General features: G+C 43.4%; 4 protein-coding genes across 5 annotated transcripts in view; 3 read left to right on the forward strand and 1 right to left on the reverse strand.

Moving 5' to 3' along the window:
- Positions 1-7,098: 7,098 nt before the first annotated feature.
- si:dkey-251i10.3 (uncharacterized protein LOC553498 homolog) lies at positions 7,099-10,042 on the reverse strand. Its single transcript, XM_034134257.1, has one exon. The coding sequence runs from the start codon at positions 9,977-9,979 to the stop codon at positions 7,427-7,429; it is 2,553 nt and encodes an 850-aa protein (XP_033990148.1). The 5' UTR covers positions 9,980-10,042; the 3' UTR covers positions 7,099-7,426.
- A 1,916-nt stretch (positions 10,043-11,958) lies between these two features.
- Positions 11,959-42,012, forward strand: ccdc93 (coiled-coil domain containing 93). 2 transcript variants are annotated; one of them, XM_034134295.1, is made up of 24 exons: positions 11,959-12,233; positions 12,620-12,733; positions 13,093-13,187; positions 13,934-14,045; positions 14,404-14,502; positions 14,831-14,887; positions 15,103-15,203; positions 28,507-28,543; positions 31,426-31,524; positions 33,046-33,096; positions 34,542-34,628; positions 35,759-35,875; positions 36,126-36,188; positions 36,573-36,646; positions 37,587-37,668; positions 37,769-37,843; positions 37,919-38,026; positions 39,143-39,251; positions 39,336-39,418; positions 39,528-39,565; positions 39,669-39,753; positions 39,993-40,106; positions 40,672-40,777; positions 41,441-42,012. In XM_034134295.1, the coding sequence occupies exons 1-23, from the start codon at positions 12,147-12,149 to the stop codon at positions 40,726-40,728; spliced, it is 1,944 nt and encodes a 647-aa protein (XP_033990186.1). In that variant the 5' UTR covers positions 11,959-12,146; the 3' UTR covers positions 40,729-40,777; positions 41,441-42,012. The 2 variants fall into 2 exon arrangements, with proteins under 2 accessions (XP_033990186.1, XP_033990187.1); XM_034134296.1 differs by having other exon boundaries at positions 37,955-38,026.
- A 4,482-nt stretch (positions 42,013-46,494) lies between these two features.
- Positions 46,495-49,379, forward strand: fgf9 (fibroblast growth factor 9). Its single transcript, XM_034134544.1, has 4 exons — positions 46,495-46,783; positions 47,875-48,003; positions 48,154-48,257; positions 48,416-49,379. Exons 1-4 carry the CDS (start codon positions 46,609-46,611, stop codon positions 48,596-48,598), a joined length of 591 nt encoding a protein of 196 aa, XP_033990435.1. The 5' UTR covers positions 46,495-46,608; the 3' UTR covers positions 48,599-49,379.
- Positions 49,380-52,530: 3,151 nt separating this feature from the next.
- tmprss3a (transmembrane serine protease 3a) overlaps positions 52,531-71,069 on the forward strand; it is a 19,661-nt gene continuing 1,122 nt past the window's right edge. Inside the window, exons 1-15 of the mRNA XM_034134549.1 lie at positions 52,531-52,597; positions 52,741-52,784; positions 53,011-53,075; positions 53,400-53,694; positions 53,869-54,139; positions 54,798-54,911; positions 59,549-59,665; positions 61,113-61,236; positions 61,779-61,898; positions 63,182-63,228; positions 64,551-64,716; positions 67,849-68,018; positions 69,026-69,121; positions 69,261-69,403; positions 69,661-69,810. Of these exons, the coding sequence (XP_033990440.1) occupies positions 52,531-52,597; positions 52,741-52,784; positions 53,011-53,075; positions 53,400-53,694; positions 53,869-54,139; positions 54,798-54,911; positions 59,549-59,665; positions 61,113-61,236; positions 61,779-61,898; positions 63,182-63,228; positions 64,551-64,716; positions 67,849-68,018; positions 69,026-69,121; positions 69,261-69,403; positions 69,661-69,810 (1,989 nt within the window). The remainder of the gene's footprint in view (positions 52,598-52,740; positions 52,785-53,010; positions 53,076-53,399; positions 53,695-53,868; positions 54,140-54,797; positions 54,912-59,548; positions 59,666-61,112; positions 61,237-61,778; positions 61,899-63,181; positions 63,229-64,550; positions 64,717-67,848; positions 68,019-69,025; positions 69,122-69,260; positions 69,404-69,660; positions 69,811-71,069) is intronic.

The following is a 71,069-nucleotide window of genomic DNA, read 5'->3' on the forward strand; positions in this document are numbered from 1 at the left end:
AATGAACAGCTTGCCTGCTAATATGCTAACCTAGCTTTGTTTACCTTGGTAGCTAACACGATATGAACGTTAGCTTGGAGGAAAGGCAACTATAATGCAGTGTAATAAAACTACTATGAACAAAAGCTAGTGGTTCATATTAGGCTAGCAATAACGTGTTTATAATTGCAATCGTATACGGGTATTCTGCTACCATACAATGTAACTTGCATGAATACATTGTTTTGCGCTAGCATACAGCTAGCCTCGTTAGCTACATGCAGTATATGTACGGTCACAATGTACGGTAAATCACAGTACAGTATACTGTATGAGTATTCCGTGTGTGTGAATGCAGACATTCTCCTGCTATGAGATACATGTATGCAAGGCCATCTGCTGATATTACAGTTGATATATGGAAACTCTAGCAACTTAGTTAGCACAGTTAGCACTGTGTCAATGGCTTAGCAGTCCAACACAGTTTACACATTTAAACAGTCTTGTTTGGTAAATACACAAATAACAATGCAAACTTACAGGTTGTATACCCAGATCTTCCCCTGCTCCAAACGGTCCAAACAAGCTGTGCATATCCGGCCTCAAACTGGGCAATGTTTTGGAAGCTTTCGTCTGTGAAATGCCGGTTCTTCGAACCTCTGGAGGAGGAACACGCCGCTGCTGGTGTGGCCATAGCTCTTCGGGATTGGTCCATTTCGTTCCGGGTACCGCATGACATCAGGCGGGTACCCGGAACTAAATGGAAGACTCAAATGGGCAGTGACGTATCTCCAACGAGGCGTTTTGGGGAGGTATTTTCTGTGTTAGAGTTTTACTCGCTACAGGGTGTACTTTGAGGGTTTTGACTCTGCACACCGTTTACATGCATAAAAACCTTCATAACACACAAGGGGACGGGTAATAACCGGAAAAGCATGACATGGGAGCTTTAAGACCTATAAGAAACGTATAAAGCTTATAATTAGGGCTGCCTAGAATCAGCCCCTAGTTTTGCTGCCATAGGCTTAGACTGTTGGGGGACACCTTCATTCTTCCTTCTCTCTCTCTGTACCTGTGTACTCATGTTCCAAATAACACAGCTTCCCTAAACTCTTTTCTGTCTGTCTACGCCAGGATCTTGAGTCCTGGATCTTGAGTCATGGATCTTGAGTTGTGGATCCCGAGTTGTGGATCTAGGCTCCTAGCCCTATGGGTTAAATGCAGAGGCCAAATGTCACTGTGTGTGCTGTGTGCATGTATGTGTGACCAATAAAGAGGGTTTCATCCTCCAATTCTAATGCTGTTTTCCTGAGTCCTGGATCCTGAGTCGTGGATCCTGAGTCGTGGATCCTGGATCCTGAGTCCTGGATCCTGAGTCGTGGATCCTGGATCCTGAGTCCTGGATCCTGAGTCCTGGATCCTGAGTCGTGGATCCTGGATCCTGAGTCCTGGATCCTGAGTCCTGGATCCTGAGTCCTGGATCCTGGATCCTGAGTCCTGGATCCTGAGTCCTGGATCCTGAGTCCTGGATCCTGAGTCCTGGATCCTGAGCCCTGGATCCTGAGTCCTGGATCCTGAGTCCTGGATCCTGAGTCCTGGATCCTGAGTCCTGGATCCTGGATCCTGAGCCCTGGATCCTGAGCCCTGGATCCTGAGCCCTGGATCCTGAGCCCTGGATCCTGAGTCCTGGATCCTGAGTCCTGGATCCTGAGTCCTGGATCCTGAGCCCTGGATCCTGAGCCCTGGATCCTGAGTCCTGGATCCTGGATCCTGAGCCCTGGATCCTGGATCCTGAGTCCTGGATCCTGAGTCGTGGCTGAACCTGTCACTGTGGTCCTGCCTGACTCTCATCATACTACTTCCCTGATGGCTCCCACAGGATTGTTGACATCCTCCTGGATTCATCTTCTTCTTATTGACACATGCATTTCCAAACATTTGTAAACACGCTGTAAAATGTATTATCTCTTCGATTTACACACGGAATCTATTGCACGTCTGTCCGTCCTGGGAGACGGACAGACTCTGTTGCTCTCCCTGAGGTTTCTTCCATTTCGTTTTTTGGAAGTTGTTCTTGTCCGATGTGAGGGTCCAAGGACAGAGTATTCGTATTCATATTCTGTACAAACTGAGACAAAAGTAACATTTGTGATATTGGGCTATATAAATAAGCTTTGATTGATTGAGTAGGAAGATATACCAGGCTTTGATAAACACAATATTGTTTGTGAATACAATCATTGTATGCTTTAATAAACATTTTTCACTGCCTTAACTTATGTCATTTCTTAAAAAGCCATTTTAGTTTGGAATAAAAACTGACTGCAGACCTTCAATGCCTTTTATACGATGTGAACATGACTACTACTTACTATTATCAGACTCCACAGTGAATCATTGATGCCTTTACAATGAATGAATTATCCAATGAGATGAATTGGCAGGTTCCATACACTGTACTACTCATAGTCCCATGGGAGACTCACTTAACCCCAATAATGAGAGTGATAAAGGACGTCTGGTAGGCAAGAGGAGGGTACGGGGCTTTCGATTAGTTGTCAAGGGCTACTGGAGGCCCCCTGACGCAACCAGAGATCAGCCAGGGATTCAATTCATCATCCTGCCTGTGCCGAGCGCTAAGGGCCTTTTCATTATCATGCTACGGAGTCCCACTGTCGGCTCCTTCAGTTTAAATGTGAGTGATGGTGACGGAGGGGTGGGGCCGGGCCCTCGTCATAAATGTCCTCCCCAATGGACCGTTGCAGGTCCCAGCTCCAAAAGAATAGGCCCTGTGACCTCTCTGTCGTCTATAATTAACCCCTAACCCTCCGCCTCCGCCAATCCCCAGAAAGCCATGATGTGGGAGATGCTGTTTGCCAAGCCTCTCTTACCTCGGCCCCCGAGTCCCTCACTGCGGGCAGAAGAATACACTGTAGAAAGGGTAGGGGGGCAACAAAGGAAAATGGCTGCTGCTCTTGTATTCAGTGATGTGTTACATGTTAGGGATGACCTGAGTAATCTGCATTATAAGGCTGACATGAGTGAAATATTTTTAAATTCACCTACTTATGCACATTTATCCATCAAAAGATCTGAGACAGATTAGACTCAGGGCAATAATGACATACAGACATGTGGAATCATTCGCTTGTATGACAAATGGGTGTGTGTGTGTGTGTGTGTGTGTGTGTGTGTGTGTGTGTGTGTGTGTGTGTGTGTGTGTGTGTGTGTGTGTGTGTGTGTGTGTTAGCCGGTACTGACATTTACCACAACATCCAACAAGCAAATTGTTGTTACCAAAGGTGTCGGCTAAAACCCAAATCACAATAGCAAGTCAATTGTTCCCTAAAGGCCGGAGCTGACACATGTACATGATGACATTTGAGCACGCACACGGGGACAATTTCAAAAGAAGAATCACACAAGGACGAAATGAGACGTAGAATGAGGAAGCTTTTCTCTGCCTTCTGCAGCAGTCTTGGAAGAAAAGCATCTCTCATCTACAGACAGTGGAAACAGAGAGGAGCATGATTGTCTGCAATTTCTTGGAACCATGAGGAGGAAATGCAAATGCCCTGTAGCTGGAAGAAGCATGGAAGCTTTGCCAGCATGTGTGTGGCATATTGAATGGTAATGACAAAGCAGGCTCTATCCCCTGTGAGCAAGCCTGCGGAACAATGATTACAGATTGGTTGATGTGTCCTTAGCATCACAAGGGACTCTGATTATAATGCTAATCAGAGCTGCTGCCCATTGAAATGTATCTGTACTCGCAAGGCAGGGGGAAATAAGATGGAATATCCCTGTTAGACTGTCCATTTATCATGAGGCGCTGCTTGTTTTGATATTTTAGCCCTCAGGAATTTAGAGAGGGGCTTTTGGCAGGCTTAGCCTATTGCACCACCTGCTGGCCTTAGGCTGGTACCAGTATTACCTGCATGTTTTTGTTCCAGGGCATTTATTGTGCATAAAATGTTGACGTATAGGCTGACTGTATTCTGCGTTATTTAATTTGTTATTATAGTTGGAGAGCCTGTGAAACCGCCTCACCTTGCTCCGTTAGAATGTACGAATGGAACTCAGTGGGATTCATCTCTGTTTCAGGTTTGAAGTCCCTCCGCTCAGCCTGCACCAGGCACACAGTCCCCCCCCTTCCTCACTGAATGTACTTTATTTTCATTCCGGGGAGAGAAACAAGAAGGAGAGACGAGACACAGTGATGCTCAGCTGCACACTCAATGTAGGTTAATGGAAGGGAGGAGAGTCTGAGCTCAGGCCGGCTCTGATTGGCTGGCCCGGTGGACGTGCAGCTTCTCCGCAGCACAACCTGTCACTGTTGATCAGGGGCCATCTCTTAACAGCCAGCAGGGCTATCAGAGAGGTGAGTCCATTGCTATTCAGGACGAAACAGATGATAAATCATTTGTACATAATTAGTGCTCAGCAAGGTTACAACTGACACGTGTTTTCATCTTAATTAGGAGGGGGATTTGTTCCATTCATTTAATTTGGTGTGCATGAGCGCCTCTGCACCTAACTAAGTTAATCTTACACCTGTCAGGGTACGCATGGAGTCGGGCCTTGGATTACAGGGGGATGTGGGTAATAGTCCTCTATCAGATTGTATCACAAACAGACTTGCAAGTCAAGTGGACTTTAGTGACAAATAAGACTGCCAAATCTACTGTTATGTGCATTTAACGGCACTTTATAATACTTCAATCAGTTAGGAATTACTGCATGCTTTTAAATAGTTAGGTAACCTATGCTTCTGTCTTATCTCATATAGCTTTGCAGCCAACCAATAAGGCATATACATGTTCCTTCATCCTAGAACAAATATTTAAGCAGATCTTACAAATGGGCTTCATGGGGAAAAACGTGTTCCATCATGGAGGCTGCAGGCCCACACCCCCAGCTCTCTGATTTACAACCACAGCAGCCTTCACATATTTGAGCGAGAATCACTGTCTGTTCTCGATGCAGTCCAGTGGGCAGCAGCCAGTCCAAGGACTAGGTCTCTTTTCTTTGTTGAAAGCTGTATGAAGCTGTAGTAATTGCCCCAAAGAGGAGGTTCGATAGAGAATGACTGATTTAGTAACTATAGGCTTCTAATGGAATTCTCCAATGCCTCTCGGGCACTCAAGCTGACAACCATTACCTGAACTGATGCATAGTCCATTACGGGATTCCCCTGCTTTAATAGAGTGTCTATCACATGAAATACAGAGATGTCAGGTGCCAAAGCATGCACTCTCACCCATGTGTGAAGGTTTAACCCAACTGTAAATGCTTTTCTTCTACACACTGCTGCCTTACACATGCATTGAATATCTACATATAAAGCACATTGTAAGATGTTGCTGTTCCACTCCTAACGGCTGGCCCCAGTTTACAACCTTCAGAATGGTTTCATGAAACATGTGATCCAGCATCCTGTGAAATAACCACGCCCCGACTTTAAAACTCCTCTACTTAAATTGACGGAAGGAATAAACACCATGTGAAGTTACAAGCTTAAAAGCACTAAACAGCGATGTGAATCCAACCCTTAGGGCAACACAATAGCTAATGATGCCAGGACTTTGTTTTTCATTAAACATAGATTTTGTTTTGAGTTATTAGTTAATCATTAAAAAAATAATCAATGAATTGACTTGTTTGGTGAAATGTATGTCAGAAATGAGATAATGCCGTTTACCTCCAACATGAGGTCGTTTAGTCCACTGCCAGGAACCAGGACATATGTTACTATGACAACATCAAGACAAGTCAAACCAATGTACTAACCTTGTACACAATGTCTTGAAAAAGTCAAATTGTTTGTGAAACTATTTTCTTTTGATGGACAGAAGAAGTTGACTTCAATGGAATTGATGAATTGAAAGCACACATATGAATATAGCTGGGTATTAGGTTTGTAAAGTGATTTGTGTTCGTGCCAGTTGGTACCAGGGAAGCAGATGCTTTTCTGATACCTTACTTTGGGGACATGAAACATGGCTGTCTATAAACTCTTTTGTCTCAGCAAACAGAATGAGTCAGGACTGATGCCTTTAGTGTCACCTAAAGAGGTGAGGGTCCGAAGGAAGAGAAGGGTCAAATCATTTGATCTTTGAACTGAGGCCTTATATTTATACAAAAGTTGTTATTTGGGACAAAAAAGACACAAGTAAAAATACACAGCCATATTGAAATGAGTTCACATCAGATTATAGAATGAGTCTATAACAAACCATGAACACATTCTAGTTTGTAGTTATAAACAGATCCAGTTGTAATATTGCTGCTGTTTAGGATCAGTCCTGACTCTGATGTTCTATTCCTCTTGACTGATCACAGGTCAGTGCTGCAGTCTGATCACAGGTCAGTGCTGCAGTCTGATCACAGGTCAGTGCTGCAGTCTGATCACAGGTCAGTGCTGCAGTCTGATCACAGGTCAGTGCTGCAGTCTGATCACAGGTCAGTGCTGCAGTCTGATCACAGGTCAGTGCTGCAGTCTGATCACAGGTCAGTGCTGCAGTCTGATCACAGGTCAGTGCTGCAGTCTGATCACAGGTCAGTGCTGCTGTCTGATCACAGTGACAGGTCTTACTGTATATTCCTCTTACAGGTCTTTGTCATGGTGGTATATTAGCTAAACCCAACAATACATTTGAACAGTGTCTGTCATAAATACACTACTTGATAATAAAGTATGTACTTTGAGCAGTTCATCTGCTGTATGTTTCCAACCTACTTCATCTCAGAGGAACATATTGTACTTCCTACTCCACTCTTGATCTTACAGCTGCACTTAGTTATTACAGATCCAGCTATCAGACATGTACAATAGGCTATACATCTTTTAAAACTCAATATATATTCCTACCATAAATTGAACTACAAATGGCATAAAGTAGGTGAAATGTGTTCAGTGATCAGTACACAAAGAAATATCAGTAATAATAATTAAAAAAGATCATACATAGACCTATATTAATATAGCATTTTAAAGCAGTCATTATGGATTATGGCTGTTAATACCATTATTGTATTTATACATCATCAGCTGGGAACTACCACAATTCATTCTTTTAAAAACGAGAACTTATGCTAAAAGAAAGTACAGGAAGCAGATAGAGTTTGAGTCCATTTACCACTTTCAGACAACACGATACAGTGAGATGTACGCAGCATCAGGCAGGAGGAAGGTGCTATACTAAATCATCAGCTGTTCATACTTCAGCTCACAGCTCATCTAAGCCCAACGACACAATGTGTTTTACATATTTACCCTTCTCAGTTGACTTTCAGTATTGATTTGACATATCTAAATCTCAGATGTACAACATGAAAAGCTTCAGAAGAAAGGGAATCTGAGTAGTGGAGCTGTCATGGCAACCTGCTGTGGCTACTTTGCTTTTCATTGACTTTTACCCAGTGAGCATTGTGACATTAACTGTTGCTAACGTTTTCTCTTCCATGAGTCCACATGACTTGTGCTCCCAGTAGACACCTGCTTCTTGTCCTTCATCAGCTCCTCACGGGACATGGGCTCGATGATGGCGCCCAGCTGGGTGACCACCTTGGGCTTGCTGATCTTTCTGACAGTCTGCTCTGTGTTCCAGGTGCGACCCAGCGGAGTGCGGATGGTGCTCTCAAACTGCGCGTGGTTCTGGAAGGGAAAGGGCAGCGAGTTCACCTGATGGAGGCTGATGGAGCCGTTTCTCTTCTCTGACACGATGATGCTGGGGAGACATTGGTCTCTCCTTGGAGGTGGGGGGGCCGTCTTAATCCTGAACCTCCTCCGTTTGTTGCGGGAAGGCTTTAGGTTTGTCCCTCCCCACTCGCCCCAACCAGGAAGAGTCAGGTCCACGACCTGCGGCTTCGCTGCATCCTCCTGCTTCCTCTTGTCCTTAAGGAAGTCTGAGACCACGTCATCCCCGGCAAAGGCCTCTTTAATGAGCCCCCTTTGGTCAAGCTTGTCCTCCATGTCCTCCATGTCCTCCATGTCCTCCGTGTCCTCCGTGTCCTCGATGGTTGGGGCGAGAGGAACTTTGATGACTTTTGTTTCTTTGGTGAGAACTTCTTTCAGTTCGATGCCCCGCTTTCTTTTTCTGGTTTTGTCAGCCTGTGGAGTCACAGAGGGGGGCTTGTCTGTAGCAGGGGGCTCAGCAGGGGCTTCATCAGGGGCTGGCTCCTGCTGACTGAGGAGCTCCATGTCCTCCAGAGTCCTGATCCTCAGCAGCCCCTCCTCCAGCTGAGCTGAAGGGTTCGTGTGGCAGGAGTCTGCAGCTCCCTCGGGCATCTCAGCTTCACCACTGCTGTCTGCTATTCCCCCTCCTATAGCTGACAGCTCCTCTTCCTCCTGCTCAGGTACCTGTGGCTCCTCCTCTTCCTCAGGTACCTGTGGCTCCTCCTCTTCCTCCTGCTCAGGTACCTGTGGCCCCTCCTCTTCCTCCTGCTCAGGTACCTGTGGCCCCTCCTCTTCCTCCTGCTCAGGTACCTGTGGCTCCTCCTCTTCCTCCTGCTCAGGTGCCTGTGGCCCCTCCTCTTCCTCCTGCTCAGGTACCTGTGGCCCCTCCTCTTCCTCCTGATCAGGTACCTGTGGCTCCTCCTCTTCCATCTCCTCGTGAGCCTGACGCCGTTTCCTCCTGCTGTCAAACTCCCTGAGGAGGGTTTCCTCTTCCGTTTCCACAACCTCTTCCTCATCCTCCTCTTCTTCGGCTGGATTTCCCACAGCTCCAGGCCCCTCGGTTATTAGATCCATATTTTCACTTAACTCTTTCTCAGCAGGATCCTCAGACAGCTTCCCTCTCATCCAGGGATTGGAAGAATCTAGTCTTTGCTCGGCATCATTTACAAAATCAGGCAGCACCTCTTCATCCACTGCTTCCTCCTCCTCCTCTTCCTCTTTATTCAGCGAAGTGACCAGCTTCTGGGTCAGCTCTTTGTTCACCTCCAGCTGCTGCTGCATGGCTTTGCGAGCCCCCTCATCATATTTTGCCATGATCACCTTTGACTTGGCCCACTTGCCACTGTTCTGGTGCTTCAGAGACATCCTCTCCTGCATCCTGGCCAGCTCGATCTTACTCAGCTCCTCTAAGGCGGCGGCGGGGTCCGTCTTCACCATCTCCTCAAACTTCTTCAGGAACTCTTTACGCTTTGCCTTGTTCTGCACTTTGTGGTATTTTTTGCTCTTGATTTTTCTCTCTCTCCGGGTCTTTGCCTCGTAGTAGGACTGCAGAGCCCGGGCTTTCTGCAGCTCTGCACGTCGTATCTTGGCCTCCTCCAGGCTCATCGCCCTCATTGAAGCCTCCTCTGCAGGGGTCAGGATGGGGTCATTGATGGGCTGCTTGTTTGCTGAAAGGAGGGCAAATATCTCCTGCTCGAGCGGGGTTTGTGCCTTCCACCCGGTCACCATCCTCTCCATTGGCCTAGGACCTGTGGGCTCCTTGTCCAGGGGGAAGACCAGCTGCTCGGCCCTCTGGTTCTGTTTGATGATGTCTTTCCACCGGGTCACCTCTGTGGAAGCCTTCCGGAAAGCCACATCTCTTTGAATCCTCTCACTCTCCTGCTTGCTGAGGGGGCACTCAATGGTCTTGTTAGTATGCTGCAGGTTCTTCAGCTGCTTCTTGGTCTTGGCAGGGACAGCGGAGGTTTTCTCCATTGACCCGATGAGGTCCGAGAGATCGATCTTATCGCCCTCTCCCTCGGCGTTGACGGTAAACTCCGACATGAGGACGGCTGCCTCGGATCTCTCCCCCAGCTTCTTCTGCCTCTTACCTCCCAGAGCGCTGATGGCTTCGAGCAGCTTTTGGCGTTTTCGTTCATCCTTGCCGCCGTCCTCCTCCTCCTCCTCCTCCTCACTGCTGATATTTCCGTCTTCTTTACTGAGAAACTCATCGTCGCCATCGTCGTACACCACATCTGGCTTCACCTCTGCGATCTTCTCCGTCACCGTGGAGCTCTTCCTGACGCTCTTCCTACTCACTTTCTTCTTAGAAACTTTAGCCATGTTGGAGTCACCACCGCTGGAGTGGAGTGGAGTGGAGTGGTCTGTACACACGTGTGCCGTAAACCGAGCCGTTGTCGTAATTAGTGGCCGCAATGTGAGCAGTACTGTCGCAAAATATCTGGCAGTGTTTTTTTCTCTTTTCTCTCTCTCGCTCTCTCTGTCACCTAAATGCACATTTAAAGAAACTTTATTTGCGTTGCACATCAAAGCTCATGTTTGTTAAAACACATCTGTAGAATATTATGTGGGAAGGAAGGAAAGAAACTGAACGAGATGGAAATCATCACCAATATTCATATGTAATGATAATACAAACTAATATTAATGATAATACTGCATACTAACTGCACATAACATTATTATTATTATTATTATTTTATTATTATTATTATTATGATGATTATTATTATTATTATTATTATTATTATTGTTATTATAACAGTATACTGTTTCTTTCTCCTAAAGGTCTATCAGTTTAAAGAGACAATGCACGTATGCTATTCAATTCAGATTTAAAGAAGCTTTATTTGCATTACCACATCAAAGCACAGTTTTGTTAAACCTCATTAAACATTCAAAACATTTGTACAATATTATGTGATGTAAAATCAAGGAAATAAATAAGCTGTACATGATGGAAATCATGAAAAATTAAATCATAATAAAATCAGAATGAATGTAACTGGCAACTGCACATAACATAATTATGATTAATATAATGATATGATTATTAGGATTATGATTAATGTTATTATGATTATGATTGTTATTATTATTGTATGATGATTACAATTATTATTATTATTATGATTATGAATATTATGATTATTATTATTGTTATTTATTATTATTATGATTATTTGAATATGATATAACAGTTGATGTCTCGATCTGCTGGTGTATCAGTGTAAGCAGATATCCTCTGAGTGTAAGTGGACCACGTTGGCAAGGAGCATCTGAGGGTTGGTTGTTGCAAAATTAAAGAGAGAGAGAGAGAGAGAGAGAGAGAAGAGAGAAAGAGAGAGAGAGAGAGATGAGAGAGAGAGAGAGAGACGAGAGAGAGGAGAGAGAGAGAGAGAGGAGAGAGAGAGAGGAGAGAGAGAGAGAGAGAGAGAGAGAGAGACTGAGAGAGTTACGTGGGTTGTTGTTAGCATTTGGTGCTAGCTCGGAGCTAACGGAGATTAGAAGCTGCTCTAAATTATCTCAGTGGGTCTCAAACGGTTTGGTCATCTATGTAAACAAATATCTCCATCTATTTAATATTAGTTGTATATAAAATAAGTTAAGAAATCCTTCCAATGTGTAGCCTACTATAGGTCAGTAACAAAATCAAAAACACAGTTTGAAAGGGGAGTGATTAGTCAAATATGCATAAATAAAAAGAAAGAATGCAGACTAGGTAAGATACAGATAGGAGAGAGGAGGTGATCAAATATGTGTTATTGCTTGTGAGCATATTCTAATGGTTTTTTGATGATTGAAATATATACAGTTCTGTTTCATATGAGTGTTGAGAGCTGTATCCATACATCTCTTAATGTTGCCCTCAAAGTGCATCAGATTGATGCCTTCAACTTCAATTTAAAGAAAAACAAATCTTCCCGGGGGTGCATGCCCCCGGCCCCTCAACAGGAGGTGAGGTCATCACAAATAAAACAGATTCACATGGATAGGATACTAGATAAGTGTGCACACTCATTATATACAATACACATTCTTGGATTTGTTAACACTATAGTCCCTAATATATTTGTAGAAAGGCAGGAAATGGAATTAAATTGAGAAAATGTTTCATTGCGGAGGACCCCCTGTTTTGTGTCCCCCCCCACTTCTCAAACCAAAGTTACACCCTTGTATATATATATATATATATATATATATATATATATATATATATATATGTAACTGTTTCATTGTAATCTTGGTGCTCCCTCTGCTGGCTGAAAATGCGCGTGCACGTTGTGGTGTCTGTGCCGTTCTTTTCACACATTCATGGTCTGCGCTCCTCGTGACAGTGTCGCGTGTTTGAAACACAGCCTGCCTGCGGCTTCAAATATATAACTAGTTAGTGTTCGTTGTTATTTCTTGTGTTTAGTTGCATTCAACAATCAACATTTGACTGTCACATGTTCCGGTCATGTGACCTGTGTCAACACGGCGGTTCATCATGGCGGCGGCTTCGTCGGTTTTCCACAGAGTCAGAACTGGCTCTAAAATAGGTGCCCAATATGACCAAGAAGGAAACCTGATTCAGGTGAGCAGCGTTTACATCAATCTTTAACACTGACGGTGCTTTCACTGCAACCCTTACTCCAACCTAATAGCGGGAAAACTCGGAGGCTTGTGAGCTAACTTGAGTTAGCTTTAACAGCTGGATGGAGTTTGAATGCTCGTTTATAGTTTAACGGTGTCAATAGGAAACCTTTGCTTTATTTCATAATTAAGAGAGCCAAGTAAAGGAATGGCCACTTTAAGTTGGCAGACATTTGGCTCTTTCCATGGACGTTAACGTTGACCGTTATCTGAGTGGAAGAACAGACCCTCTGCAGCTGTGTGGGATTCAGTGTTGCTCCAGAGCACTCCAGCAGCCCACATGGAGTTTGTTTCTTACAGAGGTAAATGATGTGTGTGTGGCCCCAGGTGGAAACCCGAGAGGATGAGGAGCAGAGCGTCAAGCTGGCGGAGATCCTGGAGCTCCTGCTGGCAGCTGGATACTTCCGGGCACGGATTAAAGGCTTGTCCCCTTTCGATAAGGTACCAGGACCTGCTCTCTCCCTGTCATGTGATGGCGACATTAACACTCACTTTTGCTTTTCCAGTTGATAAAAACGCCACTGGGACAAGCCGTTGTGTCCTTTGGCAAGACTACACAGTATTCACTGTCTGATATGTGTCATTTGTAATGTAAAGCGCTTTGAGTATTCGGAAAAGGGCTTTATTATTATTATTATTATTATTATTATTATTATTATTATTATTATTATTATTATTATTATAAATTGTGAACTGAAGTATCTATTAATCTTTGAGTTTACTCAGTAGACAGGACTGCCATTGATTGATTCCAACAGTAAAGCTCCCACTCACCCTGTGTCCTCCTGTCCCCTCCTCAGGTGGTAGGTGGTATGACCTGGTGCATCACCACTTGTAACTTTGACATTGATGTGGATCTTCTTTTCCAAGAAAACTCAACAATTGGCCAGAAAATGTAAGTGGGGTTTGAGCCGGTGAATTGTTCCCGGAAGCCCCTATACACTGTGTGAATAAACGGTCCTAGATGAACGTTGACTGTTTGGAGAGAAGTGGTCGGCTGTCCAACTGAAACAATGTGGCCTGGTCCAACATTTAAAGCTAAAGCCACCAAAGAAGGGCTTGTATCAAAGATTATGACAGAAATGTAGAACTCCATTCTTACAATCCGACTATGCATACAACCAACGGCCACTCGCCATTAAACCAATTTCACGCTGAATATTCTGGGCTCCTTGCAATTTAAACAACATCTTAATAAAAATAGAATAGAGTTAAATAGTTCACTTAAGAGCTGCACAGATAAATGACATACATTGATGATGTACTTCTGCTTGCATTTGTTTTCCATTTCAATGATAGTGCACATTCACCAGACATTCATCACACAAGCTGACACGATTGAAATGTGATATTGTACAGTCTAACAGAGACAGTGACCAACATATAACATGTCCCAGTGTGACATGAAGGGAGCCTGCAGAGTCACAGTGATCGCAGTGTGTACAGATCTGTTGCCAACCTGGTCATCATTATTACATGTTAGCATATAGCATATAGCATGTAGCAAGAAATAATGTCATTTGTAAGCTTTTAAAAGAATGTCCTATGATTATTAACAATGAACACACACTCAGATCAGAATCAGGCAATGCAAAGAAAAGAGCGACTGATGGAGTGATAAGTGCTTCTTCCTCTTGGCAGATCCCTGACGGAGAAAATTGTGTCGGTGCTACCAAAGATGAAGTGTCCTCATTGCCTGGAGCCACATCAAATCCAAGGACTGGATTTTATCCACATCTTTCCAGTAATACAGGTGAGAGAATCCATCCTAAACTGAGATACCAAATCTTCATATGGTAATGTTAAGCATTACATTGGCATTTGTTAAGAGCATTTAAAATCGTAACAATGATAGCATTTGTCTTCAAACTGTTTATTCCTCCATTAGACATAGGTGTCCTATCAGTCTTTCTGCCCAATTTAAACTCATTTATATCTGCTGTCAAGGTATGGCTTATGATTTGGATATCCTAACTTATTTCAGGACTTCAGTATCAGCTCAGAAATATGTTGCATTCACATGCTGTAATGTCAGAGAATCAATGGTTCAGTGTTGGTGGAGATCTGAAGTGTACAGTGTATGACCAGTTGTGTGTTGTGTCTCCTGCCAGTGGTTGGTGAAGCGAGCCATTGAGACGCGGGAAGAGATGGGCGACTCTGTGAGAGCGTACTCCATCTGTCAGTTCCAGAAGAGCCACAGCCTGCCAGAGGTAGCATCAGTCACTGAGCCAGACTTACTGTAGAGCTTGGTGGAGTGGAATCCAGATGTGGGACAGAAGAGAGAATGGAAAACATCACCACTGTGATCAGTTATCAAAATACTGGAACATTGCTAAATAATGCTAAATGTCACTGTCAGAAATCCGATTTGGCACAGAGTATTAACCCTGACTTTGAATTGAACAGAATTGTGCAGGTGTGAGTAGTAATGTCCCCCCTTGGTAGGACATGTAAACCATAATGTTGTTTTGCTGTATTACATACACTGTCCTCCTAATCATAGTTTTTAATCCTAATATGTGTAACTCTGTGTTCCAGGATGAGGAGTTCCTTCAGAGGAAAGACAAGGCTGTGAGTGCAGTTCTGAAAGTATTGGTAAGTGGCTTCACCAGCAGGCATAGCATACATTAAATTGGTTCTGTAACTACTTCAACTGCAAAGACAAAAAGCACATGTGGTTAATCAGAATAATAAAGTTATTCTGTATGCTTAAAAACAATAGGAACAGGCGTATTCTGAAACGTTTTCCTACTGATCTGTTTGGGTTATATCAAATCTAAAATGTCCTTAATAAATCCTGGTGTTTACAGGAAGTGTACAAACCTCAGAGGAAGTACAGGCGGCAGAGGGATGCAGGGGAGCTGCAGGAGGAGGAGTCCAGAGTCCACTCCACTCTGCTGGAATACGGAAGGTAAGATGTGTGTACTCTGTCAACTACTCTGTTGTTTGTTTTTGCCCCAGTGGCTTTAAGGCAGTGCGGTGACCAATTCTAATTAGGGATGCACCAATGTCACATTTCTCAGCCCATTTTGATACCGGTGTTTTTTTTGTGTTATTTTTCAACCTTTTGTGCCAGGGAAACAAATACATCTTATTTATCAAATATATGCTGCCATTCTGCCCTTCATCACACTTGAGCACAAATCCCTAAAGATAACTTTTACAAAAGCTACTCAATGAGAAGATATTCAGTAGCACCAGTCAGTGGTTGTGATCGCCATACTCCGCCCATGAAAATATCTCCTGTTGAAAATCCTTTCCTGGGCTTATTCCAAATCCTCTTCACACCATCTATCACGAGGTTGGATTTCATTTCTCCATCCTGTGTTTGGGTCTGATGTTTATGACTTTGGTGATGCTCTGATGTCTTGGAGCTGGTCTCCTCTTTGTGGTTTCTTTCCGGCTCCTCACTCTCTGTGTGCATTTCACATGGCACTGCCCATGTTTTTTCTTTAAAAACATGATGAGTTTGATGTTTGATGAACATCTTTTCTTGTTGTTCTACTGCAAGCTGAGAGGTTATTACAACAGGGCAGCCAGAGCTGAATCCATTGTCCTCTCCAGGAACACTTGTCTCCGACTGTCCAGGTGAAACATGTGCTTTATTGAAGGGTGTGTGTGTGTATTTTCAATATGAAGAGCTGACAGTTGCTTCTGTTGAAACGCACTGCATTTCAAATGACTCTTATAGTATTTGCTTATAATAATAATAATAATAATAATAATTTCAATTTTTATAGCGCCTTTCAAGAGACCCAAGGACGCTTTACAATGGGAAACAAAACAACAAAATAATAATAGTCACACATTAACACAGGTTAAAAAAAATAACAGGTTGCTGGGTACTGCATTTTAGCTGAGGCCAAAGGCCCGAGTGAACAGATGGTGTTTGAGTTGTTTTTTGAAAGTGTCCAGAGAGTCGGCATTCCTGATAGCAGAGGGGAGAGCATTCCAGAGGGTGGGGGCTGCAACACTGAAGGCTCTGTTGCCAAAGGTTTTCAGTTTGGAGCGCTGGATGGAGAGCAGCCCGTTGTCGGAGGACCGCAGCTGACGAGAGGGGGTGTAGGGCTGAAGGAGGTCAGAGATGTATGCAGGGGCTAGGGAGTGGAGAGATGTGTAGGTTAGCAGGAGGAGTTTGTACTGGATGCGTGACTTGACCGGGAGCCAGTGAAGGTGGATGAGGGTGGGGGTAATGTGTGGGTGAGGAGCCTGGCTGCAGAGTTCTGGACGTACTGGAGCCTGTCCAGGGCTTTGCTGGTGACCCCGAACAGAACTCCATTGCAGTAGTCCAGGCGAAAGGAGATGAAGGTATGAATGAATGTTTCTGCAACGGGGTCGGGGAGAGAGGGCCGGAGTCTGGAGATGTTTCGAAGGTGAAAGAAAGCAGTTTTGACAGTAGACCTGATGTGGGAGTTGAAGGTGAGGCTTGAGTCCAGAGTGACGCCCAGGCGGCTTGAGTCCAGAGTGACGCCCGGCCTGCGAACCTCAGGTTATGTGACAACAGGGCAAACAAAACAAGCTCCATCTTCCTGTATGGAATTAGTTTTCTCATGATGTATTTTCATGTTGGAGCTTGAGCATGTATCCTGTGAGTCAGGGTTTCCCAACCTGGGGGGCGCGCCCCCATTGGGGGGGCGCCAAAGATAGCAGGGGGGGTGCCAGGCCTCAGATGATTTAAGGCCAAATATCATATTTAGACTTTTTAAAAAAAAAAAAAAAAATTTAAATTTTTTTTTTTTACATATAATTGTAATGCAATACATGATTGTCACTAAAAGCCTTGTCTCTACATTACAATAAAATATAAAAAATAATTGATTAATTAATTTGAATAAAAATTCAAGTTAGTAGCTATTATAGGCATAAAAAGATAGAAATGTATAATTCTTTCTTTAATAGAAATGTTTCTTCTGCCCGTAAAGTGTCCAAACCGGGCTTTTCTGGATAAGCGCATTTTTAAAACATAGTCATTGTCCATGCCGGTTTCAAATTATTTGTCACAGTTGCTCCGATCAGATCGGTCTCTTCAAACAGCGGGAATCCAAATGAATTAATCCTGAGTCCAATAACCATCAAAGTCACTCCAATAGTGCTCCTTGATTACGCTTTCATCCTCCTTTAACAACATACTTCACATTCATCCAGTTTGTGACAGTAGTTGTAGCATTTTTGAGACTTTTAAACTTTAATTACCGCTGTTGCGCCCCCCCCCCCCCCCCCTTGTGACTTCCAACAGGAGTCATTTGGGGGGGCTCTTGGGAAAAAAGGTTGGGAACCACTGCTGTGAGTGATGGTTGTGTTGGAGAGAAAAACAGTTGTAGTTTGGGGCAGAGGGAGACTTCATCAGATTTTTCAGATTTCTGTTTGTTTCCATTTTCCACAGATCGTTTGGATCCACGCCTTGAGTGGATTTCAGTATTTCAAGTTTGGCATTGATTGCAATCAGATTTAGTTCAAAAGCCAGTTTTTCCTTTTCTTTTCTAGGCTCCTCCTCTTGGGCCTCCAATGCATGCTTCCTCTTCAATGCAGCCATGCGTTCTTTAAGGACTGCTAAATCATCTTTGGTTTAGATTTTTGCAGATGAGCTGTATGGTAATCTGTATACTTTTTGTGGTCTGGAATTATTGTCCTTTAAACATAAAATGTTTGATGCAATGTCCTTAGGATTTACATCATCAGAAGTACCACTTCTGTCCTTTGATGCGACCTCTTGCATCATCTTCTTTGTTGGCCTTATTTAAATGATCCAAATATGGTATTTTAAACCACAGGAAAAACGTTGATGCATGCGCATGCCTGCCCGTCAGAGTGCGTAATCACTGTGCGCATTAATATGCGGTGTAACAATAGCCGCTTTCACACCAAGTACTTTGCCGTACTTAGTTCCCAGCACTTAGTACCCCCCATGGAACTAAGAGCAGATCGCGTTCACACCGGAATAAGTTCCCTGAGGGAAGATTACGCAAATGAAGCCGCTGACGTCACTTCTTCTTCTTCTGCTTTGGGTTTACTAGCAGGCCGCAAACAACTTCACGGCGTATACTGCCACCCAAAGTCCCCGGCCGGAAGTCCCCGGAGTTGGGGACTGGCTTCAGTAGAAGCTGCTGGGACTCCCAGCAGCTTCTATTGAAGCCTTCAGAGTAAATTGCCAGAACGCCGACACCTCCTCATCACTCCGACACCTCCTCATCACTCCGACACCTCCTCATCACTCCACCGCTCCCAAGTTATTCTCTCTCCGCTGGTGCGCGGGGCTAATGCTAATAATGCTAATGCCAGCAAATACAATGGCGGCTTCACAAAACTTTTCAGAGTTTTACGGGGAAATTGGAACTTTTTTCTCCCCAGGAAAGTACCACCTCTCTAGCAGGCACTAAAAATGGGGGTAAAAGTTCTCATGAACTAAGTTCTCTTTTTAGTGTGAACGCAAAATCCCCGGCACTATCGGCACTATCGGCACTAAACGGGAAAAGTACTCCGGTGTGAAAGCGCCTAATGGCTCCAGAACTCCATTAGTAAGGCCGTTCTCCTTTAGAGCCACTAGAGATAATGTTCACATACTGTACCGCCGATGTTCCTCTGCCGCTATTGAAGTCCGTCCATGCCCCGTCTTTCAACGTTAAATCCGAAACTCCACTTCAAAAACGGGCGATCCAAAGATCCACAAAAAAGTCCCCTTTGACAACATAGTTTTTATTTATTTTTAAACAATAATAAAACGATAAGCCTACTGGTGCTCTGGCTCTCACCAGCACCTGTCTCCATCATATACAATCACACCAGGTGCCTAATCACCCAGTGCCCAAACATGCCTTTAAAAAAAAAAAGCATAAAAACGACTTTAACTCACTTAAATGACAACACTTAATAACAATACGTTCACTATAAACAAAAACTGTTAACCTCATTAGCCTCATCATTTAGCTGTGACGCAGCGTTTCCCACAGACGCACAGTATTGACGGCCCGGGTCGTTTACACTTCTCATCCACTCTGTTTGTGGCCTGAACACACAGATCTTTTCTTTTATCGTCCTTTTTTTCTATGTTACAGTAGAGAAAATCGTTACTTTGAATCTTTTTTGTTGTCTGACGTGCTAGAAGCTTTGGGCATGGTTATTATTTTTGCCAGGCAGTGACGTTGCACATTTTTAAAGACAAAGCCCCCAGGAAGTGCACCGGACATTGAAGCAGATTATTGTAGAAGCCAAACGGTGGTACTACTAACTTCTGTGTAAGTCAGTGAAGTCATTGGGTCAAAAATAATCTTTCCCATTGCAAAGAGACGTGTGTAAATCAACATATCAATTCTGGAAACTAAATAAACAACCCAGTACAAACACTTTTATAGCCCTTGTCATCATTAGGGCTAGACCAGAGGCCTGTACGACGAAGCCGGATTTTCGCTTAGCAGGCTAACTTCAGGGAAAACTCGGGGTTTCCGGTCCTACGACGCTGGCAGTGGCGGCCGGTCCATAGGGGCGCTAGGGGCGCCGCCCCACCTCTTCCCATATTGAAAAAAAATAAAAATAATAATAATTAAAATTAAAATAAAAAAAAAAATATATGTTTAAAAAAAAATATATGTTTTTATTTTTATTTTTAATGAACAAGGTAAATATTATATAATTGGTATCAGTAAAATGTATAATCTACAATAAAATCTCGTTTAAAATTGTGTTACGATGTCTAAAGTTACTGATAAGTCACATGTTTCCTGCCTGGCCTTGCCCATGCACCTTCTCTCGTCTGGGCGCTAAGAGAGGAGCCTTCAACCAGTGCAGCATCAGCCACTAGCAGCTGACTGTTGCTATCTGTAACGTGTAAACTATGCCGCGAAAATATAATTTCAGCCAATCAGCGTCGTCAAAGATGACGGTCACCAGGCGCCAATGTCAGCGCCCAGTGCAGTCTGTGAGTAGTTTGGACAGTGACTCGTATCCGGTTGACGCAAGTAGTTGATGAGGATGGCTTCGTGTGCAGGTGGAGTCTCCGGACCTCGGTCCCCGGCTAATTCTGTTCAAGAGCTAATCTCCAATCCTTTCGAAAGGAGAAGTTTGGCAGATAAATTGTTGCTTAAAGACCTTGCACCGGACCAACCCGATTTGAATATATCGCAGCAATCTCGTGAAAAAGACAACATTTATACACGAGGCTTCACAAGTAGCTGGTACACAAGAAAGGCTTGGCTAGCTGGATGCAAACAGGTAAATGCTGTCTTTTGTTTCCCATGCTTGGATATCACTTTATATGTAGAGAGGAGGTTTCCCATGGTTGTTAGAAGTTTATTAATAAGTGGGCATTTATCACAGAAGTGATTGTTCTGTCTCCACGTTTGTTGCATTGTCTGTGATGTATTTTCCAACGGTTATAGCTCCTGTTCTGTCCCAGCAACACTACACGGTTTGCAGCTCCACCACATTTTGGTTTATCTTCGGTGTCGCTTAAAATCTGCTTCCCATCGGACTAAAACCTCCACGTAATCTGAAGACAGATACTTGAAGTTATTTAAACCTTTTGCAAACTTTATGTTCTTTCTTGCTCTAGCCTTGCCAGTTACATTGTACATAACACATATATTATCATTATGCTAACTGGTTGTTCGTGTTAGACGATGTAGCTTTTTCATTTCTGAGTTATTGCTATATGTAAATAAGCCTGTTTGTAAATAATCCTCAGAGAAACAAAGAAAAAACACAATTTATGACATTTTGTGCTGTGGTTATTTTTTTTAAATTGCATTTATTCACAGTTCAGTTTGAAATGCTGTAGTGACTTGTATTGAACCACTTAAATATTTATAATTAATGCTACTGAAAAGATGCTATTAATTTTATATCTCACATGCAGTTCACTGTAAAGCTACTTGGTGAAGGTGTTGGTTCATAAAACATGAACAGTTTTAAGAAAGAAAAAAACAGACCAGTTCTGAGAACACAAATTCCTGGTAAAGTAGTAGATGTTGAGGTTGATAAATAATATTTTCCACACTGAAGATTATGGAGGTATTGATCAGTCTTCTCATATTTTTAAGCCTCGATTTCTCCTTTCCCCCCCCCTCTAACATCACCAGAAGTCATCATTTAAGGGGTCATTTCTCGAAAACAATTTCCGGGGGGAAACCCCCCGGACCCCCCGGGTAGGTCACTTACGGTACGTCAAGAGCCCCACCAAAAAAAAAGACCACCGGCCGCCACTGGACGCTGGTTCTCTTTTTAGCGGGCTAGATCTCCATGGTAACTTATGCTGAGCGGCTAACCTGAGGCCTGTACTACGAATCTAGTTCAATATATCCTGGAAACGTTTGAATTAGCCGGTTGACTTAATCCAAAACAAACCCGCTCTCGCTAAACTGTCCTACGACGCTGGCTATCAACTCGATCGCTCAAGCCAGCCGTGTCCTATCTAGTTAGGTGCGCGTTCACATAAAAGGGGTTGTATTTGGAGTGTTCGACCAATCACAAACATGGACAAGCCGCGTACTGACAGCGCAGCGTCATACTTCCTGAATGAAAAGTGAACTATAATATTAGACATATGAAGAAGTTAAACTTTAAACATCCATGACTTAAACACTTTATCCAGGATCAAAGCCACATAGCTGCACCTGCAAGGTGAATACAGCTGGTAAAAGAAAAAGTGTTTGAATGCGTACATTAACAGGTTTATGATATCACTGCCCCGTCCAAGACACGATCTGACTTTAATTACATTTGACTCGAGTGTTTCGTCAACTTAATGTGTTGCTTAAAATAATACTTCTGCATACAGTATGTGACACTGTGAGTGTTGCACGGCCAGATACGGCTCAAGAAGCTGACTCAGATAAGGAAATATATGATACATTATGATATGATATGATATGAATGATAATGGGACACATCGACGTCTGCACTCACAGTGCAGCGGACTGTACGTAATGTTACTTTGATCCGGTTACTTATGTCGTGGCAGATATTTAAGTAAGCTTTCTTAACGCTAATGTTATAATAGTCAGATTGCTCTGAAGATGGGAGGTGATATTCTATTCATTTTCACGTTCACACAGTCGGTGATTTTGGCCGGCCGTCTTTCCTGCAACGGCAGTTTAAACTGTATTTCCTCTATCCTGTAATACGACTTGATCGCTTTAAACTCTGCACACTGTTGTTATCAGCTGTTCCACCATGGTTGCTACCTCAACCTGTAATAGATTTATCCTTATTGAAACGGTCTGAGGACAAGGATTTAACATGGACATTAAATAAATCAACAGTAGGTGGCGATATATGCTCCAAGTGGAAGCGATTCGCCATTAAAGCAATGAAGAAGAAGAACTCCGCACAGTTGATCTCTTATCCTGGAACCTATCCTGCTCCGGAGCAGGCTAGCCGTTCAGCATAAGTTATCTAGCCCACTAAAACACCGTTGGTGTGAATGGGGTATTCACACCAACGGTGTTTCGGGGCCGGTTCGGTGCTGGTGCTTGAAAAGCACCGGGTTTTCCTGTTCACACCGCAGCGGAGCAGCCTCTAAGCTCCGGAATCCGGTTCGTTTCGAGCACCAAAAGTTGTCCGTGTAGAAGCAAGAACCGCATACGTCACGCTTACGTCGGAGGGGGGCGAGATTAACCTGAGATAACAGTTAAGGCGAGTACGGCAAATAAAAGTTGTAACCAGCAGTAGTGCTGAGCAAAGTGACTAGAACGCAACCACACACTTGTAAAAAAAAAACACGCTTTATAAAGTCAGGCAACACTAACCAGGCTTCGTGTGATTCTGTTTATTTGTACCTTACTTTGACCATCCGTTCGCTGTTATTGGTCATTGTGGAGAGCAGGCAGACGTTTTGTTTGTTATTACGGGCCGTCTCCACGGCAGCGTTAAAAAATCTTGAAACGCTTCTGCCCATTCACTTTGAATGGGGTGACGTCACTTTTTTTCGCTTTCGCCGAAATGCATTGTGGGCAGGCGAGCGGAGATTCTCAGGATTTTCAAGATCCAAAGTTGAACAATGTTCAACTTTTGAAGCTGAGGAGGAAGCGTCAGCCAATCAAATCCCGTGTACGCAAATCTGACAGTTCAAGCTCTAGCCAATCAAACGGCGTGTATGCTGGGAGAGATATCCCGCAGATCATTTCCTCATATTCCAAAAAATGGAGGAGAAATTAGCGGTAGCGAATCAATCACCCGGTGCTTTATGACCAGACCTACCGGGATATAAACCGGAGGAGCCAGGCATGGAGGGAGGTGGCAGAGACAGTGGTATGTTTTCGCCTGTTTTGGGGAGTTTATATCCAGTTTACTTCGGGCTTTTTGGCTTCGTATGTCGCGGGCGGGAGATTCATGTGATTGGTTGATCGCAAAAAAAATCCCCAAGCTTCAGATACGCCCACCTCCAAGATTTTTTTAACGCTGCCGTGGAGACGGCCCGTTATAGCAGCTATCGGATGGAATCAATACATGGGCTGCACAGGTTGTCATGTCCGACTATCACAAGTAGAATCATAATGAAAAATACGTCGGTAAAAAGTGCCTGTAAAAAACGGCTTAGCAAGTAGTCAGTTTAGCTTCGGTTGCTATGCTAACATCACCCATGTTATACCAGAGAAACTTTCATAACAGCGTTGTGATGCCAAACAGCGTCAATTCAGACTGACACACATTCACTTAAGGGGAACTGGGGATATGTATCAGCTGCTTGTGTGACAGTCAGACAGTGAATACTTTAGAGCCGTGTGAGCTAACCCGGAGCTAACGGGAGAATACACTCGTGGAAGAGCAGCCGGCCAGCACTGCAGCGGTCGGTAAATGCCGCTGAAACACATTAATAAACAATGAACCACGGCACTCTGGAGAAAAGTATAAGGTTGGAGAAGTCGTTATTTAATTTAATCTGGCTTCGTATGATTAAAAGCAACGCAGTCCCCGGCCCGTTGTTGTTGTGAGGTGAGCTCCGTTGGGGAGAAAATCAGCGACGTAAACTGTGACGTCATGACGCAGCAGCGGCAGCACCAGTCGGTCTCTGAGCGGTGTGAAAAGAGCCGGAGCTAAACCGAAGTACCGGTTCCGAACCTGAAAAGCTCTAGCACGGAGCTTGAACCGGAGTTGCGTTGGTGTGAAAGGGGTATTTGAAGTGAACCAGCGTCGTAGGACCGGAAATCCCTGAAGTTACCTCGCTAAATGAAAATCCTGATTCGTAGTACAGGCCCCTGCTCCGGAGCAGGTTAGGTTGCAGGCTAAGAGATCAACTCAGTGAAAGCACCGCCTGCTGACCAATCAGAGCTCAGTGTGCGGAGTTTAAAGCGATCAAGTCATATTACAGGAGAAAGGAAATACAGTTTAAACTGCCGTTGCAGGAAAGACGGCCGGCAAAAATCACCGACTGTGTGAACGTGAAAATGAATAGAATATCCCCTCCCATCTTCAGAGCAATCTGACTATTATAACATTAGCGTTAAGAAAGCTTACTTAAATATCTGCCACGACATAAGTAACCGGATCAGAGTAACATTAATGGCGCATTTCCACTACACGGTCGGCCTCGGCCACACTCGGTACGGCTCGGTACGGCTTGGCCGCGTTGGGCCTTAACAGGGCCGACTCACTTCATGCTGCGCTTCCATTACAGTTTAGGAACTGGGGTAGTTACTATAGTAACGCAGTGTAGGCGGAGCCGTGACGTCATCTTCAATGAGAAGTCCAGAAACACAACACAGCCGTTAGCTGTTAGCACTCAGAGCTCACAGCTCCTTATATATGTTCAGAAACTCGACAAAAGTTAAACAAGTACACACCACAGACTGCCTGTGTCATGGTGAATACAGTCGCTGCTTTATTTATGTCTGTATAGGCCGTTGTTGTGAGTGTGGACGGTCAGAGCATATACTGCGTTAGCTTAGCCAATCTCCATCTAGAAAAACACGCATTTTAAAAGGTTTTTCGCCTGCCGTCTGTCTGCAGACTTGACAAAGCATTAATTCATGGTTTTTACTAACCGGTATCAGTATGTTGTTACTTCGGCATCATTTTGAAACGTGTATTACAATTAAATCACGGTCAAATATGTCCATCTTGTTGTAGTTCTAGCCCTCTTGCCAGCGCTCCTCTCTCTAGTTTAGCATACTCAGCCCGACTCAGCCCTGTTTGTTGGCCCCGATAGAACCACAATTTTCTAGGGCCAGAAAAGAGGTGAAAAAGTGGCCCCGCGCCGTGCCGCGCCGGAACTAGGCCTAGTGGAAGCACAACCAAAAAAGGGGACGGCACGACACGGCACGCTTAAAGCGAGCTCCGCGCTGCAGTGGAACTGCGCCATAAGTACAGTCCGCGGCACTGTGAGTGCAGACGTCGATGTGTCCCATTATCATTCATATCATATCACATCATAATGTATCATATATTTCCTTATCTGAGTCAGCTTCTTGAGCCGTATCTGGCCGTGCAACACTCACAGTGTCACATACTGTATGCAGAAGTATTATTTTAAGCAACACATTAAGTTGACGAAACACTCGAGTCAAATGTAATTAAAGTCAGATCGTGTCTTGGCAGTGATTTCATAAACCTGTTAATGTACGCATTCAAACACTTTTTCTTTTACCAGCTGTATTCACCTTGCAGGTGCAGCTATGTGGCTTTGATCCTGGATAAAGTGTTTAAGTCATGGATGTTTAAAGTTTAACTTCTTCATATTTGTCTAATATTAAAGTTCACTTTTCATTCAGGAAGTATGACGCTGCGCTGTCAGTACGCTTGTCCATGTTTGTGATTGGTCGAATGCTCCAAATACAACCCCTTTCATGTGAACGCGCACCTAACTAGATAGGACACGGCTGGCTTGAGCGATCCACTTGATAACCCGCGTCGTAGGACCGCTTAACGAGAGCGCGTATGTTTTGGATTAGGCCAACCGGCTAACTCAAACATATCCAGGTTAGGTTGAACCAGCTTCGTAGTACAGGCCTCTGGGTTCTGCAACCTTTTTGACCAAAAGAGCAATTTTTCCCCCTTTTCCACCAATTTTTTTTGTCTGGAGCCGCAAAACATATTTGATAGCTTGATAGCTTATAAAGTTGTATATATTGTTACATCATAGACAAAAACTACAGTTTTTTTGCATTTATTATTTATTACATTATATAGAAAACTGTTAACCTCTAATAAGAAACAAAGAACTCTTATAAGGAGAATTTTAAAAAATACACAGGCCTACTTTAAAATAAATCAACACAGCACTTGGGGAGTCCTCTGCACATTTTAAGAAAATGAATATAATTAAAATTGACCCACTTTGAAATAAATAAAACATATAGCTGCACCCTAAAGAGTTAACTGATTGAGTTATGATGAAGATCGTCAGCTGTCTTCCTCTTCCGTGTTTCTCCTCCAATGCGTAAAGGCTGCAGCACCTTTGACCACTTCTCTCCACATATCAAACATACAGCATCGTTTGCTGTGAAAGCATATATCTCCAACCACGCAGAATTAAACCCTCTGTGTTCCTCCCATACTTTTATTTTCTTTGATTTATCCATAGTTCGCTCATCGAGCCGGGGGTCAGGTTATTCGCCTGCAAGAAAAGGCGCTGGTGGGGGACCGTAGCAGGATGTGACGTATATTTTAGTTGAACTAATTAAAACCGTTTTTTTATGTGTCACAGTATCACCTCAAAATACAAGATCCGAAACATTTTCAACCGTGCAACAAAATATGAATAGTCCTACAAATATTTTTATTTTATTTCCTTCTTATTTTTGTCTAAGCTCAAGAGAGCCAGAGTAGAGGGCTCTCGAGCCGCGGGTTGCCGACCCCTGGGCTAGACAGTAAAACACACTGCGGATTGGAAGGCCTGCTCACGTCCCAGATACGCTACTTTTGCTCTCAAGCCAGACCACTTTGGCATCATGGGTCACTGAGCAACTCTCACAGGAATGAATGGAGTCATGCCTCCAAAGCTGTATCCTGTTCTCTTTAAACTTCAATGTGCAAGACGGGCGACGGTAACATTTGCGGTAATGTGAGTCCGATCGTGGGGGTGTTATGCCATGTCACCTTATCTACCGAATGCAGTAAATAGGGCATTGGGCCGATGCCTCGCTGCATCCCTAATTATAATACTGACTATTTCTAAAATAAATCTGCCTTTCATGTACTTTATTTAAGAAAAGGATTATATTGGATTATCTTGTTTATATTGTGATCTGTATGTGTACTTGGATGACATTTCCTCCTCTCTCTTTACATTTTCTGGTATTATTTCAGCCCCTGTACATGAGTTTGTTAAGTTCTTACCTTGACACTTTTAAACTGTTTTATCATACATTTTGTAGCGAATTGCCATAAGATGCAAGGGACAATGTATTTAAATAACTTAAGGGAGGGCTATTTTGTATAGGTCATGCTTTCTACCCTAAGGCTTCAATGAACTTAGTTTTATTATACCTTGACTGTATTTCTAATATTGGATAAGCTTGTTGTGTATTCAGCTGCCACGTCCCAACCCTCCTCAGTCTGCTTTCTATCATTATTTCTGTTTAATACAGCTCATGGTTTTTGGGAACTGAAAACGTTTGCTCTCAGCTGTTGCTGAAAAACAGTTCTTCATCATGTAACAAAATCTTTTTTTTGCTCATAAGCATACATTCTCTCTCAGCCTTTTTAACCTTTTACCCAAACCCCTTTCATGTGCTGTTATACTCTTCAATCCACACATCCCATGTTTAGTTCATATCTGTCTGACACATTGTTTTTCATCCATTCATCCGCGTCTTTCTACTAGAAAGTCACATTTCCTCCTGTAAGTACTGTGTGACGTGTGAATCTTTGTTGCAAGCTTCTCCTCCCAGCACTGTGTGACGTGTGTGTCAGAGAATGCATCACAACAGTTTGTAGGCATGATGGAAGCAGACTGCACTGCTGCTGCTTGCAATGTATTCAATCACACAATCCTGCTCTGAACGCCCTATTTACTCTCATGCTAGATTAATGCCATTTGTTGTGTTGAAGTTGTAATGTTGCATGGTCTACTTAAAAGTTCCCCTGTTCAACAAGACCACGCATCTTATTGCCAAGGAGGAGATGATATACAACCTTTAGTGAAACAACAACGTAGTGCAATATTTTATGTTTTGGTTCATATTTGTTTCTGTTATTTCTTAAAAGTTCCTTTATGGCAAAGGAAATGCTTACTGTATTTGTACACCTTGGTTATGTGTGCCTTCATTTCTCTCTCTCTCTAGGCGGTATGGATTCAGCAAACAGTCCAAACAAGACATGGTAGGTTGTTCTTCTCTTTTATAAAAGGAACAGCGAGCATTTCATGTTATCACTGATCAGGCTTCTAAAGTGAGATGCTGCTCCTTCTCAGCCCTCACTGATCAGGCTTCTAAAGTGAGATGCTGCTCCTTCTCAGCCCTCACTGATCAGGCTTCTAAAGTGAGATGCTGCTCCTTCTCAGCCCTCACTGATCAGGCTTCTAAAGTGAGATGCTGCTCCTTCTCAGCCCTCACTGATCAGGCTTCTAAAGTGAGATGCTGCTCCTTCTCAGCCCTCACTGATCAGGCTTCTAAAGTGAGATGCTGCTCCTTCTCAGCCCTCACTGATCAGGCTGACACATTGCTTATGTCAAAGGGGAACTCCACCAATGTTACACACCAGCGCCTGTTCACTGGGTTAGGGTCACATTGTCTTAACCTCAGTGCACAGCTCCATGGGGCTTTCTGTACAGCGGACTACTGTAATGTGTTTTGTTTTATGTGTGCTTTATTTATGTGTACAACAGTGACATGTATATTTCTTTATTAACAGTAGTTGAATTAGACAATGGTTGAATTAGAATAAAAAAGGAAATGATTGCTTGCATTCATCCTCCTCTCAATACGTAGTTATCGACATGAATAAGTATTATTGTGTGAAAATGTGTTGGGCCAGCACATCATCTGTTGCTTATCACCACTTAAAGGGCCCATGTCATGGCCATTTCCACTGATCATAATTCCATTGTTGAGGTCTACTAGAATAGATTTATACTGTGCATTTTTCCAAACATTGGTTTCTCATACAGCATCTCTCCAAACTCACATTGGTTTCTCATACAGCATCTCTCCAAACTCACATTGGTTTCTCATACAGCATCTCTCCAAACTCACATTGGTTTCTCATACAGCATCTCTCCAAACTCACATTGGTTTCTCATACAGCATCTCTCCAAACTCACATTGGTTTCTCAAACAGCATCTCTCCAAACTCACATTGGTTTCTCATACAGCATCTCTCCAAACTCACATTGGTTTCTCATACAGCATCTTTCCAAACTCACATTGGTTTCTCATACAGCATCTTTCCAAACTCACATTGGTTTCTCATACAGCATCTCTGTAAACTACTTGCATTCACTGAATTTCACTCTCTGCCTTTAACGGCTCGTTGTAGCTCCAATAGCTCCAGCCCCCACCCTCCCTGTGAGCACAGTGTGCTCTGATTGGTCGGGACGTTGTGAATCGCGCTGAGCTCCGTGGAGGTGTTGTTTCCTTGTTAGCGATACACAGCGAAACACAGCCAAACTCATCCTGAGCACACACAAAGTCACAGCCGAAGTAAAAACAATAAGTGTGGCTTGATATTGAGTAAGAAAAAGGTTGATAAACGCTGTGAGAATGGGTCTGCGGAGAGAATTTCAACTGTCTGTTATCAGCCTGCAGCCAGGGAGGAGAAATCAGCTGAGCTGCCTGCTCCCTGCACACAGATGTGTGTGTGAGGAAGTCCGTGGATTGGTCAATTTGGACCAATCAGCGGGGCTTAACGTAACGGCTCCACGGACGTAAAGTAACGGCTCCACGGATTGGTCCATTTCGTTCCGGGTACGGCATGACATCATGCCGTACCCGGAAGAATCAAATGGACAGTGACGTATCTCCAACGAGGCGTTTTGGGGAGGTATTTTCTGTGTTAGAGTTTTACTCGCTACAGGGTGTACTTTGAGGGTTTGTGACTCTGTACACCGTTTACATGCATAAAAACCTTCATAGCACACAAGGGGACGGGTAATAACCGGAAAAGCATGACATGGGCCCTTTAACATCTTAATCAAAGAGCCACCATTCTACTCAGTAAACACTGGGATGTTGACTTTATTTCATCATTTCAAAAAGTCAGAAGTTGGGGCCACAAATAATTGTGGTACAGCATTATCTCCTTTTCTTTTGGATGGTCCAGTGTATCCTATATTAAACTGAAAGTTGGGTGCGCGTCCCGATGCTAACATTGCCCCCGCTGAGCAAGTATTAATAGCATTAGTTGTATTGTTAAGGTACAACAAAGAATATCCATTCATTTGAGCTCACTTTTAGCTGACTATTTGAACTGTTTATCTATTACATTTTTGGATTCTTGCACCACATTCCTGCATCGTTTCTGAACATCTTTAGATTACCACTGGATTTAGTTAACGACTGACTGGTGTGTTCAAAGATCAAAGCGTTTCCACGGCAACGCCCTGCCAGTGAACGAGAGACAGCCTGTCAGAGAATGTGTTGTGCTGCATTAAGTGCTTCTAAGTAACAAACTGTAACTCCAATCAGCTGTATCCTAGCCAGAGTATTCAGGATACCAGATGAACACGTGATGACTCTGTGTTTGCTATATGTGTAAGTCCGTTTGATGAAATGAGCAAATCATGGCTGCCACTTCTCCTGGGTCACTCCTTTAGAAACCTTCTTAAGCTAAATTGAGAATTTGACTGCAACGCATGTATTGGGGAGTATAACGTTTGTCTAAAGGGCGCTGTGTAAAGTCTGATAAATCTCCTCAAGTCATGTAGATGAAGACTACAGGCTTTACAAGTGCAACATCTGGAGGTGTTCATTTAGAGGAGTGAGCCGACCAGCCCTCGGTAGCTCATCTCTACATAAGCCTAAACTCTCACCCATTGTGCATTTTGTGTGCACTTTGTGGGTAAAAGAATGCAGGCTCCATAGATTTGTACAGTTTCTGAACGGTTGATTTTGCCATCCTCGCTGTGACAATGTTAAAGGAGTGCAGTACTGAATCAGGGGAGTAGTCTTTAACACAGCAAAGAGTAGAAGTACTGTCATTCTGTATGTGTACACTAGCAGGTCCTGCTTGGTCTCTTTAGCCAGCGTCCTGTCTCCCTTCTCTAGGTGGATGACAGGAAGGCCCCGCTGGCCCCTGGCTCTCAGGCAGCCCCCTCCGGGATGGCAGAGGTGTCCGAGGAAGAGGACCTGCAGGCAGCAGAGGAGGTGAGCACTTTATACAGGGAGTGCCATACACATGAAAGGCAGGTCACACCTAAAGACATCCAGTCAGGTAGCAGCAAAGACCGTAGGGAAAAGTTTAGTTATGAAGCATTTTTCAACACGAAGCAATTCAAAGTGCTTTACAAAAAAAAGAAAAACATTAAGAGCATTTAAATATAGTGCAGCGGAATCACATTATAAGATGACATCCAAAAACGTTCAAAACAGTCATTAAAAAGAGAAGAGAATAAGATAAACATAAAACAAGCTAATATAGAATAACACTGGTATAACATACATGAATACAAGTTACAGTAGAGTGGAAGATATGAATAGTTCAATTAAAAGCAGCGTGAAAAGAAAAGTCTCCAGCCTGGATGGAAGTGTAAGAGTTGCAGCGGACCTGCAGGATTCTGGGAGTTCGCTCCAGATATTTGGAGCATAATAACTGAACGCTGCCTCTCCATGTTTAGTTCTGACTGACAGAAAGCAGACCAGAAGACCTGAGAGTTCTGGATGGTTCATAATGAAGCAGGAGATCAGAAACCTATTTCTGTCCTGAACCATTCAATGCTTTATAAACCAGCAGCAGTATTATACAGGAAGCAGTGTAAAGACCTCAGAACTGGACTGATCCACTTTGGCAGCGTGCGTTGAAGCTTGCCGGCAGGCGTGTCTGAAGCTCGACCAACAACCAATCACATGAATCTCCCGCCTCGGACACACAAGCACGTGGTTTGATTGGCTAGAGCTTGTTCTGGCATATGATTTGATTGGCTGACGCTTCCGTCGAAGCTTGAAAAGTTGAACTTTTCTCAACTTTTGAAGCGAGCAACGTGAGCAAAGCGAAGCGACGCGACCACAATGCAGTTCGGCAAAGCGTGACGTCACCCCATTCAAAGTGAATGGGAAGAAGCATTGAAGCTTCAACGCACGCCGCCGTGTGGACGGGCCTAGTGAGGATTCGAGCAGCAGCGTTCTGAACAGCGGAATACATTCTTTAGTGAGACCGGTAAAGACACCAACATTGCTGACTGATCTCAGCGCTGACTTTTATTAGTTCCTCTTTGGCTCCAAAAACGATGACCTCAGTTTTATCTTTGTTGTATTGAAGAAAGGGGAAATAAGAAATAAAAGGTTTAAAATACAAATGTAGGGGTATTATTAAACTCACTGTATTTTTGTTGGTAGATTTATCCTGAATTCATCAAAGGTTAGAAATAGCTAACGCCTCATTTTGCATTATGCATATTGTTTTTTTCCAGTTCAGGAAACTGTTCATACACACTATAATTACTGTCAGTAGTGAACCAGGAAGTGTCATGGTGGATATGTCCCTGTTCACCTGTAGTGTAGCACTTGCACACACCAAACATTCCAGGTTCATTTCTCTAGATATTCTGAAGATTTGTACAGAGGCCGTCTTCAAACACCATTAACACACACATTTATACACACTTTATTACTAATTGCCTTGAATCTCCAGACTTCAAATGATATGCAACTGTGTGTTTTTTCTCTCAGATACGGATCAACACCCTGATGACCAGCATGGCTGCCATGGCTAATGAAGAAGTAAGCTGTTTTTGTCTCCTTCTCTTCTCATCTGTGTATCTGTACACGTCTGTAAAACGTGATTAAGATAAGATAAACCTTTATTGATCCCCGTAGGGAAATTCAGGTGCAGCAACAAGGGTGAGACACAGGAGAGTACAGATATGAATTAAGACAAGGATAATAATCAAAGTAAAGAAGTATAGAAATACAAATATGTGAAAAATGAACAGTATACATATACAATGTCTTCAAGTTTCAAGTTCAAGGCTTTTATTGTCATTAGTGCATGGCTACAGTGTAGTTATGACGAGGTGATTGTTGGCCCCCCAGCAGGGCCCAGTCCTCCTCCTCGTTGTTGCCTGAGCTGAGCTGCTGATAATAATAATAATAATAATAATACATGGGATTTGTAAAGCGTTTTTCCTAATGCTCAAAGACGCTTTACATCAAATCAGAACAGAAACAATACAAAGAAAACTAAAAGCATAAAGTATAGTCCTAATCCAAATGAGGAGTAATGATGGAGTCATCAGAGAGCTTGTGTGTGAGGCGCACTTACAGCTGAAGTCCCTTCAAACCTAACCTCCTGGGTATCTGGCCTCAAACTTCACAAAGCACTTATTCACTTACTATAATATTAATAACCTTAAAGGTGGGGTAGGTAAGTTTGAGAAACCGGCTCGAGATACACTTTTTGTTATATTCCATGGAATGCTCTTAACATCCCAATAGCAATGAATATCTTAAGTGCTTTGACAACAAATCCATAAAAAAATGTCCTCTGTGGAAGCCGTAGTACTGTAAAAAGCACGACCAATCATTTAAGCCGGCCCCGCTATAATAACTGGATGGCCTACCTGCCTGTCAGCCTTCCATCTGTGCACAAACTTATCTGGTGCCCTCATTGGTCATGTGCGCGTTCGTGTGTGTTGGAGGAGGGGCTCTGTAAGGAAGTGGCAGATTTTCTCCGGTTGTGTATTTTCAAATTCTAGCGATCTCGAGCCGGTTTCTCAAATGTACCTACCCCACCTTTAAGCTTGTATTTTCTTTATGTATTTTTTCTTTATCTACATTGCTCTTTCTACAATATTCCAATTCAGCTCAATCTTTTTTTATTATAATTTCTTTTTGTATCTTGAATACTTTTAATTTCATTTAATTTCAAACCTTTATTTAACCAGATTGGTCCCATTGAGATCATAGATCTTTTGTATGCATGCTTTAGGTAACATGAAGCTGTCTCCTTTCTGCTGTAACAATGTACATGTCCCCTCTGTGGGACTAATGAAGGGAATCTGAATCAGCAGTCAAGGCTCTGTTCTTTTAACAGCACTTTTAGTCATGTAGTCAAACATCTTTTGTACCACTGCATTTACTGTAACCAGAACAGCTACATTGCGGAAATAAACAATGTCCAATTCATTGTTCAATTATTTCAGTTTTTCTCTTTTGTCTGTGTGCAGGGGAAGCTAACAGCGAGTGCGGTGGGTCAGATAGTGGGAATGCAGTCTGAGGAGATCAAACAGATGGCCTCCGAGTACGCAGAGAAGGTGAGCAAGCACCACTGTGACCATGCTGTACTGCAGGAACATAAGACCACTCTTATAAGCTGCTACCCCCTGTACTTTGTACTTTCAGAGAAAAGCTTCATTAGTTCTGTTTCTATTTGTATCTTTACCTCGTGAAATAAAGCATGAAACAATACCATAAAGCATAACATACATCCTGGATTTTGTAACCTGTGTCTCAGTGACATGTATAAACCCACTCCGTCTTCCTGAGCTCCCCCCTGCTTCAAGATTCTACTTTCAAGGCTTTATTGTCATTAGCACAGCAGCTACAGTGTAGAGATGAACACGTCCCAGGCTCCTCCAGCAGAGCAACATGAATATATATAGGACATCAAACAAATAAAACAGATCAAATAGTGCAAGAGAATGTTTTGAGATGTGCAAGTAATACAAATAAAATCAAAATAGTGCAAGAAGTGTCTATATACAAGTAAATGAAATATATGATATATTAGATAAATAATTAGCAAAGTGCAAACAGATGAAGGTTACGGATGTTCTTAACAGAGTTCAGGTGCTCTGATTCAGTCCACATGCTGTTGTTAGTGAAGAGGCAGAGACTCTCTCTCCATTCAGAAAGAATGTCTAGTGAGCATGTCCAGTCTTGAAAATACTCCCACTTTTTCAACTCAATTTCTTCTAGTCAGGCGGTTATTTCAGCTTGAAGGGACAGAAAGAGAGACATTCAGTTTTCCATTTGTCCTTAGCTTCAGTGATGTGGCAGACAGTATTAGAAATACTCAGAAAGCAGTTCCTCCTGTTGTAGCCAAACTCTGGCTTTGGTCACATTAAGATACTGCTGTGTATTAAAAGCTTTTTTAAATGCTATTCAAACCATAATAATGATAATAGTTTTGGTGCCTTAAAATCCGTATTATCAAAATCGTAGGAAGGAAAAATGTTGACCCCTCAATCTCAACGAAACGGAGCTTTCTTTTTTCATTTCATACTTGTAAAGTGAAATTGGTTACTGCTTCAGACATTTGTACAGGCATGTTTAAACACAGCACACTCACTCCAGAGGCTTGTGAGGGCCAAACACTGAGTGCCTCAGTTCTCCTCTGTTAGCCTTTTCTGGTTGTTCTGTGCTCTCCCCTATGTCCCTGCAGCAGTCGGAGCTGACGTCAGAGGAGCGCTCGGAGTGCTACGGCCCGCTGCAGCAGCACCGCCGGGCCGTGGCCTCGCTCAACAAACAGATCCAGCACCGGACCAAACAACTGGAGGAGGTGCTCCACTCTGCTCTCACACCTCAGCATCACAACCACAGCCACTGTGACCCTCAAGGGTCACATCTGTACAAGAAGATGTATTTGTTTAAACACAGGGCAAAGAGACAATACATGCAGTACTTCTATGATATATACAGACAGCATTTACTTAGCGAGTAGAACACAAAGTATACACCTTATTATGATGCAGCAGTGATCAGGGACGCTGTCGGAACTATTAATGATATGTATTTCATTGTTTACAAAGCTGAAAGCCAAGCATGCAGAGGTGAAAACAGGCTGTGACGATGCCAAGAGAAATCTGGTTGAGGTAAGACCATGCTGAAATGCCTCCAGCCAACTATTCATGAACATCTGTTTGCTTGTACTTTATTGGCAAACATGGAACAATGTGACAGACAGTCAAATATGATTGCAAGTTGCTTTCGAAGCACTTAACTCTTTCAGAGGAACCTGAGTTTTGTTATCTGATGTTTATTGTTATGGATCTTCATTTTGGATTTTGAGATGGAGCTGACAGCACATAATTGTCACACCCATTCTTCTGTAATTACATACAAGAAGGGGATTTCAGAGCCTTTTGATAGACATTAGGAATGTCATTGATCACACTCCAATCATCAGTAGTGTGATCATCAGGGGGGGTGTTATAGCTATACAAGTGGTTTAACCAGGTGTGTGTGTATGATCCCAGGCTACAGAGTGCTCTGAGAAACTGGACAGAGAGCTGAAGAGTTTGGCTGAGCTGGAGGAGCAGGCTGACAGCAGGCGAGTCACACACATTATCTCTGACTAGTTTGTGTCATTGGATCCTCATGGCCTCTGTGATTTGGGTCAGTGTATATTTCCTCCTGTCTGTCTGTTCATTTATTTAGGAACTTGAGCCTCAGGAAAGAAACATTTCAAAGAAGATTTAGTAGAGACTATAAGTGAGGTTTAATACACAAGTTGGACATCTCACATGTGGTAGGCTAATACAAACCAGTGGTTGTGCTTCTGGCACTAGTATGAGAACAACCCAGTATGAGGAGTCAAATGTTCATTATTATTTATTGAGCACAGTTGCAATGAAGCCATTCAAATGCTAACATAATGCAAAAACCCTTTTAATGTTGAGCATGGGATCAATAAAGTATATCTTATCTTGTGAAGAAATCCCAAAACAAAGCTGTTACTGACCTCCTGTGGCACCATGAAGGAATGGCCGCTCCACTGGTAGAACATGTAACACTGCTGACCTTTTGTCGCTCAGATAGGTGACTCTAATGTTCATCCCGGCTGCATTCAGACATGACAGGACTTTTAAAGAAAGAACCCTCAATGCTTGTGTACTATCTGGTACCTGTGGAGACAGGGAGTGGTGAGTTTAGAATGTCTAGTTAGCAGTGGGGGGGAGCTTTTTTAATGCCATTATGAGTGTGAGTGATGCTTTTACATAAAATCACATGCTTATGCAGACATGAGAACAACATGTTAGATTTTCATGAGATTATAATGCATGTCTGCTGACTGTGAAATCCCAAACATCTTTCCAAAGGCATGTTTTTAAGGATTGGATGCATACTTTTCACATGTCAAATGTATGCTCAGCGAGCAGTATACATACACATACAGGCTGCTGAAGGGGGGGCCGCTGCTGCAGGGGGGGCCGCCGCTGCCCTTGGATTAAAGGGACAGTCCATGTAAATATGCTTTGTTCTGCTCACAGCTCTCTGGAGAAGCTCAGGGCTTTGGTGACGATGAATGAGAACCTGAAGCAGCAGGAGCAGGAGTTCCGCACACACTGCAGAGTGAGTTCATCAGCACACTAACATGCTCACACCGCTGGGTGTTAGTACCGGAAACAAGTAGGATTTGACACTGTTAAATGATGATGGAATGTGTATCCAGGAAGAGATGGCCCGTCTACAGCAGAACATAGAAGACTTGAAGATGGCATCAGGACAGGACACAGACGAGGAGAAGGTAATGTCCTATATTCACTATGCAGCACAGCATATAAAACACATTCATTCTAAGAGGAAATAATAATAATCACAGTTTGCACTCTATCCCCTCCTCTGTGTCTTTTCTCAGGAGAGGAACCAGCTGATAGACAAACAGTACAACACAGACAGAGAGAAACTACAGAAGATCCGTCTGCTCATGGTAACTTCTTCACATGTAACACAACACAAGATAAGAAGGAACTGGACGAATGAGGTCAAAGCAGCAGATAACAGACTACAGATAAGACAAATTGAGAGTAGTTAAAATAATACAAAGAATATTGGTGGTTTCATTTCCTGGTTTGATCTGCCCCAGGCTTCTCTACAGTATACCTGATCATTATAGTTATAATGCAAATAATTCCGTTTACAGCAGAGTTGTCATCTTGTCTTTGTGGGAAAGCACATCAGACATGACGCAGACCTGCAGCAGTTATATCTAAATTAGGACATTATTTTGTGTTGCAAAGTAAGTAGGAGTACATTCAGTCATTTATTGTACTTAAGCACCAGAGCCTTTATTTATTATCACCACCTCATGCTTCACAATGTTTCTCATCTGTTACACTTGAGAGGAAAGCAGTGTATTCTGAATTAACTCCATTAATAGCTACAGTTATTTTGCAGATTTAAAATGTACCAGCAAAGCCATATGATCATCAAATACAAGGAGGCATTGTTATGACAACCCAGTGGTTGAAAGGAGTTATCATAATGCTGGAATTTAGCATTATATTATTCAATATGTCGACACATGTTTGGGTTCTTTCTGTAGCAGAATAATCCTCCTGTGATGTGTGAGTGAAACAAAGTGCATGTGGCCTCACATGTCACATCACTGGGAGACACAAAGGATATTAGGAGACGTTGGCTACACATAGTACCTGTTAGTAAATGCATTCTGTATTAGTTTGGTTTTTCACTTATTTCTGCTAACTATATTGAGTCAAAGGCTTTTCAGATCATTTCAGTAATAATAAGAATAATACATTTGATTTGTAAAGCACCTTTCATTGCTAAAAGCAATCCCAAGGTGCTACAGGAGGCATTATAAAAACAAACAAAAGAAACAAAAGCTCCACATTTGACATTATATTAGAACAACAAAAACATGCGGGTGCATTCGCTTCAAACATTCATAGACATGTGGCACATGAAATGTGCCTTTGGAACAGTGTTTGGTTCAGTTGCCAGAATCCGAACACTCTGAGCTGTGGGCTGTGAAAGGCACTACTGTGTGGGCTGAATGCCTCTGAGACAGGCTGACTGTGTTCAGGCTCGCAGGAACCGTGAGATCGCCATCCTGCAGAGGAACATCGATGAGGTGCCGAGCCGGGCGGAGCTCACCCAGTACCAGAAGAGGTTCATCGAACTCTACAGCCAGGGTGGGTTCCTCCTCCATCTCTGATCAAACCAGTGCCAGAACGGAAACAAAGGCAATACATGCCAATTTGTTTTGTTCCTTTCAGTTTCTGCAACACATAAAGAGACTAAGCAGTTCTTCACACTGTACAACACGCTGGACGACAAGAAGGTTTATCTGGAGAAGGAGGTAAGTACCCTCATTGTTGAAATCATTTCCAATATCATGGTTCTAGTCCAACTTGAACTAAATTCACCAGATGATATGTGCTCTCAATATGAATGCTTTATTTCTGAAGGTGAATCTGCTGAATTCTATTCACGACAACTTCCACCAGTAAGTATGAATATACTTCTGTGGTGAATGTTTGTAATATGAGAGTGGTGTAGCTGATGAGGGTGTAAAGTGAAGGACTGTAACTTGCTGTGCTGTTGTTCAGGGCCATGTCGTCTTCAGCAGCCAAGGAGCAGTTCCTCCGACAGATGGAGCAAATAGTGGAGGGAATCAAACAGAACCGCATCAAGGTAGAACTCTCTGAAAGGGTCCTTTCACCCTGTGACCCCTCGGGTTTCATTGATTTGTCTTAATGTTCTTTTATCTCTATGATTATGATAAGAATGTACTCACCAAGGTAAATGCTGACATTAAGGAACATGACATGGCGACATTGTTGATCAGAACAAACAGAGAAACCTTCTTACCAGCGTTTCAACACAAGCTGTGGCAGTATTTCTTGTGATGCCTGCTTCCTCTGCTCTTCCAGATGGAGAAGAAGAAGCAGGAAAACAAAATGAGGAGAGATCAGCTGAACGACGAGTACCTGGAGCTGCTGGACAAGCAGAGGCTTTACTTCAAAACAGTCAAGGACTTTAAAGAGGTGAGAAGAACATGAGCTACCAGCTGCTGCTGCATTAGTTTCACTGTGAGGCAGACTGTTCAACTGGTAAGAACACTTAACATAGTGTAATGGTTAGCTTGGGATTAGCACCCTCAGCGATATGAGCAGGGTTTACACAAATATAACATATATTATTTGAACACAAGGATTATAATCATACAATTAACACATTATTAACATATTAACCTGTTGCTAATAAGCTTGCATATTATAGCATGTTGGCTTGTTATTAGTTATTATAAATCCAGAACAAGAGTGTGTGTGGGAGAGAAACTCCCTCTTCCTGAACACAGAGGTGTTAGCCTTTGCAGACCATTGACATGCACTTGCACCTATATAGCACACTACTGGAGAGGAAACACCCCCAGAAGCAGAATAGGGCCTCTTTAAAGGGCATTGATCATTGTTGCGGTACTACCACTGTATGCACATTGAGATCATAATTCATGTCAAAACAACTGTCTAAGTATGAATAAGCAGGAAGAACAGTAGGTTATTGATATGATAATGATGATGATGATGATGCTCTTGCTCTTGTCACCAGGAGTGTCGGAAGAACGAGATGCTGCTGTCCAAACTCCGAGCGAAAGGGGCTTCTTAGAGCTTGTTCCACTGGTTCTAAACCCAAACGTGTAATCTACATGACATAAGTATGAGAGCTATACATTCCACTATTTGTTTCATTTCTCTTCTTTATTTCTGATACAGTTGAAAGCCAACACGTAACCACTCACATTCAAAAGCCTGTGCTCTACACGTGCTAATTCCAGCTGACTGAAAAACACAAATGACTTTTATAGGTCAAAAGAAGCTCTAAAATGTTTTGCATATTTGATGTCCTTCTCCGCAATGATCACAAATTACAAACCAATTTGTTAGTATCTACTAAGCCCATTCTTCTCAAAAGAAGGTGTTGAGTATGTACATGAACATAATAATCCTATGAATCCCCACAATGTGTTAGATATTATTGCTCATTGGGGCTGCAACGCTAACTACACCTTTTATAGGTATAGATCCATCCACCATGACTTCATGTGGATCATGTGGGACTGCACTGTGCAACACACACTAGGTCTAGGTTCTTGCTGATGTCATCTTGTAGAATGTTTGGAACTAAAGTCCTTAAATGTTATTAGAACATGAGAGGTTCCCTAGTGCAGCTTTAAACATCAATCATCTTCTAATCTGTTCTTATGTGCCTCTGAAGTTTGCAGACTCCTCATGTCTTAATGACCATGTACAACAAGTATTTCATAAATAAATCAATCTTTCTATTCAGGATTGACATGCTTTGCTGTGACTCATTTCAGATACTAATGTTCTGTCAGCCCCTGCTGATTGAAGACAGCATACTATCAGAAGTCTCCCGTCACATGATGAATCTGTGAAGGAAACATCCTGTGTAGCACCTCCAATCTTGATCACACCAACGTCCTTTTATACAAATCTGAAGTGTTGCAGCATCATCAGAGATATCTCCTGTTTTACTTGACACATTCTTCTTCCTTGTTAAAACCTGGTGCCTATACATTACCCACAGTGCAACTTGGCCGCCAACTTGAATGCCTGAAGTGCTCCTGAATGCCTGTGAACACACTGATGTGTCAAATTGGTGCAGTTCTCCTTTAACAGATGCAGTTACCCTGTTGTTAATGAATTGTTGATGTAACATTTTCAAATGTAATGTTTCCTGATACAAACTCAATATTTGAATTCATGAACTACAATCTTGCCCAGTGTAATACTCTCAAAGGTTTTGCTGTTGTAGCGCTTGGTGCTGGTATGATGGTGGCTAACGTTACCCAACCTAAATAAAAAGAAAACAGAAGTTCCACTGTAAGAAAATAACAAATGTATATTAAAATATTCATTACAACCTTAAGTTAAAGTATTTTGAGTGGTGACGTGTTTGGCTCATCTCTGACATGCACATCCTCTCCTGTAGTGGTTCTTTAATGGGGGGATGGCATAGTTCCAAAAAAGTGGCGTCAAGGCTAAATACATTTTTTAAGGAACACTTGGAAAACACATCAGATCTCAGTGGGAAAATAAATCATGCTGGATATCTATACTGATAAGGGCTGGGTAATGTGTTTGGAACGAAAGCCACATCGTTTGATGGAAATGAAAATGATCAACCTACAGAGGGCTGAATTCAAAAACACCCCGAAAACCAAAGTGGAAAAATAATGCGGCCGGCTAGTCCATTTTTTCAGCAACTCAAAATGTTACTCAGTACTGTGTATTCATTGCATCCTGAGGGATCTCCTCCCAGATCTGGACCAGGGCATCACTGAGCTCCTGGACAGTCTGAGGCAGGGCCGTATCCACCATTGAGGTCACCGAGGTCCGGACCTCAGTAATTTTTTTCGAGCTGTGTATATAACAAAACGTGTGAAATAACTGCACTAAACGGGGTTCTTTGTAATACTTCCATTTACTGACGATGGGGGCGCTGCAGAACCACGTAGCCTCGATTAAAGCAAACAGAAGACGACATGAATCAACCATCAACCTATGGTATCAACAAACAGCCGCAGTCTGGACTTGTATCTGAACAGCGGAGGAGTGATGAGGTTCTAGAGATCTGAGTCCAGCGGGCTGCTTGTGTTTCTGTTCATCAGGACATCATATGACTTAATCCCGATACCTAATGGCAGTCAGGGTGCTGGTCTCCAGCCTGTAGAGAGGTCTGTGCGTCCCTCCATGGGTATGCCTCCCCAGACCATCACTAAACCACCACCAAAGCAGTCATGCTGAACGATGTTACAGGCAGCAAAACATTCTCCAGGGCTTCTTCAGACCCTTTCACGTCTGATGTGCTCAGGGGGAACCTGCTCTCATCTGTGAAAAGCACAGGGCGCCAGAGGCCGACCTGCCAATGACCAAGCCGGAGGTCATTTTGTAGGGCTCTGGCAGTGCTCCTCCTGTTCCTCCTTGTACAAAGGAGCAGATACTGGTCCTGCTGATGGGCTGAGGACCCTATCCAGCTCTCCTAGGCTGCATCTCACTTCGGTTAAATGAAATCCTTGCGTTCCTCACTTGCGTCGTTTCCCTGCGTTTAGTCCCTCCAACCAGGGAAGCATGGAGAGATGTAAGGAAACCACGAGAAGCAGGGAAATGAGTTTTAAGAGCAATAGAGTGCCACAGTGACGCATCCTAAAACCTGGAAGTAAACTCCTTCCGGTTCCTTCGACAAAAACCAACGCAATTTCTCCATAGGATTTTGGAAAATAGCTGGAAATAAGGTCTGTGGTGGACACACATTGAAGAGACAGATCACGTTTTGTTCATTCGGATAATCTCCACATGTCTACCCAGGGCCGTCCCTCCCTACAGGCCGATCATGCAGGCTGCATGGGGCCTCACATTGTGCAAGGGGCCTCGCGCAGGGGGCCTCAGCTTATGAGCTCGGCTTGTGCGCAGTTCTCAGCGCATGAAGAAGGCAGTCTCTGCATAGCATATAGGACATATGGAGATGCAGTTATTTCCAGCATTCTTTATTTACCATTCATTCAAGTATTTGATGCCTTTTATCTGCTAATGTACAGGAGGGAGAGTGATACACGGTCTGTCTAGTTGGCTTACATAACAGTTCAAGTTTACAGCCTAAAAAACATGGAGCATTTGTTCCCCTTTTATTCATTTTTATGTCAATTTGCACATTTCATGGTGATGCTCAGCCTCTCCCCTTAACTCCTAACAGTCATCATCATGTCAACCACAACACAGAGAAATACTGATAGAAATGTGTGTGTAGTTGTTGATACATTGCTGACAGAGGGAACTACATTTGAATACAGATTTAAGAAATATCAGTGTTTGAGCATGTAATAAGCATGTTTTGTCTTGACTATATTACAACTATATTATAATAAAATAATATAGTATTTATATTATTGAATTGATTATGATTATTATTATTAGTAGAAGTAGTTTATTTGCATTAATTATATTTTAATCTTTTTGAGGCTAGTATTTGGCAGGAAATGCAGACGTATTCACCTGTAAACGCATACTGAACGACATACATGCACATTTACCATTTACCTCACTGTATAAAAAGTAACTGTGTTGATAATAATAATAAACAGGAATTATATTTGCAAAGTACTTTGTTTCCAAAAAAATGGTTTTCACTCCTGTCGGTTGGGGGGGGGGGGGGCCTCATCTCACAATGTCGGTGGGGGGGGGGGGGGGGGGGCTCATCTCACAATGTCGCTTGGAGCCCCAAGTTGGCCAGGGTCGGCCCTGTGTCTACCCTACTTTTATCATTTTCGAATCATAAATCTATCGATTAAAATGATAAAAGTAGGGTAGACATGTGGATATTATCCGGCTGAACAAAACGTGATCTGTCTCTTCAATTTGTGTCCACCACAGACCTTATTTCCAGCTATTTTCCAAAATCCTATGGAGAAATTGCGTTGGTTTTTGTCGAAGGAACTGGAAGTGGTAAAATGCTAACTTACTTCCGGGTTTTAGGACGCGTCACTGTGGCACTAAAGCGACGTCCGTTTGTGATGACGCTGCACAGCTGTTCGTCTGACAGCAGCTCTGTCCCCGTTATTTTCACAAACACCCCCCGCCTCTGTTAGTACACATTTACTGACACAAACATTTGTATCATCTGTTGTAGACACAAATACATTAAATCAAATAAGAACTCATTCTCAAAAAAGATAAACGCCATTCTTAAAATGTATAAACGAACAATAGTTAGATTAATATTGATTAGAGTGCACAATAGAAATAAAATAATTGAGAGAAGAAAAAGAGATATGTTATCTATCAAAACCCAGTTAGATTAACATTCATTGGATTGCACACTTTGTTTGTTTGTGTGGATATGTAGCAAATTAACATGTTAATAGCACAGCTACCAAAAACACCTTGCATGTGCCCTGCAACAGGTTTATACTATTCACTGATGCAGTATGAATTTACGCCAGAAATACATTTTATAAAGGTATGTAACCCTCTCCTGTCTCAACATGACAATGCCCCCGTGCACAGAGCCAGCTCCATGCTGAAAGTGCTCTGCCAGTGAGGTGTGGAAGAACAGTCCTGACCGTTAGAGTGGTGCAGTGGTGACGGGTGCTGTGGGCCGACCCGGAGGTAAGCTAGCAGGGGCTCCCTCCATTAAAAGAGAGAGGACTTTCCCATTGGATTTCAGAATATAAAATAAGAATTTTGGAATACACACATTTATAATGCTTACACATTTTGTTCAGCAGGATAATCTCTACATATTAACACCACTTTATGATTTTAAGGCATAAATGAAATCTCCAGATGTAATATGCTATTAAGATATTTGTTATTATGTTTTACTTCTATTATTTAACTGACTTTTTAATCCAAAGCAATTTACATACAGTCAAAGCCTATGGGATCATTGTGGGGTCGAGTCTCTTGCCCATGTTGTTAGGAAGTGGGATCGGGCTGCTGACCCCCTGATTGGCAGATCAGCACCAGAGCCATAGCCACTGCCAATCTAAAGACGGCTAATGTTGCGACGTGAGGATGTTCTGACACTTTTGATTTTATGACACAAAGAAGCTTCTGACACTCACCAGTGGGGTATTTACTGACATATTGTATGTCATATAACAGAACAGGAAAAGCTTGTGTTAACCACAGCCCTTATTTCAGGCTGAAAACCAAAAACACATTCAGAAAACCATTGACTTTGATATGAGAAGACACGGTAGAATGCTGACTCATGTCCAGGTTTCAGGACTCCTGCACACAGTTCAACATGAACATCTGTGATCACAATCCACATCCAGGGCAGTATCTTTGGCCATGTGGTGTGTTTGTACGGCTAGAAACCTGTGACTAAGTTGAGTCCACCTTTTCATCTTGAACTGGTATTTGTGTGAATCATGAGTGCAGTTCTTCCCTGCTCCCTCTATCAGCTCTGTGCTCTGCTATCTCAGTGATTGTGATACGGGACAAACAGTTTGCATGTCTCTTCGCCGTCAGAGGCCTGATTGGGCAACATAAAAACATGTAAACATGTTCATGTACGCAGGCTACACCCAAACAGTAATCGGGCATAAGTTTCATGACTGAACGTTCCTCCATCCTTAAGTGGTTACAGCAAAACTATAAAGTTCAGGCAGAGATGTGGTGTTAGTGAAATACAAGCTGCTCTGTGCCGCAGCTTCAGAGAACATCACATGTTACGGCTGTTGCTAGCAGGATTTGTGATATGGCACTGATAAAGATGAGTATCTCACTGTGTCACTGTCAGTCAGTGGCTGAGGGGAGAAAGAGGCGGCGAGGACATAAAAGCAGGAAGTGAGTGTGGAGGGAATGAGCAGAGAAGGCAGCTCAAGTGTTTTCAGAGTTAAACAGGAGAGGAAGAGGAGGCTGACCTGGAGCTGTTAGACAGACACTAACCCCAGGACTAACCCCCCCCCCCAGTGGACATGTCTGTGTGTCGGACAGTGTGGCTGGATCTGTCTGTCTGATGTGTTTCAATATGAATGTCTCCTTGCTGATGCTGCTGCCCGGCTTCCAGCTGCTCCTCATGTTCGGTGTGGGCGCAAAGAAACAGGAAGTGGCGGGCTCACCTGAGGACCCCAGCACCCGCCTCCGAGGCCTGTGGAGGCTGCACATGAGGGACACCCTGCTGAAAGGGAAAGGTAAGAGTCACCTGAGAAACTCTTTAGCTTTAGTTTGACTTTGTCCTCAGGAGGAAAAGCATCATCAACAGAAGTTATGTTGATGTGCTAAAAGGCGATTACCCGTGTGAGCTGGAAGATCTTGGACTTGAGTAAAAGTAGAAGTACCACAATGTAGCAATACTCTGTTACAAGTAAAAGTCCTGCATTCAAAAGGATACTCAAGTAAAAGTACAAAAGTATTGGCATGGAAATATACTGAAAGTACCAAAAGTAAAAGTACTCATTCTTCAAATTGGTCCATTTCACAATCGTACTTATCTTATTTAAGTGTTGATCATATTGGTTATTATTCATCTATATCTGCAAAGTAACTTAAGGTACTACATACATTTAGTGAAGTAAAAGTACAATATTTAACTCTGAATTCCAGTGGGGTAGAAGTACAAGGTAAAATGTACATAAAGTAAATGATGTAGTAAATGTACTCAGCACTCTGACGTTTTTGTGTTGATAACATTTTGACACATTTTGCTTCATTCAACTGATTCTTTATAAGAATGAATTCTAGGAATTAGATGAAGCTATTATGTGTGTGTAGGGTTCTGTGTAGGGTTCTGTGTAGGGTTCTGTGTAGGGTTCTGTGTAGGGTTCTGTCTGGGGTTTGGTTTCATTAGCAAACCACATGAGACTGCCAGCGAATGTCCCTCTATCAGCAACACTGTGCCAACTGAAGAAATGTCACTAAAAGAAGATTGTAAATCTGGAAGATACTCACTTGATCTGTCTAACTCAGGCTATTCAATGCTAATGTTAGCCTGAGCTGGACTTCAGAACTAGAACCAGAACTCTCCCTGCCAGGATGTTCTAGATTCTAGAATGATGACAATAACAGAACTTGAGTGTTGTATTGCTGTACTCGAAGCAGCTGCAGCACTTTGTGTGCAGTTGACTGGAACTGAAGGGAATCCCCTCAAATGTTTTGCAACCACACTGCAAGATGTCATTATTGCATAAAAATAAATACAGACTCTTTGTCAAAAGAGAATCAATCCTCCTGGAAGAAACTATACAGTGTATTTGATTCTCAACAACCAATCACCTGTACACAGGTTCTGGCCCTCATCCAATGAGAGGAGGGGTCAAACAGCAGCTGCTCTACTGCCGTGTTGGGATTGGCTACCATCTCCAGATTCCGGCCAGTGGCTCTGTAGGAGGGGTCCACAAACCCACCGAGCATTGTGAGTTAACCACTGCCATGTGTCAAAGTGACAACTGTTCAAACCTGCTTTCTATATAATGTTTGCAGACTGTTTATACATTCATATTTGAGACTGAGATGTGAAGACTATCTGTGATGCATCCATCCCTCATTTCTCCGTCTCCTCAAGGTTGGCTGAAGGTGTTTGCGATGAAACATGGAGTGGTGGGGGTCAGAGGCGTGAAGAGCGGCCTGTACCTCTGCTTGAGTGCAGAGGGGCTGCCGTATGGAGCGGTATGTAGCCCACCGCACACTCACACATCTCACATTACAATGTGATGCAGAACCAAGTCTGTTACATAGGAATCCATTTAGACTTTCCCCACTCTAATATATGACAGGGCTGCATCACATCAGATATATTACATTTATCTTTGACTTCTCTTTTGCAGGAGAAGTTTTCTGACGAGTGCCTGTTAAAGGAGAACCTGGAGGAGAATCACTACAACACCTACTCCTCCCTCTCTCACCCTGACATCTACCTGGCTCTTTCCCATAAAGGAGCGCCCCGGAGGGGCAACAGTGTGGGCCGCCACCAGTCCTGCACCCACTTTCTACCCCGGAGAACAGGCTGATCAGGGTCCAGCTTCCTCTCAGTTGGGGGCAAATTAGGAATATGGTTGCCAACATTGTGAAAACACTGGTGAAAAAAGCAACAGTGTAGAAATTCCACATGGCAGCTGGGCTTAAGACTGCAACATGCACAAAGTGAAACTAGTTCCACATCCAAGAGACACAATGAGTGTGATTGTGTGATACCTATTTCCTGTAGGTACGAACAGTGAACTGAGACCCACACTGCAACCTCTCTGCCCGCTGAGACCTGACCGTCTGAGCAGCATCATCACTGCTGCTGGCACTGAACAGGAGTCAGGCGACGGAGTAAATGTTCTTCAAACTATTTAATGCACAGGATGAGTCTTCTGAAGCGCAAGAGTGCAGAACTGACACCTTTTAAAGGAGCGTGACTGTCTCAGTCCTTTACTGCTGATCAGTATTTCTGTAGGATCTATGACTTTGTGTGATGTGTACAGGGAACTCTGTGAAGCTGTCCACTGAATGTGCTGAGTTGGGTTCCAAATAAGTGAAGTATTGTTCGCACAAAATCATTTGTAGCAATAATAAGAATGGTCTGTATTTTACAAGTATTGATGGATGATAAAGCGACAGTGGCAGCTTTTATACAGCATCGGTTTTGACCTTAGTAAATCTGCACATTATTTATCATGAACATTTTGTTTCTGAAGTATTTGTTTATTTATTGATGTTTTATAATGCATTGCAGACTGTGATGATAAATGAAATATATATATTTGTATAATCATATTGTGTTTAAGTAGTCTGTATCAGATTGTATTGGATGATTGGAAATAAAAAAACGTCAGTCATTTCTGAAGAAGCTCGCTAAGTGTATATATAAAGTACGAGTCAAAAGTGTGGACACACCTTCTCATTCAATGGTGTTTGTTTATTTAAATGTGTTTCTACTTTGTAGATTAATACTGAAGACATCAAAACTATGAAAGAACATATATGGAATTATCTAGTTTTTATAAATCCAGAATATGAGTTTTATTTTAGGTTCTTCAAAGTAGCCCCCTTTTGCCTTAGGGCCTTCATGGTCCAGTCGCTGCAAAGATCCACTACTGAGGATGAACAACAAGAAGAAGAGAATAGTTTGGGCCCAGAAACACAAGGAATGGATATTAGACAGTGGAAATCTGTACTTTGGTCTGATGAGTCCACATTTGAGATTTTTGGTTCAAACCGCCGTGTGTGTCTTTGTGAGACGCAGAGAGGGTGAGCGGTGTGGTTCCCCTGTGAAGCATGGAGGAGGTGTGACGTGTGGGGGGTTGGTGATTTATTCAGAATTCAAGGCACACTTAACCAGCATGGCTACCACAGCATTCTGCAGTAGCCAGCAAAATATAAATCATATTCTGGATGTTTTAACACTTTTTTGTTTACTAGAACATATAGATGGAATGCTGATACAGCATTCCCACTATATGTTCTTTTACGGACAAAATTATTATTATTCTGCCGGAACTTTGCACCTCTTCTCCTCCTGCATTCAACATCGCAGAAACTCTGTTCAAACATCAAAACGTTCAGTTCGGTCGGGAATCGATGGCTATCATTTGGATTATTCATAACTTTCATAATTCCAGAGATACATCCCATAATACAATCACATTTTTAACCATTCAATGGAGAAAATCTTCAGACTTGAACAATCTTCATGCGACTTCAACTGCTAACTGTTCATTCATACTTTCAATCAGAAACCTCATTCCAACTTTAAAATGTTACACATCTTTCTGACATTATTCGTGTAACACAACTTTTAAATCTGATTCTTACTTTTAGAGATATTAAACATTGTTCAGACCTTGGTAAAGAGGCTTTCTTTAGATTGTAACATTAACTAGAGTGCGTGATGTCACAGCTAGAGGGTAGGAAATCTTGAAATGTGCCTTCATATATTTTTTTAAAACTGCCATAATTCCCAAACCCTACATTCCTGAGACATACTTTTTCATGACAAATGTAGGAAAACATCTTGTAGCTTGAAAAATGACAAATAATTAAGCAAAAAATAATTAAACAAAATGCCTCTTGAGGGCATGAAGTGACAAAAACATTTCCATTGTAATTTCAGGCTGATATTTCCTCACAGCAGCAGCCGCACACCTTTAGTTAAACTGCCAAAAAGGCCACATTATTAACCGAAAGTACACAAAAAACTTCAGATACTCAACTTCCTTGACATGCTTCACGTTTTGAAATTTCACAGATATCTGTTATCGTTCTTCCACAAAACGTTCACATGTAAGAGGTTCATCTCTCATTCAGAACAATGCAAACCTTTGATCTCTACAGAGCTCGTTAGCTCAACTATAAACACCTGTGTAATGGAACACGATGATGTCATCACTCCAACTGACAGCAGTCAGTTCTAACTGTTCATTTCATACTCACACACACACACTCTATCAGACCACTCGCCATGAAGCACGATGTCGCTGTAAGTCCAATGGACACGGTCCAATCGTCCCCCAAACTTCGCTTGTATATCACCGGTCCATGCCTCAACAGCTCTACGTCAATTATGGGGTTTCTTCAAATGCCGTTGCCATGGCAACACAATGCTCGCCATGAAACACGGTTTTCTCATAACTTCAGTGAAAATGTTCCAAACGGCCCAAAACTTCACAGGTTTGGTAACGATGCAGCCATCAACGCATCTAAGCGTATTATGGGGTGTCATCAAATGCTGTTGCTATGGCGACAGATCATTCACCATCAAGTTAGTTCAAAAGTTTGCAGTTCAAATATTCTGCTGCTTTTCCAAGCCTTTTTACTTTCTTTTCTTCTCTTATCACACATTCAAGCCCCCAGTGTTCATGTATCATTTCAATCTAAATTCTTCACTTTCTTCTTACACATTACATTTCAGCATAGCAGTTTAGCGTCACATTTTCAGCATAAAGCATTCCCACTAGCAATTTCTTCGGGAATTGCATTCTCTCTTTATAGTTTTGATGTCTTCAGTATAAATCTACAATGTAGAAAAAATGTAAATAAATAAAGAACTTGGAATGAGAAGGTGTGTCCAAACGTTTGACTGGTAGTGTATTAGCCAGGCTAACCAGCTTACTTACTGATTAGTTGATATGAGCTCTGATTTTTTGTTACAGAAACAATCCACAAACAGTTTGTGTAGGAACTACTTTCTATTCAAGAAATAGTCCCTCTGAAAATGGAAGTTTACACTGCTTTAAATCAACTCGGCTAAACTTGTATTGAATAATAATAATAATAATAATAACAATAATAACAATAATAATACTTTTTATTTATTTATTTCTGGAAGGTCAAAGACATTTAACAGAGTTAAAATTCATAAAAACATAATTAAAACAACACACTTAAAATATATAAAACACAACATTAATTACAGATTAAAAGCAGTTTTGAAGAGGTGATTTTTGATTTGTGATTTGAACATGGTGAGATCGGGGAGTGAGCTCCAGAGGGAGGGGGCAGCGACGGAGAAGGCTCTGTCCCCCCAGGTTCGGTGCTTGGTCCTATGAGGAAATGTCTGGAGGTTGGATTTAGCTTTATAAATTCATATAGCAGCTAATTTAAATAAACGTTGTCACATCAAATCAGAAGTACATGTGGGGCTGGGTAAACAGATATGAACTTATAGTGCAAGTGTATGGCAGCTGGACAGTGAAGCCACTGGAGGGTATCTGACCAGCAGCCCCCCCCCCTCCTCCTCCTCCTGCCTCCTCACACACTCCCAGGACACTTTAATGACACGTGAGCATGTCACCCTACCCCCAGAGTGGGAGGTGTAGGGTCACCTGATCCCCAGCAGCACTCACCTGCTCAGGTGTCTCTTTGTATCAAAGCATAGGCACAGCAAGAAGGCAGCCATTAGGACGGAGAGAGGAGGAAGAAGGCAGGAAAACGAGGGGATAAAGGGAGTTGAGGGGACATGGTCTTAGACAAAGCACCGCTGAGTGTGCACCATGGCACCATGACGAAAGGCTTTGAGGAGATCAGTACGTTGGACCTACCCAGGAAGAGAACTCAACCAGAGTTTTGTTGAGGCTTCCTGTGTCTTCTTCTCTCTCTGTCATATTCTCTGTCTTTCCTCCATCAATGTCTCTGCATTCATCCCTCTATTCTCATCTCTTTCCTGCAGATCCAGCTGCCAACGCCGCTGATGACACATCGGCTCCCCCAACAGTAAGTGGACAAATATCGCCAGTGAAACGAGCGCTGGAACATTAACTGATATACATAAAGGTCTTTGTGTAATGTTATCAAGAATGTATTGAATATTTTGGGAAGTTGGTTCAACCAAACTAGACATTCTGATGTCAGCTAGTATTATGACATTTCATTGACTGAATCATTCAATCATTTATCAAGACATGAGTGAATGATGACACATGATGAATCAATGTGTCAGGGTGAATATGTGAAGCACATCAGTGAGACGTGTTGTCAGGCCCAGCAGGTTGAGGGAAGGGGATGGTAACTGTGTGTGTGTGTGTGTGTGTGTGTGTGTGTGTGTGTGTGTGTGTGTGTGTGTGTGTGTGTGTGTGTGTGTGTGTGTGTGTGTGTGTGTGTGTGTGTGTGTGTCTGAAAACCCCTAAATAGGTGAGGGTCTGCCATATGTCACACGGATTCTTAACTTCTTTTGGATGTAGGGAAATTTGATATTTTTGCACGTTGGTAAACGTCAGAGTCCTTATTTTAAACTGCAGCAAATATTTAGCATTGTACGAGGGAACCTGCAAGTTTAGCTGGCTTCCTGTAACGTCTGCATCCACCTTCCAATGCACTCGATTCAAGAAGCAGAGCACAGCACCTCTCCAACCTCTCAAACATCTCCAACATCTCCAACATCTCAAACATCTCCAACATCTCAAACATCTCAAACATCTCCAACATCTCAAACATCTCAAACATCTCCAACATCTCCAACATCTCAAACATCTCCAACATCTCAAACATCTCAAACATCTCCAACATCTCCAACATCTCCAACATCTCCAACATCTCCAACATCTCCAACATCTCAAACATCTCCAACATCTCAAACATCTCCAACATCTCAAACATCTCCAACATCTCAAACATTAAGAAAAGAGTTTCACTTATGCGGCAGCACTTACCTTATTGCTTGTTGAAGTAAACACGTCAGCACGGTTCTTGTTGTCCTTCGTTTGCATCATTATGGTGTTTTTATTGTTTTATCGCTTTGGATAAAAAGCTTCAGCTAAATGTAATTTAAGGGATTCTTTTCCTCTTTATTCCTACTAAGGGACTTAAGACAGTGGCACCTGAGCAACCGGACCCCTCCAGGATAGAGGTGGTTTCAGTGACGGAGGAAGACCTCCCCACCGTTGAGACCCCCAACACACTGAACGTCAGCCCCCTGGGCAGCTTTGTCACTGTCCTCCAAACGGAGAACAGTTCTGCAAAACCTGAAGACACCCGACCTCCAGCTGCACCCAGCCCCATCATGCCCATCACCAAGGTGCAGCCATTTATGCACGGTGAGCCCCTCACACTCTTCATGTCTCAGCATGAAGGTATAGATATGGAGAAGTTCCCTGTGGGACCAATAAAGGCATTCTTATTCTGAGGACTGCACACAGCTAGTTACAGGATCTGCTTGAAATGTGAGAAGATGTGACGGACACAGTGTTTGGAGGATAATCAGAATCAGAATCGGGTTTATTACCAGGTAGGTTCACACGTACCAGGAATTTGACTAGGTGTAATAGTGCGACATCTGATTTCTTGGGGCCATACATTATAGGTTAAGAGTAATCAGATATTTAAAAAATCCTTCTCATTAACTAACACTAGGTCAGGAATACACAAGATTTGCCGAAACTGCTAGAACTCGACTGAGAGCCGGTCAGAATAACATACCCGTCTTCTAATGTTCAGTGTGACACTCACCAGGAGCTGCACGTCACACTAAGATCTTTATTTGACTAAATCCACAGAAACAGAAACGAGGAAATGAGCTGCACCTTTGTGTTGAGGTTGCATTTACATTACACATATTGACAGGTGTTTACATCATTCGGTCCTGGAAAGCATGTTTTACATTTTGCTTTTGGTCATGTCAGAAAACAGAAACATCACTTACACAAAAGGAATCATTCCTTGGTGATTGAACTGTTTGCAGCTCATATTGTATAACTTTGAAAGGGTAGATGACCTGTTGTGTCTCACTAGAGGATGATCTGGAGCCAGGCTGGAGGAGCAGACTGCTGGCTCACCGGCTGGAGCTGCTGCTCACTGCCGGCCTCGTCCTGCTGCTCACTCTGGCTCTCGCCATCGGCCTCGGAGGTAAGGAGTCCATTTGGTTATAATGGAGCCACTGAAGCATGGACGTCGTTTGCTCCTTCAATATTTGATGATGCCCTTACTTGTAATACGTAAGGGAGCCTCTCACACAGTGCAGTCTTTCACTTCCAGCTTTTTTTGATTCTCAGTTATGCCATGTTTACAGAAAGAGTCAGTAAAAGCTAGTTTTTTAAAGAAAAATATGTATTCAACAATATGTGTTTTGTTGTAAAAACAATATATATATTATTCCTCTCTATGTTGGCTACATATGTTGCCTGGCTAACCGGATAAAGGGTGAGTCCTGTGAGCTTAGATTAGTGGTGTACATCGAAGTCTTGTTTCTGTTTTCATTCCATACAGATGTCATGTTGTGTGTCTGTGGAGGTGCAGCAGGGTTTGAGTCCCTGCTGTCACCATCACACGACACGGCTGGAGGAGCAGATCATTATCTGAGCCAACACTAATCTGAAATCTAGTGTGAACACATGCCAATTACATTTCATTCCTCCTGATGAAGTCAAATCAAATATGTTCGCCTCTGTGATTGTTACGGCCCGCCCTCTACTCAGTGGTAGTGGCTCGTGGGGAGACCCGCAACATAAAAGAAAACACACCAAAACATCCAGCACTTAACGGCGACCAGTTACTCACATGGGCCACCCGGCAAAAGAACCAGGTCTGGAGGACTGGCAAAAACAAACAAAAGCAGAAGGGGGCCTTGGGCCAGCCACACCACGGGCCGTAGGACCCAGACGTCCCTCCCCTACCCAGAAATCTAACAAGACACTACGGGTGAAATAAAGCCGCGAAAAAACGATGCTCCCAGGTCCTCCAGAACACATGTTATCACAATAACACACAGAAGCTACAGATCCCAAACAGCAGAGAGATTGTTCCCAAACAGTGTCTTCCGGCATCAGGATCGGGGGAGAGAGCTCTTCTCCTCCAGCTTCTCCTTTGAAGTCCCCAGCTGAATGGAATTAGGAACACCTGGGGAGGCGGAGCTAGGGGCGGAGCAGGTGTACCTGCGCAGCAGAGAGACAGAGAAGACAACAAAGAGGGGAGCACGTAACACCCCCACCATGAGTTAGTGATTCTTTTATTTAAACAAAACAATCACAACAATCAACTCTAAGTCGACAGACGTGCTCACAACCGCGTTTGTCTTTAACGACCACTCAGTCCACACACCGAACAGGCTAATACCAGTTAACACACAACAACGAAACACACTCAACTGCTACATATCATAAGCACGACAATGCACCAGCCAACACATTGTCCTTGCCACGAATGTGTTTGACCTCAACATTGAAGGCTTGCATGAAAATGCTCCACCGCATCAACCTTTGATTTGTGTTACGCATTCTCTGCAGGAACACAAGGGGGTTGTGATCGGTACAAATAGTGACAGGGATGTTTGATGACCCCACGTATACCTCAAAGTGGTTTAAGGCCAGAACCATAGCCAGTGCCTCCTTTTCGATGGTGGAACCAACGGTGGAACACACCCGCTGGTGGGGATTGAATTTCTTGGAGCGGTATGACACAGGGCGCTTCACCTCATGATCAGTTCCAACACATCTGCACGCTGCGCATCAGGTAAGTGTGCTGAATGAGACTCAATATTCACCTGAGTCTCCGCAGCGATCAGGGCCTCCGAGGTGACAGGGGTGTCACTTTCAGCACTGGACAGCGCCACCACACAGACAGCGACAGGGTTATGAACAGCCCCGGGGATTATCGTACCTGTTTTCCCACCCTCACGCCACGAAGGAGGGTCCCTGATCGGTCTGCCCAATTCCGTGGCCGTAAAACTGCCGCGGGTGACTGCAACCGCAATCACCCCCGGCTTAACGAGCACTCTGCCCCCGGCTAAATCATTCCCCAAGACCAAATCTACCCCTTTAATGGGAAGACATGGCCGAACCCCGACAGCTACCGGACCTGTGACCAGATCTGACTCAAGGTGAATATTATGCAAGGGCGAACCCACACACTGCATACCAAACCCCCTCACAAGAACACCCGAACCCACAGCAGACTCCCCAGAGAGGGGCAACACACCCCTCACCATAAAGGATTGTGACGCTGCTGTATCCCTCAAAATGGTCACTGGAACCCTGGTGTTCTTCCCCGGTAAAGACACCATTCCCTCCATGAGAAACGGAGCAAAAACTTCCAGTTCTGAATTGAGAGACCCTGGCTTTGAAGTACTCACCAAGGCGACTGTCTTTACAGACTTCTTCACATCCCGCAAAGCATAACAATTAGCCACAATATGACCCTTTTTCTCACAGAAGAAACACACTGGGCTATCCGTAGGACCCCAATTCACCTCCCCCGCTTTTTCCTCAACATTTCCTGGCCTGCTGGACTGCCATGGCGCGTTAGTGGAGACTGGGGTTTCCCTGATGTTGCTGTCCACAAACCGGGCCTGTGTCCTACTCCTCTCACTGAAGACAGACTTGTGAGTGAGAACATACTCGTCAGCCAAAACAGCAGCATCAGACAGTCTTACGGGTTTTTGCTCATTAAGATATGTGGCTACTCTGTCAGGCAAACAGTTTTTAAATTCTTCCATGAGTAATAAGGTTTTTAGGTCCTCTAGGGACTTTACCCCCGTCGACGAGCACCATCGTTCAAACAGAACCTCTTTCTCACGGGCGAACTCCACATAAGCCTTCACATAAGGCGAACTCCACATAAGCCTGACAATCATTTTTATTTAAACCACGAAACCTCTGACGGTACGCCTCAGGCACCAGCTCATAGGCGCGCAGAATTGCAGCTTTTACCTGCTCATAATCCAGGCTAACCTCCTCAGACAATGCAGCATACACCTCCTGTGCTTTACCCGTGAGAACGCACTGCAGCATAACGGTCCACATGTTCTAAGGCCATTTCAATGTTGTTGCTACCCGTTCAAAAAGGACAAAATAATTATCAACATCTCTCCCGTGAAACACTGGGATAAACCGAGTATATCTACCCACGTCAAAGTCCTGAGATTGTGCCGAGTCCAACTGCTGAGTCTGGCGTGATAATGTCGTCAACTCCAGCTCCTTCAAACGTAACATGCGATTAGTCTCCTCCTCAAGCTTCCTGATTTCGAGATTACAGTCAATCTCCTTCTCTCTCAGTTTATTGTCAATCTCCTTCTCTCTAATCATCAGCTTGCGCAACTCTAGCTGAAGTTGAAGCTCACTCATTGTCGGAGCGACCTCTGTCTCCTCGTCTTTGGGAGAACAACCAACGCCCCCTTCCTCCTCCGATAACCCTTCCTGCTCTACCAGCGCAGCCAACAGCTGTTCCTTAATGACTTGTTTCTTGCTTTGCTTACTAAACACAACGTCAAACCTGCCTGCGATTAGCTCAAGTTGCTGTTTATTACATGCATCCCAGACGAGCCCCCATATGTTACGGCCCGCCCCCTACTCAGTGGTAGTGGCTCGTGGGGAGACCCCCGCAACATAAAAGAAAACACACCAAAACATCCCAAACAGTGTCTTCCGGCATCAGGATCGGGGGAGAGAGCTCTTCTCCTCCAGCTTCTCCTTTGAAGTCCCCAGCTGAATGGAATTAGGAACACCTGGGGAGGCGGAGCCAGGGGCGGAGCAGGTGTACCTGCGCAGCAGAGAGACAGAGAAGACAACAAAGAGGGGAGCACGTAACAGTGATTTATATTAGTTTGTTTGAATAGTAACATTTACCTGTTGGATTAAACTGCTCCTCCCACAGAGAGGTGCAGGGATGACATATCTGTGTAGGCAGACCTCAAAGTTAGTATTACAAGGGCTCCCTCGACAAAATGACAGAGGTTTTTTCCATTGGAATATCGCTGGCAATGCGTTTATGATACTTAAATGTTCAGAAGGATTATCGTATTAACACCACTTTGTGATTCTGGAAGCGTAAATACATTACGGTCACATGGCTGCATAACAACACCGCTAAGACTGTTAGCAACCGCAGTTTCTATGACATATAGATGCTTTGGACATTTACCAGTGGGGTATTTACCGATGTGTTTTGTGTTGTTGGATAAAACATACAAATATTTTTAGCTTTTATTAAAAACAGATCTTAATTTAGGCATCTAACCAAAATCATGTTTAAAAAAACATTGACTTTGAAATGAACCGGACTATTTAGGACTCATTCCTTCACCACTCTATATACAGTCATTACTGACGGAGTAAATGGAGCTAAGCTTATATGAAATAAGAAAAAGTACTGCAGTTTTCCTTAGCATGTGAGTCTGCTGTTTGGACTTTTGTTTGGTGTTCCTCTGACTGTTCTCCAGCGACACAAGGGACCATTTCTATTCAACCAACACTTTGGTATACTGATTAAATACCTTCAAGATGAAGAGCGCCAGCTCTATTGTGTGTGTTGTGCTGACAAGTAAACTGTGTGTGTGTGTGTGTGTGTGTGTGTGTGTGTGTGTGTGTGTGTGTGTGGTGTGTGTGTGTGTGTGTGAGAGTGTGTGTGTGTGTGTGTGTGTGTGTGTGTGTGTGTGTGTGTGTGTGTGTGAGTGTGTGTGTGTGTGTGTGTGTGTGTGTGTGTGTGTGTGTGTGTGTGTGTGTGTGTGTGTGTGTGTGTGTGTGTGTGTGTGTGTGTGTGTGTGTGTGCAGTGGGTCTGAGCTGTGTGGGGAAGTTCCGGTGTGGCTCCTCCTCTCAGTGTATCAGTGCGTGGGCTCAGTGTGACGGACAGCTGCACTGTGACAACGGGGAGGACGAGCTTGGCTGTGGTGAGACACACACCTGAATATGCAGCATATGATGTTTATATCAGAGATATATTGATATAAACATATATTATAACAGCGAGATCAAAAGACATCTACAATAGCATCTTTTATATAGAGTACATTTTACATACATAATACAGGCATATGTTGAGGGAAGAGCTGATATTAACTCTGAGGTTATATGTCTGTCTGTCTGTCTGTCTGTCTGCCTGTCTGTCTGTCTGCCTGCCTGTCTGTCTGCTGTCTGTCTGTCTGCCTGTCTGTCTGTCTGTCTGCCTGCCTGCCTGTCTGTCTGTCTGCCTGCTGTCTGTCTGTCTGCCTGTCTGCCTGCCTGTCTGTCTGTCTGCCTGCTGTCTGCCTGTCTGCCTGTCTGTCTGCCTGTCTGTCTGCCTGTCTGTCTGTCTGCCTGTCTGCCTGTCTCTCTGCCTGTCTGTCTGTCTGCCTGCTGTCTGTCTGTCTGCCTGTCTGCCTGTCTGCCTGTCTGCCTGCTGTCTGTCTGTCTGTCTGTCTGCCTGTCTGTCTGTCTGCCTGTCTGTCTGTCTGTCTGTCTGTCTGCCTGCTGTCTGTCTGTCTGTCTGCCTGCTGTCTGTCTGTCTGCCTGCCTGCCTGTCTGTCTGTCTGCCTGCTGTCTGTCTGTCTGTCTGCCTGCCTGTCTGTCTGTCTGCCTGTCTGTCTGTCTGTCTGTCTGTCTGCCTGTCTCTCTGCCTGTCTGCCTGCCTGCCTGCCTGTCTGTCTGTCTGCCTGCTGTCTGTCTGTCTGTCTGCCTGCCTGCCTGTCTGTCTGTCTGCCTGTCTGCCTGCCTGTCTGCCTGTCTGTCTGTCTGCCTGTCTGCCTGTCTGCCTGTCTGCGTGTCTGTCTGTCTGCCTGTCTGCCTGTCTGTCTGTCTGCCTGTCTGTCTGTCTGCCTGTCTGCCTGTCTGCCTGTCTGCCTGCCTGTCTGTCTGCCTGTCTGTCTGTCTGTCTGTCTGTCTGCCTGTCTGCCTGTCTGTCTGTCTGTCTGCCTGTCTGCCTGTCTGTCTGTCTGTCTGTCTGTCTGCCCGTCTGTCTGCCTGTCTGCCTGCCTGTCTGTCTGCCTGTCTGTCTGTCTGTCTGCCTGTCTGTCTGTCTGTCTGTCTGTCTGTCTGTCTGTCTGTCTGTCTGTCTGTCTGTCTGCCTGCCTGTCTGTCTGCCTGTCTGTCTGTCTGTCTGTCTGCCTGTCTGTCTGTCTGTCTGTCTGTCTGTCTGTCTGCCTGTCTGTCTGTCTGCCTGTCTGTCTGTCTGTCTGTCTGTCTGCCTGTCTGTCTGCCTGTCTGTCTGCCTGTCTGTCTGCCTGCCTGTCTGTCTGCCTGCCTGTCTGTCTGTCTGTCTGTCTGCCTGCCTGTCTGTGCGTGTGCGTGTGCGTGTGTGTGTGTGTGTGTGTGTGTGTGTGTGTGTGTGTGTGTGTGTGTGTGTGTGTGTGTGTGTGTCAGTGCGTCTGAGTGGGAGCAGCTCTGTCCTGCAGGTGCAGCGGGGGGGTGTCTGGAGGACGGTGTGCTCCGAGGGCTGGAACAACGTGCTCGGGGTGTCGGCCTGCAGGCAGCTGGGATACTCCAGGTCTCCTGTCCTCAGCTCTGTCTGCATGTGGTGCTGTGATGGGGCATCGGTTCAGTTTGAACATTTGAGAGAAATAGACCTTATACAAGAAACACTACAGGCTTCCAGCATTAGGACTGATCCCGGTGTCCCTCACCAGGAGGGGTTAGCTTCCATAGGATAAGATTAGAAATGAGCCCAGTATAACATGGAGAAATCTCCAGGAATCTTAGATCGCTGTTAAATGAGGGGTGGGATGTTGGTGAATGGTAACGCAGAACAGAAGCCATGACGGTTCACAATGGATCAGAACCTGGGCGACTGCTTAGGTTTTTAAATCTGTAAAGATACCGGGTTTACAGTATTTAGTGATGTCAGAGCTACAGTGAAGACACTGTTTTGATTTTTTTGAAATTTTAAACAAAAAATGCATTCAATGTTTTAAAGCAGATGTGCTTTAAACAATCGAATGCATTTTTTGTTTAAAATGTGTGTTATCAAGTGACAATGTCAACAGCCGTATCCTCAGCTGAACATGGTGTCTGTGTGGCTGTGTCCTTCAGGTATGTGGAGTCCTTCTTCGTGTCTCTGACCTCCATCGCGCAAGATCTCCAAGACAACCTGGTGTCCATCAACCTGAGCCAGGCACAGACCATTAAGCTCCACAATGCCACAGCCTTCAGGTACAGCACATCCCTATTAAATGACTGGAAAAGCAGTTAGGCTAACTGTGCTAACGGTCAGTAAGTAAGGGATAATTATTATAAACATTATCCCTAATATAAATCATCTGAAGCCTGAAGTCTGTTCGGACTATTCTATTCTAGCTCTGCTAGGCCCAGAAATGGGGGTGGAGGGTCTCCATATATGAAATGTTAGAGTTTATCTCCAGTTTGTAATAAAGGGTTCTGATTGTTAGGAGGATATTACTTTATACTGTTAACACAAACACAAATGTTTCCATACCATTTTATTCTGATCAAATAAGATGATTTTCCAATTTAATTTTGGAATATTGCCGGAAAATAAGGTCTTTGGCAAATCCCACGTTTTGTTTAGCAGGAGTAAGATTGTAATAACCTCAGACCTTCTTTTTTTTAATCTAACCAAAACTCTTTAAAAAAAACACTGTGTACCAGACGAGGGCACTAGGAAGTTTACTAGGCTGACTTCCGGGTTTAGGACTCATTCCTGCAGCTCTCTACTGGCTGCGCTCTCAGAGAGTCCTGTGCAGACTATACTGTGTGTCTCCTTACACATACAGTACCATTATACTGTGTACCAATTTGTTCCACATGTTCTGTCCATGTACTAGTTGGCATGTTCAGAACAAGTGGCCTAAATATCATACTGACCTCAGAAATGTGCAACAATCGGATCCAACAAAATGGTTTCTTAAAAAAGCTTTTGTAAAACCAAAGACACTGTCGATAAATCATAAATCTGAACTATGTTTAATTTTTCCAAATAAGATTCTGATCGCAGCGTCTACTTTGTCTCATTGTGGTGCAACACACCTCATCACCACTGCTACCATTGGTGAGATCTGCAGTTGAAGTGGCCATAAAGGAAAACTGATGCTTTAGCAGCTGAAGTATTTTTCAACAGTTTACGTATTTCTGTTTAAAAGAGAAAAGTATGTGAGGATGACCCCCCATCCTACTTTGTTAAAGAGCAGCAATCTTGATAAATAAAGTACAATATTTCCCTCTAAAATGTAGTAAAGGTTTAAAATATGTACCAAATTGAAAGGACTCTTGAACCTTCCGAAGTGCAGTACATGAGCTCATTCACAACAATATCTGTAAATATCTTCATTGACTTTGATGAGTGTGCTTCAGTATCTGTTGGAAGCAGTCTAAGTATTCTTCTGTGTCCTCATCCGTAAGTCAAAGGACATTATAACCTTCACTTGTACTTCTTCTCCATGCTTGCTGAGTTTCTCTGTGACCTTTGACCTCCCCAGTAAGACTCAGTGCAGCTCAGGGAAGGTGACCACCCTGAAGTGTCTGGGTGAGGAAACACACTGCGGCTTTCACACCGGCGCTTTTCACTTTTGTGTGATCTTTCTTTGAGTCGTGACTTGTTTTCCAATGAGGATTTCTGGTGGAGGAGCTTGTGCTTCTGCATGTTCTTATGTTCTTGCATGGCATGCAGTGTGTGTTTGTTCTGTCTGTGTCATTGTTGGAGTGAATGTTACTTTTGCCTGCTAAGATAAATAATAAGCTAACTAATAAGCTAAATAAATAAATAAACACCTTACTCTGTATTTAAAAATGACCCACAGCTGTGTTCCATAACCTATGAAACCTTAAGGGTTTGATGTACTTACGTCATACAGTCTATGAGCTACATCAAATATGTGGGACCAGTGTGTGTGCATGAGTGTGTGTTTACTGAATACATGTATATGACTGCATGTAACTAGTATAGACTTGTGATTCTGATGCTTTCAGCTCAGAGTGGATGCTTTTGATCTGTGTTTATGATCTTTAAAGGGGCACACCCAATAAAACATTATTAGAAAGGGCATGCACATAATATTTAAAATGCAGTAGTTATCAGAGCCTCTCAGTCTGAGCTGTAGTCATCAGAGCCTCTCAGTCTGAGCTGTAGTTATCAGAGCCTCTCAGTCTGAGCTGTAGTTATCAGAGCCTCTCAGTCTGAGCTGTAGTTATCAGAGCCTCTCAGTTTGAGCTGTAGTTATCAGAGCCTCTCAGTCTGAGCTGTAGTTATCAGAGCCTCTCAGTCTGAGCTGTAGTTATCAGAGCCTCTCAGTTTGAGCTGTAGTTATCAGAGCCTCTCAGTTTGAGCTGTAGTTATCAGAGCCTCTCAGTCTGAGCTGTAGTTATCAGAGCCTCTCAGTTTGAGCTGTAGTTATCAGAGCCTCTCAGTCTGAGCTGTAGTTATCAGAGCCTCTCAGTTTGAGCTGTAGTCATCAGAGCCTCTCAGTCTGAGCTGTAGTTATCAGAGCCTCTCAGTCTGAGCTGTAGTTATCAGAGCCTCTCATACCTCATTCACACCAACGCAACTCTGGTTCAAGCTCCGTGCTAGAGCTTTTCAGGTTCAGAACCGGTTCTTCGGTTTAGCTCCGGCTCTTTTCACACCACCCAGAGTCCGACTGGTGCTGCGTCATTGCGTCATCGTTTGCGTCATGACGTAACCGTTTGCGTGCCTGCTTCATAAAGCCAAACCGCGCGGAAACCCCTCACAGCTCACACCGACAACAACAACAATGGCCGATTGTGTTGAAGCGTAAATCCAGTGTGTGTGAATAACAAGTGATGCCTTGGAGGTGCACGAGCTGACCTTTGACCCTCCACATATTCACTCAGAGTGCGGATCCAGGCCACAGTACAACACCCGTATCGTGGGGGGGAACATCTCCAGGCCGGGGCAGTTCCCCTGGCAGGTCAGCCTCCACTTCGTCAGTGAACACCTGTGTGGAGGCTCCATCATCACATCCCGCTGGGTGCTGACTGCGGCACACTGTGTGTACGGGTGAGTCACACGCTTACAGACAAGCTGCATATGGAATGGTATTGTGTGAAACCATCAGAGGAGGTATTTAGTAAGGCAAGTTCCTCTGGTAATACTCTGTGTATACCAGCTGATTAAAACTGGTGAAATCCCCGTATTCTCTGTAGTGGTCACTGAATCTGAAAAAGAGTGTATTAAAGGGCCCATGTCATGCTTTTCCGGTTATTACCCGTCCCCTTGTGTGTTATGAAGGTTTTTATGCATGTAAACGGTGTGCAGAGTCAAAACCCTCAAAGTACACCCTGTAGCGAGTAAAACTCTAACACAGAAAATACCTCCCCAAAACGCCTCGTTGGAGATACGTCACTGCCCATTTGAGTCTTCCATTTAGTTCCGGGTACCGCATGATGTCATGCCGTACCCAGAACAAAATGGACCAATCCGGAAGAGCTATGGCCACACCCAGCGGCGCTGGCCGCACCCTCTGCCAGCCTAACATTTACTGTTGGAAGCTCTGGTTCAGTTCACAATCGATCCAGTCATGCCAATGCCAAGGACCTGTTTCCTGAAATGTGAGGAGAAATCTGAGCTGTTTGTCCTACCGACGGAAGAACCACGACGAAGTCAGTGGTTGAAATTTCTGTTTAACACTGTTCCTTCAGAGGTTCGAAGAACGTTACTGTGTGCGCGGCATTTCACAGACGAAAGCTTCCAAAACATTGCCCAGTTTGAGGCCGGATATGCACAGCATTTGAAACTGAAGGACGATGCTATTCCTAGTTTGTTTGGACCGTTTGGAGCAGGGGAAGATTCGGGTACACAACCTGTAAGTTTGCATTGTTATTTGTGTATTTATCAAACAAGCTATCTACCACGACTGTTTAAATGTGTAAACGTGTGTCGGACTGCTAGCGTTTCCATATATCAACTCTAATATCAGCAGATGGCCTTACATACATGTATCTCATAGCAGGAGAATGTCTGCATTCACACACGAAATACTCATAGACAGTATACTCCGGGTGATTTACCGTACGGTCAGTCGCGAAACGTAATTACATTATAGCTGGCGTTCCTAGCGTGTATGCTACCGAGCTAAACAACGGAGCTATCTACCACAACTGTTTAAATGTGTAAACTGTGTCGGACTGCTAAGCCATTGACACAGTGCTAACTGTGCTAACTAAGTTGCTAGCGTTTCCATATATCAACTCTAATATCAGCAGATGGCCTTACATACATGTATCTCATAGCAGGAGAATGTCTGCATTCACACACGAAATACTCATAGACAGTATACTCCGGGTGATTTACCGTACGGTCAGTACATTATAGTTGGCGTTCCTGGCGTGTATGCTACCAAGCTACCGTTCATAGCGTGTATGCTACATAGCTAAACCACTAGGCTACCTAGAGCTAGACATGCTAGGGAAAACATTGTTTTCATGCCAGCTACAATGAATGACCGAACGTAGCAGACTACCCGTATAAGATTGCAATTGTAAACATGTTCTTGCTAGCCTAGACCAACGCCATATAGAGAGATCTATCTATATGGCGCTGGCCTAGACTAGTTGTTCATAGTAGATTGGCATATTACACTGAACAACTAGCAAACGTAGGTTAGCATATTAGCTGGCAAGCTAACTGTGTTGATTAGATAGATAGATTAGATAGATACACACTCCTACCACAACTACTACTAACGAATCTAAAACAACTAAGTTTCTCTAATATTTTGTGATTTGCATTTGATTTCGTTCAGCCAGATCAGGAAACTCCTGGCGTATCTGGCGGACAACACACACACGGGATGACCACTCTGATGCCTCGTCCTAAAAAGCCCCGGCAGCAGCTTACAAAGCTGCGATAGGCAAGATGCCGAAAACGCCTATAAGGGGAGGAATGGATGATATACAGTGTATATATGTATATTTACACATGTTCATTTTGTACATTTCTAAAAATAAAGTTTGATGGAAATACTTAGTATCCTTTCTTCCCTGAATTATTTGCTCCTATAACATCTCATTCATATATAGCAAACCATGATTTGATTTCTCATCAAACAGTAGTAGTTTATTACAGGTAAAAATAACTTACTCTTCTATAACAACAGTTGTAGGTACAGTTCGGTTAGTTAGCGTATAAAATATACGGCTGTACCGACGCCATTATAAGACTGTTGTTCCGCTGAGAGCGAGCCGAAAAAAGCACTGTTAGACATGGGCGGAGCCTCTCTGGTGGTTGACTAATCAGAACAGAGTGGCCGAGCTGACCAATCGGAGCACACTAGGCTCACAGGGAGGGGGGGGGCAAGAGTTCCAACGCCATTTAGTGGAGAGAGTGAATACTGCTGAATACACATGCTTGACAGAGATGCTGTATGCGAAACCAATGTGAGTTTGGGAAATTGCACAGTATAAATCTATTTTAGTATACCTCAACAATGTAATTATGATCAGTGGAAATGGCCATGACATGGGCCCTTTAATGGACATGTCATATTTGTTAAAACCCTATTTCCATTTTTCTTTCCAACACCTCACTAAACTAAGATTACTGGCTTTCCAGACCTGACATGAGAGAAACTGAAACAAATATTGATATGCTCATCTGAGTCAACTTCTGTTATTAATGTGCACTCACGGCAATTAGGATTTATCAGGAGTATTGGTAGGGTTGTTATTGTATGCAGCCTTTAGAGGAAGACTGTAGACACCACTCATTGTTGAAAAGCACCACTTCCTTTGCATTTTTTCAGGGACAAAAAAGATTATTCTAACTCAATTGTATGAACAGTTAAACTTCCCCTAATAAAATAAGGACTGGATTCCTTTTTGTAAAATAAGATGGTGTTTGATATAACTCAATCAGGCTATCATTAGGCCTAAGAAGAAATGTCTACCTGTCGCTATAGACAGGCAGAGATTTCTCCTTAGGCACCATTACTAAGACATCAACATAGCACAGACTCTAATGCTTAGTTAAAGTTGTGAGAGCAATACAACTTCTTTTTCTAAACATGTGACTTGTGATTAGCTGGATTCAAAAGGAGAACCATGAGAGTGACATAAGATAAAACTGTAGCTTGTGGGATTGTATTTCTCAGAGTCCCTCACGTATACTGAGTTAATATTGAACAATTATCAGGTTTGCAGACCCTTCCATGTGGGCGGTCCATGTGGGTCTGACGGAGCAGCCGGTGCATGGCGCTCAGTCTCTGTCTGTGGAGCAGATCATATACCACGCTCGCTACAGGCCTAAAGGACTGGACTACGACATTGCACTGATGAAACTGGCCACGCCACTTGATTTTAACGGTATTTTAACGGCTTTTTCAAGACCTCATTCTCTTTCTCAATCCTGCTCATGTATTCATTATATCATGTATAGCTCCAGATCCTAATCCTGCTCTATGTTCATGTATTCATTACATCATGTATAGCTCCAGATCTCAATCGTGCTGAGCCTCTCAGAGCTGGCCTGGTGTAATCTGAATCTTCCAGATCTTCGCAGGGAGAAATGTCCATGATTCAAGTGGCTGGGATCCTTAATGATTTTCCGAGGCTTATTGTTGCAGCGTCTGCTGTAAATATGCCTTAGGCAGGTAGAGCACCTTACAGTGTTTCCTGATGTTACACAACCACTGTTCCCTGTCAGAGTGGACATTCTTAAGCATTTGAGAGGTTAGCTGGAATTTCCTCAAGCGTCTGAGGTGAACCAGTCCCCAGCGAGTCAGTGGATTTAAAGGGGGGCTCTCTTCTTTCTTCCCCAAGGCCACGATCAGCTCCTTAGTCTTGCTGACGTTTTGGACTACGTTGCTGTTCTACTTCTTTCAGCTTGGCCTTTTCCTAGCAATCTGTGATCAGGACCACCACAGCCGTGTCATCTGTGTCCTCTTGATGGTTTTGTTGGAGTCGAAAGTGGCTACATGGCTAACAATGACTAACAAAAACCGCTAAACTCAGATTTTCTACTTCCAAGTTGAAATGAAACGCACCTTTACCTCCCTTCAGTCTCTCAGTCTCTCAGTCTCCCACCTCCCTCCGGTTTCTAGCCTTCTGACAGTGTCAATAATTGTAGGCCTTTCAGTTGTCTGAGGTCTGAGTGTCGGCTCTCATCTATTTGTCCTCACCTTTTTCACTTCTTCCCCTGACGGAGTTGTTTGTCCGAAGCTGATGTTGTGTCATTTCTGTCCAAACAGCTACCACATGAAAACAGGATGTGGGTGTAATTACACATTAGCTGGATGATTGATTGATAGATGTTGGTCCTGTTGGTGAAAGGAGTCTGGGATAAGTAGTTAATTATAGATTCTCCTCTGTAGGCTTTGTGGAGCCCATCTGCCTGCCAAACCATGGGGAGGAGTTTGAGGAGGGCACCATGTGCTGGATCTCTGGATGGGGAGCCACTGAGGATGAAGGTGAGTCTGAACAGGACTTTGAGTCTATTATTTCATCTGCAGCTTTTTGAATGTTATAACATTCCGCCAGGTGTAATGTAATAACGCTAGTGTTCCTGCACTACATACATACATGCTTGAAATAGTTTTTTTCTTCCAGGAGAGACCAGTGTGGTTCTGCGTTCCGCCATGGTGCCGCTGCTCTCCACGAAGACCTGCAACCAGCCGGAGGTTTACCAGGGCTTCATCTCCTCCTGGATGCTGTGTGCAGGATACCTGGAGGGAGGAACCGACTCCTGCCAGGTACACATGGTTCCTTGAAGCATTAAACACCATTGTGATTTCAGAGGAGCAGCCCTGTTCATTTCTACAGAATAACACAGAAACTACAGGACCTGTGAAATCAAATGTCATTATAGGTTTATTTTACAATTAATACGAAAAGTCTAAAATCTCCATAGAAATAAAATCTGTAATTTCAAAAAATGAACCCAAAAAGTGCGTGTGTGTGTGTGTGTGTGTGTGTGTGTGTGTGTGTGTGTGTGTGTGTGTGTCTTCAGGGCGACAGTGGAGGTCCTCTGGCCTGTCAGGACTCTGTATGGAAGCTGGTTGGTGCAACCAGCTGGGGGATTGGATGCGCTATGAGGAACAAACCGGGCGTTTACACCAGCATCACACAGTCGCTCAGCTGGATCCGCCAACAGATGGAGGTCAGCACATGGCAAGCTGTGTCCTGTTTCAGGATGTTTGGCCTTTGGAAAACTAGTACTGAAGAAGATTCACCATATTGTCACCATATTTCTGCAGGGAGCGCCGCGTGGTGCACAGGCTCTCGGGTCAATATTTTGTGTTTAAAAACCTATTTAAAAACTCCTGTAGTAAAACCAAAAGTTTATAAAAGCCCTGTTTGGTCTGGGTTAAAAATGTTTAAAAAAATGGAATAAAAGGGATAAAAGAGAGCAGAGGCTGAAGCACAGAGCGTATGCGGCGGTGTTAAAACCTGTACTCCTGCCCCCCCGGGAAGGGGTCTCCCGCGGTGGAGTGTCCGAGGCTGCGTCCCACAGCATCTGGTAAAAGACCTGGTAAGTGGGTTAAAAAACATCTGGCTAAAAGGACCGAGGTTGACTTTGTTTAAAATCGGCATGCAGGTAAAATTAGTGTTAAAATGTTTTAAAATAAATACATAAAAGTGCTTTTAAAAATAAGTGCTGGTAATAAAAATCACCCAACCCAAATGTTAAAAATATATATATTATAAAAGAAAAATATGTAAAATATAAAATGTAAAATACACACGGGTTAGTAGGCACACAGGGAGGGGAAATATCTTAAAATAAAGTCAACCAAGTGTCCCTAAAAGTGTTTAAAACCCAGGCTGAGGTCTAGAGAGGTGGTGCAGGTGAGACATGGGACACGCCTCGGATGATGTTTAAAAATACTTTATTAAGGGGTTATTTCAGGGTGTTTCCCTGCGGGAGGCTCCAACATCCATTTAAAAATGGAAAGTAATAACTAAAATATAAATAAAACAATATAAACAATGTAATAGAAAACGGGGGATTAATAATATATAAAAAATAATAAAATATATAATATGGTGACAAATATATTGTCACCATATTTCTGCAGGGTTAGGGTTAACATGTCATTATAGTATAAACAGAGTTGTAAAGAATATCATAAATGACTGCTGGACTCACTTTAGCTGCTTGTTTCAGAGCGGCTGGTATAAGAGGACATTAGCTCTGGAGCCTGTGAGGATGTCAGGTTAGCATTAGCTCTGGAGCCTGAGAGGATGTCAGGTTAGCATTAGCTCTGGAGCCTGTGAGGATGTCAGGTTAGCATTAGCTCTGGAGCCTGTGAGGATGTCAGGTTAGCATTAGCTCTGGAGCCTGTGAGGATGTCAGGTTAGCATTAGCTCTGGAGCCTGTGAGGATGTCAGGTTAGCATTAGCTCTGGAGCCTGTGAG

Source organism: Trematomus bernacchii, unplaced genomic scaffold, assembly GCF_902827165.1.
Source record: "Trematomus bernacchii unplaced genomic scaffold, fTreBer1.1, whole genome shotgun sequence".
Classification (NCBI taxonomy): Eukaryota; Metazoa; Chordata; class Actinopteri; order Perciformes; family Nototheniidae; genus Trematomus; species Trematomus bernacchii.

Bases quoted from the DNA above. Each gene is read 5' to 3' on its own strand.
- si:dkey-251i10.3 (XM_034134257.1), bottom strand. From the start codon at position 9,979: ATGGCTAAAGTTTCTAAGAAGAAAGTGAGTAGGAAGAGCGTCAGGAAG.
- ccdc93 (XM_034134295.1), top strand. From the start codon at position 12,147: ATGGCGGCGGCTTCGTCGGTTTTCCACAGAGTCAGAACTGGCTCTAAA. The intron at 31,525-33,045 runs GTGAGCACTTTA...TTTTTCTCTCAG, and splicing joins ACCTGCAGGCAGCAGAGGAG to ATACGGATCAACACCCTGAT. The intron at 39,566-39,668 runs GTAAGTATGAAT...GCTGTTGTTCAG, and splicing joins ATTCACGACAACTTCCACCA to GGCCATGTCGTCTTCAGCAG.
- fgf9 (XM_034134544.1), top strand. From the start codon at position 46,609: ATGTGTTTCAATATGAATGTCTCCTTGCTGATGCTGCTGCCCGGCTTC. The intron at 46,784-47,874 runs GTAAGAGTCACC...ACCTGTACACAG, and splicing joins CACCCTGCTGAAAGGGAAAG to GTTCTGGCCCTCATCCAATG. The intron at 48,004-48,153 runs GTGAGTTAACCA...CGTCTCCTCAAG, and splicing joins CCACAAACCCACCGAGCATT to GTTGGCTGAAGGTGTTTGCG.